This window comes from Delphinus delphis, chromosome 4 (assembly GCF_949987515.2).
Source record: "Delphinus delphis chromosome 4, mDelDel1.2, whole genome shotgun sequence".
Classification (NCBI taxonomy): domain Eukaryota; kingdom Metazoa; phylum Chordata; class Mammalia; order Artiodactyla; family Delphinidae; genus Delphinus; species Delphinus delphis.
Window position 1 is genome coordinate 108,242,978 of NC_082686.1, and position 72,089 is coordinate 108,315,066.

The 72,089-nt window shown below is 39.9% G+C and overlaps 1 protein-coding gene and 1 pseudogene across 1 annotated transcript; one reads left to right on the top strand and one right to left on the bottom strand.

The window, feature by feature from the left end:
• Window positions 1-7,482: 7,482 nt before the first annotated feature.
• Window positions 7,483-39,506, bottom strand: LOC132424445 (vomeronasal type-2 receptor 1-like). The gene is given in 10 exon segments (XM_060010162.1): window positions 7,483-8,228; window positions 8,231-8,519; window positions 8,521-8,561; window positions 10,410-10,533; window positions 24,709-24,936; window positions 30,946-30,965; window positions 30,968-31,755; window positions 31,757-31,809; window positions 34,385-34,676; window positions 39,268-39,506. Coding segments are annotated over 10 exon segments (2,820 nt in total).
• LOC132423902 (RNA-binding protein with serine-rich domain 1-like) lies at window positions 25,983-27,002 on the top strand (annotated as a pseudogene).
• Window positions 39,507-72,089: the final 32,583 nt, after the last annotated feature.

Here is a 72,089-nt window from a genome sequence, read left to right on the forward strand (position 1 = left end):
ACAGGAATTAGTGGATAATCGTGCTGTATGTGGGGCTTGGAAGGTGGATGGAGGTGACAGCTAAAGGAAAAGGAAATGTTTATAATGATTCCCAGATTTCTGATCTCAGGAACTACGAGACTCTGAAACACCACTGACTATCACAGGAACTAAAGGAGGGCTCACTGCCCCACTGGAATTTAAAATGCTCAGTCCATGGGGCTGGGACTAAATAGACAGGAGATATCTAGCTAATAATAATTATACTAATAGGTAACAGTTCACTTCTCTCTGTTAAAATTAGGGTTAAGGTCAGGTTAGGGTTAGGGTTAGTTACCAATGTAACTAGAGGGTATGGTCTGAAAGTTTATGTCCCCCCCAAAATTCATATGTTGAAGTCCTAACTCCTGAGGTGATGGTATTAGGTTGTGGGGTCTTTGGCAGGTGATGGGTCATTAGGGCAGAGCCCTCATAAATGGGATTAGTGCCCTTATAAACAAGTCCCAGAGAGATCCCTCCCACCATGTGGAAGCAGGCCCTCACCAGACACCAAATCTGTCACTGCCAAGATCTTGGGCTTCCCAGGCTCCAGAACTGGTAGAAAGAAGTGGTTCTTGTTTATAAGCCACCCAGTCTGTGGCATTTTGCTATAGCAGCCCAAGCAGACTAAGACACCAGCGAAAAGTTATTGAATGTTTACTATGTGCCAGGACTTGTACTTAGAGAAAAAAGGTAACTCACCTTGGTTTAAACAGCAGGAAAGTATACTACTGATTGCAAGCCATGTTATTCTAAATTCTTTGCATTTACTCAGTTTGTTCTGCTGTTTCCAACCAGTTCTGAGAGACTAGGGTACCATGTAAGTCCTTGTATCTTTGTCTCCCCCAATCAAAGGCCTTAGCTAAGCATGTTGGCTACTCTGTCAATCTGCTTACCACTGTGGGGAGATTTACTTTTAAAGTGAAATTGATAAAGCAAGGCCAAAAACACTTCCACCAGTAAGAATGTAGTAAATAATTTGTGTTTAGCTTTAGAAACCCTTATGCTTTACCTATAAATCAATGTACTGCAGCCCAAAAAAGCACGGCAACATGGAGAGAAGTTTCAAAGAGAAGGGTAGAACTTAATTTTGATGTCTTTGGGAGTAGGAAAAAAGGCATTTGCTAGTTAGGCTATAACTCTAAATTCTTTGCATGTCATCAGATTTATAAGTGACTCAGAGAGACTGTGTCTTTCTGTTTCACACATCATTTCTACCAAGCCATGGTTTCTGTGTTAGCCTGCAATTTTTCAAAGAACAGAAACAGCATCTGCATCCTACATCCATTTTCATTCTCTGGACACCACCCAGAATATGCGCTCTTCTCTTAGCAGCACTTCTAAAAGAATTACTGTACAAAATAAAGATAGAATGGAAAAAAGGTCTGTGTTTACCTGCAGATATTTAGACTTTAACATGGGAAAGAAGCAGGAAATCTTTCATTCAATTTTTTAAGTACTAAAGAGCTCTGGCAACCACTCTGAGAAAATCATTTTCTATCCAGGTGGCTTTATCAGCTTAAATGATTCCCTTATTAAACAGAATTTCAAAAGGCAGTAAAAGCCAGTACAAAATAATGGGATTACTTTTGGAAGTAATACTAGGTGCGTAAATGGTAGCTTACCAATGTGTCCCCTCTTCTTTTGAACATGCACTTCAAATGTGCAACTGTCAAATGTCTAAATTATATCAGGAAATCTGATGTGACAGTGTCTGCTTAGCCACAAACTGCTGAGAGCTCTGCTCTTTGTCCAAGCCATCATGATCTGTCACCTAGATGACAGTAATCATTCTAAATTGGTCTCCTAGCTCTCAAGCTCACCTGCCTGCAGTCTTTTCCCCGCAAAGCAGTCCTTTTATTCTCATTGCTGTACAGTATTTCATGTGTGAGTACATCTAAATTTATTTATCTGTTATACTTTTGATAGGCATTTGGTAGTTTCTTGCTTAAGTAATCAAAATTACCCAATTCATCTTTTCGGTAAGCGTGCAGACATAATTTAGTTAGTATATTCCTGAGAGTAAATTTGCTGGGTCATAGGGTAGGTATATGTTCAGCTTCAGTAGATAGTGCAAATAGTTTCCCAAAGTGGTAATTAACATTGCATTTTTGTTTTGCTTTACCCCATTTCTTATTCCATTCAGCTTTATACATACCTTTTGTTTTTCTCTTGTATTTTCCTTTCAATGTTTAACAATAAATAAATATGTAAAAAATCTAATCATTCTGAAAAAATAAATTCTTCACAATTGAGGATATTCAAAACAATGTGTTCCACACTCCAAAGCATTTCCATGAGGCACTCCAAAGTGTTCTAAGTGATGTTGTATTGATGAGAAAATGGTCAGTAACATCCCATACCACTTTGCAACAAACACACTAAATAGTCCTGGAACGTTTATTGATAAAATTAGTCATATGACAGTAATAGCTAATGAATAATTTGAGATTATCTTTTCTATTGCTTCATCCCATTAGCAAAAATAACTGACTATAATCATCATCCTAAAGCATCTAAAACCTTTAGACCTAAGTCCAACTCTATCATATATTTCAACGTGACAGTTCTTTTTTAAGATTTATATATTATTTATTTATTTTATTTATTTTTTACTGCATCAGGTCTTAGTTGCAGCACGCGGGATCTTTGTTGAGGCATGCAGGATCTTTCGTTGCGGTGCACGGGCTTCTCTCTAGTTGTGGTGCACAGGCTCCAGGATGCATGGGCTCTGTAGTTGTGGTGCGCAGGCTTAGTTGCCATGCGGCATGTGGGATCTTAGTTCCCTGACCAGGGATTGAACCCACGTCCCCTGAATTGTAAGGCAGACTCTTTACCAATGGACCACCAGGGAAGTCCCTATGACAAAGTTTTAAATCAGTAAGGTTTACTTTGATCACTTGGACTGAACCTTTTATTTCTTTGCCCCTGTTGTCCTTGTCCTGACCAGTTCGGATCCTACTCCTAGTATTTTCTCCTCAGTGGAAGCTTTGTCCTTGAGTTGTACTCTTGTTTAATATTTCAAGGGTTTATATGGCCTATACCCAGACTAGTCACCATCAGACCTTCTCACAGCCTATTTACATTCATCAATGAATTGGAGTCTGCAAAGCTTGCATTGAAAAATGCAGCATGATAAAATGAAAGAAACTTGGTCACTGTATGAGTCAGGGTCCCAGCAGGAAACAGCTGATACACTCAGAAGGGAAGAGAGTTTAAAGAAGGACTATTGACATGAGTGGGCAAAGTTAAAGGATCTAACAAAGGATGGCAAAGCACTTTGGACTAGGAACAATGGGAAGCTGTTCTTACACTCAGGTGGAAAAGGAGAATGGGACAGATCATTAAACATAGCATCTGGTGAGAGCCATAGTCATGGGAGAGGACTACAAGTAGAAGAATGAGCCATGGTTGAAACAACAAAGACCCAGATCTCTCCTCTCACTCTGCAGTCTCCCATTGGCGCTTCTCATAAGTAAAACCCACTGGAAGCCATAGGGCAAGGGAGTTAATGTGATGCAGTCTATAGGGGCAGAGAATGGGTCTGGTGGGACAAATATAGATTATCCAGCAGCATCCCTGAATCACTGCTTGGAAGGGAGCCATCCAGGAGAGCAGTCTGATAAAGAACCCATACATTAGTCTTAGTGTGTGTTAAGTGTTAATCTGTTAAACCTCTAAGATTTAGGGGTTGTTTGTTCCAGCAGTTAACCTACCCTAACTAATATATATGGGCTATTTGTATTTTCACATTATGCCTTTTATAGCCAAACTGCTTTTCCAAAACTATCAGGGGAAATGTATAACAATCCTCTAAAAATGTAAGCAAGTCTATTTCACAGAGATTTTTTACATATTTTGTAAATAAGTCTACCTTGAGGTTATAAATAATTACTCTGCCTTCAGATGTTCCAAACTTCTGCTTTTTATAATGACAGCTCAAAAGGGAAGAAATTGTGAGGGAGGATAAAACACTGCATTTATTCTTCAAAAATGAGACTATAAGAAGGAGAAAATACCATGGGACGATAGTCAAATGAATACCATAGAAAAATTCTTTTCAAGACTGCCCACTCCCATTCTACTCACCTTTCCTTTCAGTCCTGTGTTCCCTCTCCCTTCCCAAACTGAAGTGCCTCTTGCTCTCAAACTGGTCCCTGCTGTCTTGGAAATGCACTGTGTTTCCCCCAATAGGCTCTTTCTACCTCTTCCACCTCTCTGTGCTCCAGGCTTCCTTAACTTACATTGAAACATTGCCCCTGGGCCTTGTGAGGTGAGTGGTTAGCTATCTTGATAACTTTATTCATCCATTCATTCATTTTTTTAAAATAAAATCATTGGACACCAATTAAGTACAAGGTATATTCTAGATGTTAAGTCTACAAAGAGAAATAGATGATAGATAGATAGAATGACACATATATATACATACATATGTGTATATATATATATATATATATGGCAAGGTCTCTTCACAAAATAAATTATAACATTGCAATAGAGATATGACAGAGAAGCAGATAACCACAGCATAAGGCAGAAAATGGCTAGTGACATAAAAGAGGTACAGATAAAGTCCTAGTTTAGTTTCTCTAAAGTCCTTTAGAGAAAAGGAAAAGAAAGCTGGCATGTACCATGCTCCAAGCACTAGGCTAGGTAGAATGCACACATTAGTTTATCTTTCTCTCATATGGCTAATTCCTTCTTGTCCTTCAGGAATTCATTCACGTGTCACCTCACCCAGGAAGACTTTCTTGACCTGACTCACCCAGCCTTTCCTCTATGCTCCCACAATCAAAGCTTTATCAAATGACTGGATAATTGTTAATTTATTATCTATCATCCCAAATGATGGTAAGTACCTGGAAGTGGGGAACAATGCCTTGTCTTTGTACATTTTCAGTGTCTAACTCTGAATCTGATGCACACCAAGCTTTCAGTGATGGATGGATGGATGGATGGACAGACGGATGGACGGATGACTGAAGTACTATTAAAGCATTAGAGGAAAAGGGGGATTGTGTGAGCAACATGATAACAGGAAAACAGAAGGTAGCTTCTAGCAATTGCAGGAGTCCAGTTGGATTGTGTTATAAGAATGTGGGCAGGAAGGTGGCAGGTGACAAATGTTGAAATAGAAGATGGAAAACAGTTTGTAGTGTCTTGAACGCCAAGCTAAGGCAGCTGGATTCATGCAGTAGAGAGTGGAGAGCCACTGGGAGTTGACAAGCCAGGAAGTAATAAGATCAGAGCCGTGTTTTAAGGCAATTAATCTGGCAGTTGGAATATTTTTCCTTTTTCAATAATATGTTTACTTTTCATCAAGAATTTTCTTTGCTTAACCCAAAGGAATTAATATTATACTGTGGACTTGAGCAGCCCTGATAAACATTTTTCAAAAGAGCTCAGGGGGCTTCCCTGGTGGCGCAGTGGTTGAGAGTCCGCCTGCCGATGCAGGGGACACGGGTTCGTGCCCCGGTCCGGGAAGATCCCACATGCCGCGGAGCGGCTGGGCCCGTGAGCCATGGCCGCTGAGCCTGCGCGTCCGGAGCCTGTGCTCCGCAACGGGAGAGGCCACAACAGTGAGAGGCCCGCGTACCACAAAAAAAAACCAAAAAAACAAAAGAGCTCAGACCTGCATGTGTCTAGGTCAGCCTTGAGTAAAGTGTTGATTTGCAATTTTTTTCTTTCAAGCAATTAGTCTTTATGTTACTCCCTAAGCCGATAACCACATTATTTTGATGCAACACTCTGAAATTAATTTTGAGCTGCTCCCCAAGGCCTAGCATGTGGTTACCAGAAAATGCTCACCCACAGCAGGGAGTATCACTAGTGACTTCTATATGAGATTCTCTTCTGAGGCAACGGGTGCTAATAGAGAATACAGTCATTTTTTCACAAGAAATAATTTTTAAATGACACATTCATCTAAAGAGGTATTCTCTTGGAATGTTATGAGAAACATTTTAATACTTGATAGGTAACTAATTACAAAGAATAAATCAATAATAAAAATTAGACCATCATCCTTTGACAATCACATATTGTTCAATTTATCTGCCATAAGCCAGTTTCTATAACAATGCATGTGTACCAAATCATCAAGTGATATCTTCAGACCACTTTAGATAAAATTTGCATCTTAACATTGTAAGGTTATACTAGTAAACATTAAACAGGCAAGTTCAGTTGATATTTTGTTTTTAATAACATTTATTTTCTCTAGTTTCCCAAACCCATTGCTGATCAGCATTTCTACAAGTTCTGTTTTTCTACACACTTAATTCATATGCACATAAATATATATAGGTCATTTTAAAACTTTCATAGCTGAAAGAAGATTGAAAACATTTTGATAACAGTCCAGTCAACTCTGGATAACCAGAGGGCAAATATTTATCACTTAATTTATCTTGAAAAATCTTTCATTCTAATACCTGTTGTAGGTAAACATTTGCTTTTTTTTGCCAGCTGGATATTCACTATATAATCAACTTAATAACTGCTTTGCTGACACTTAATTCCCTTCATTTTTATTTTTTAAGAAGACTGTTTTGAAACTTAAATACTTTACTACTTACTCTCCAGGAAAATCTGGAGCAGGTAGGCCTTGCCTTCCCTCTGGGAGAAACTTGTCGATTTTCATTATGAATTCAAGAAAGAACTGAGTTTTGTTCACATCTCAATTCCTTCAATATTCTCTGTATGATGCAGAGTCCTTTGAAACAAAAATTCTCTTACCAAATGCTCTGCTCCAAGGGAAAGTTTATGAGCTGTATGTAATTCTTACCTCAGTCAGTGCAAAGCTGTCTATTCCGTAGAGGCATTAACAGGATGTAGAACAAGATGTCTGTTTCGGTCCCCACAAGGTGACTTTGTCTAATGTAAATTTCTAGATCAGACACCCATGATATAGGGGGAAAAAGCATATTCAAGACCCAAATATTTATATCCACCATGTTAGGTTACTTGTGCCTATTATATTCCCTGCCATGCACTCCTTATACCAAAGTATTATGAAAGGTTTTAATGAAGTGGTTTACAATTTCAATACTAAAGACACAGACGTAGAGAATGGACTTGAGGACATGGGGAGGGGGAAGGGTAAGCTGGGACAAAGTGAGAGAGTGGCATGGACATATATACACTACCAAATGTAAAACAGATAGTTGTGGGAAGCAGCTGCATAGCACAGGGAAATCAGCTCAGTACTTTGTGACCACCTAGAGGCGTGGGATAGGGAGGGTGGGAGAGAGACGCAAGAGGTAGGAGATATGAGGATACATGTATATGTATAGCTGATTCACTTTGTTATACAGCAGAAACTAGCACACCATTGTAAAGCAATTATACTCCAATAAAGATGTTAAAAAAAATAGTAACAGTTATTCGAATTCTTGATAAATGGTATGAGACTTCATATGCCATGCTTTGACTAAACTACCAGAATCCAAATCCTCAGAATTACCCCAGAACATCAGGCAGCTGCTGTGGGAACCACCTGAAAGGGAATGTTGAACCATACCACCACTGCAGCTCTGAGGGACACATGCAACCCATGACTCTACTCATCCAAACAGCTGACACCATGGTATTGTTCTCACTGCTCACAGAGGCTGAAGTCAGTTGGATGTTCTTATCTACAGTGGGAACTCTTCCACCAACAATTTCATCCGTGTTCCTCTTTGGCCTCAGCAAAATAATGAAGCACTTGGCAGCAAATACACAACCCAATAAACCATAGCTGGATGCCAAGATTGCAAATATTTCCATGGCCACTTTAAACTTGCCTTTGGTGCTCAAATAAGCAGGGACAAAAGAGATGCAGACAATAAAAAAGACCAGCATCCCAAAGGTGACGCATTTTCCTTCATAGTAATTATCCAGCAACTGGCGAGCCGCAAGGGTTGTAAGAAAGCACAGCAAGGCCAAGAAGACATCCATCCCAAATACAGAGCACAAAAATTCTACAGAACCTTCATAACATTCCAGAATAATCTTTATATTTTGAGATTCCATGTTCTTGTACACCCTTGGGGGTTCTAATACTAAGTAGGCTGTACATATGCCAATTTCGACTAGAACAGAGATTAGCACAATGATTTTCCAATAAAGAGAGTGAATGGATATAAGTCTGGTTTTGGATTTGGAAATTCTGTAGGCTAAAAACAGTGAAATAGTCTTTCCAAGAATGCAAGACAGGCAAAGTAAAAGCCCAGTGCCAGAGTCACCTGACGGGCCATACAGGACCAGATGTATGGCTTGCCAATGAAGAACATGGAAGACAGCAACGTGATGACAAGAGAAACCTGAATGAGAAAGCTCAGCTCCCGGTCATTGGCAGTCACGAACGGAGTGTGTCTGTATATCACATACACAACTGTGACTGCCGAAACCACAAACACCCCAAAGATGGAGAGAATGACAAGAGTGAATCCCAGGACCTCATCATAAGCAAGGAATTCCACCTCTTTCAGCACACACTCGCTCTTTTGTGCATTTGGACCAATAGTCTTCACCACATTGTTCACACTCCCTTTGACCTAATGAACAAAGAACAGAGGACTGACTGCAAAGAAATCCACTTGTCCTCTTCAGCTGCGAATAGCCCAGAGGAGCCAAAAGCCTAATGCAAGACTCACTGAAATTTTCTATAGAGAATATATAATATCTAAAAAAAAAAAAAGCAGTGATAAAATGGTCTTTAGAGTGTGCAGCTAACATTACAGATTGAGAATTGATTTCAATTTTGGAAATTCAGTCTCCCGTCTTGGTTTCAGCTCTTCCTGCATGGGCCTTTTTCAGTAAGATGCCTTTTCTTTTTCTTCCAATTATCTAATTGAGAAGGGAGGTGTGTACCCTCATAAGCCCAAGAACAATCCACAAATATATGGGAACATTAAAGCTACTAAGGTGAAACAATTAAGAGTACTGTGACAGGGATATGGTTGATAAAATACAAGGGTTTTCAATCTTTCATTCAGCTTCTCCTCCACCTACTGAAGAGAATTTTGTCTTTGCCCACTCAGCTTTCCTCTCCTCACCCTCCAGATGCAGATTTGAGAGAAGAGGTAAAGAAAGGTTGAGAATTAGAAGAAAGGAAACAAAAACAACAACCACATTGACTAAGGTTGAAAAAACTTTTGGGGCATTTAGCTGGGCAGAGGCTCTAAAGGAGAATATTGCAACGTAAGAAAAAATCTGAGATGAATTTGTGGTAGATTATGAAATGGATCTCTTCACTGTCCTATGAGAGATGCAGGTAAAGACTGGAATTCCCTTTCAATCACGTCCAACCGCTGGATTGGACTCCTCTTGTTGTTTCTGTGCAGAGACTGGGCCACATGGGGTCCAAAGAGTTGTTCAGATTACCTTGTGCTTGTTTTCCATTTGTGGAAAATTTTACATTTTTAAAATCCTCTTTTAACTAAATTGCTATAGAGGGCCTTTTGGCAAGAGACATACAATTTGTTATCTTGAACAGAAGGTAGAGACAAAAATAAACCTGCTGCAACATGCTCCATAGGGCTAAGCATACCAAGCCCAAGTAAAATTCTGGTCAGGAACAGCAATTCAACAGGTTGTAGTGAAAAATTCATAGAGCAGTAGATATAGAATTCACTTGTCCTACAGACTTTGAGTAATTATGGTCTTTGCCTTTAGGGATGTACTTCTAAATCTTATATTTCTAAATTAGAGATAATTTTGTAAAACATAGAACTGTAATTCACTTATTTACTACTCATTCACATTTTTCCATAACTAATATTTAATCTATTTCAGAAATTGAAATAATTCTAAACAGTTTTTTTTTTGCAAACCCATGTATTCATATTTCACATATCATTTAAAAAAATTTTTCCCCTCTTAAATTCATGGATGTTGGTCTTTTTCCCAAATGTAGCAGCTTTGGAACTAACACTGCCCTGGTCCAGGAAGATTCCCACATGCCATGGAGCAACTAATCCTGTGCGTCACAACTACTGAGCCTGCGTTCTAGAGCCCGCGAGGCACAACTACTGAGCCCACATGCCACAACTACTGAAGACCGCGCACCTAGAGCCCATACTCCGCAACAAGAGAAACCACCACAATGAGAAGCCTGTGCACCACAATGGAGAGTAGCCCCGCTTGCTGCAACTAGAGAAAGACCACGCATAGCAATGAAGACCCAAAAATAAATAAATAAATAAAAACAAATAAATTTATATTAAAAAAACGTAATGTTATAATTTTTTGCACTGCACAGAACATCCAATAGTTTGATGGATTATAATTTTTGTCATAAGTTGTTCACATCTATTTATAAAGAAGGCTCCCAAGGCCCTCTCTGCCCAAACATGTTTAATATCCTTCCATTTTAATACCAGTGAAAAAATGACCATCTCTACCTGGTTCCTGTGATGCATGCCCATCAACACACAGGATACAGTCAAAGCAACATATTCGTTCCCCATGACGAATTCCCTTCCGGGTCCCAGGCTGACACAGGTCAGTACACACTGAATGGGGAAGCTAGCAAAGATAAATACAATGCATGTAACAAAGCCCTTTGTCTCTACCTTGCCAGGCTAAGAAAGTTTCCACCTGGATTTCTGTGGAAGTTTTGCAATATCTTGGGAAACCCAGGATAGCTGGTCAAGAATAACAGACAAAGAGAATAATAACATGGAAAGCCTAGAGGAATTTTGCTAAAAGTCCTATAGTTGATTCTAGAAATGGGATTCTAGAAAAGTCCTGTGGTTGATTCTAGAAATTATCAAAGCTAATCCCAAACCTAACTCTTTCTAACCTTGAAGACTCAGACCAGGCTCCATGTCCATGGGGCTCTGAGGAGAGGATAATTTGTCAAGTCTGTTTCTGCTTGAGGGGGGATCCCAAGAATCATCTTGAGTGCCTGAGAAAGACTTCTTCTCAGCAAAGTCATCCCAACACAGTCTGAAGATGTGTCATACAGAATCAGTAGAAAACAACAATGAAAGGTCTATTCCATGTGGAAAATTGTATGGCAAAAAGGAAAAGTGGACAAGGCACAGCACTGGAATATTTTCTCACAAAAAGAGTTTAGAAAACCCAGTGGTAAACATAGGTCTCCCTTTACATTCTACATGGTTGTGCACATTGAAACCCACCATAAATGCAATGTTTGTAAATCGGTTTATATCTAAATGTAAATGAGGAGCTTCCTATTTAAAAAGAAGAGAAGCTGTATTTCTCCATTAAGCAGAGATTCATTTTGGAAAGTGAAAAGATTCATTTTGGAAATCAGAATTTTCCGATGTTGAGTTTCCCAAGATAAAACTGAATTAGATAACAATGGAAAATATCAGAAATCTATGAGCTCAGTTATGGTATGTAAGATTACTTAAGTATGTATTGCTAAACACAATAGACAGGCTTCTTAAAAGGGTTGTGTGCGCGCGCATGCGTGCGTGCGTGCGTGCGTGCGTGTGTGTGTGTGTGTATCACCACAGAATGACTATATTTCCTCTCTCCTGACCCAGTGTTCTGAAAAGGGCTCTCCATATACCTTTCATTGAAAATCATCACAGTAAGCAGATGTCTTTTTCTTCTGTTTCTCAGTATCCCTTCCTTTCTCAACCCTCATGATCTAGCTTCCAGCCCACTCACCTCACTAAAATGTTTCTTGCCAAGTCTGACAGCTCTTCCTCTAGTACCGTTCTCCTTTCTTTCTCTTGGACATCTGGCACTCTTGATCAACTCCTCCTTGAGATGCAGGCTCCCTTGGCTTCCACTGGGTCCTTTTATTTCTTCTGTTGGTTCTACTTCCTCTACCTACCTCATCACTGTGGGTGTTGTTTGTTGTTTTTTTGGCTCTAGTCCTTGATTCTCTGCTTTTATCTCTCAATATAAAGCAGCTCATTCATTCTCTTGTCTTCAACCAGCACCTCTACCTAAGAACATCCAACACTTGACTGTAGCACCAACTTTTCCCACCTGACCTCTAATTCCATATCCTAAACTCTCAACATGTCCCTACTCTGAGATTCCACCATCACCTCCAATTCAACATGTCCAAAACTACCCCCATTTACCCTATTCCCCCTCCCGAATTCCCTAGTTCTGTCACTGACACCACTAGTCTCACCCATCATCTCCAACCATATCTTCTATTACTTGCCTACACATACCTTCACTCAGGCCCATCTGCTTACCAACCTCCAGATTCAGTTTATTATCATGAGTTAAATCATGCCTTATACCATCTACTAATTGTTGGTGCAGGACACTTCCAAGGCCAGTCCATCAGCAAATCCAGTGGATTTTACTCTTGTCCCCTTCAGTCTATTTGCGACATGGCAGATAGAATAATTCTGTAAACTCTAAGTTGGATCATGACTCTCCTCTGTCAAAACTCTTCCGTGGCTCCCCGTTTCACTCAGAGTAAAAGCCAAAGTCCTTCAACAGCCCACAAGGCTCTATGTGATCTGACCCTCTCTCACCCCTCTTACCTCCTCTCCCACTACCCTCTCTCTCTCACTCTTTCCAGCCACACTGAACTCTTTCCTGTTCTTCTAAAATGCCAAAAGTACCCCTACCTCAGGGTTTAAAAGTTGCTGTTTCCTCTGCTTGGAATGCTCTCCCCCTAGATAATGCATGGATTCACTGTCTTTTCAGTTTTCGTTCAAATGTCACCCCAGTGAGCCCTTCCCTGACCACACTATGTGAGATTAGAACACTCCCGCCAGCACCCTCTATCTCAATCCCTGCTATTTTTCTCTCCCTAACATTATCATCCATTAAAATACTATATAACTTATTTATTTATCTTGTATATTGCCTGTCTCTTCCCACTGAAATGTTAGTCCCATTAGGCAGGGATTGTTCTGTTTTGTACATTAACACATCCCCAGTTCCTAGAACAGTGTCTAGCACATATAATATTGTGTTCAATAAATATCTGTTCAATTAATTAATGATTAGATTTTAAGTGCTGCAAGGGCAGTGGTCTTTTTGCAGTGCTTAACACAGAGGTCGACTCATAGCACATGCTTAGTGAATTTGTACTGAATTACATTTGAACCAATTTCATTATACAAATATAACCTTGGGAATACCCTAGTGGTCCAGTGGTTAGGACTCCGAATGTTCACTGAGGACGGCACGGGTTCAATCCCTGGTCAGGGAACTAAAATCCCACAAGCCGCACAGCATGGCCGGGGGGAAAAAAATAAAATAAAATTTATTTAAAAAAACAAAAATAACCCTAATTTTAATAAAGATGAGAAAAATAAAATTACTATGCTCTAATGAAACATTATTAAAATAGAAATCTACTAGTACATTTTACTATTTTTCTATCAATTTTTAGTAGAATGAGCATTCTATGAACTTTGCTTATACAAGCAATAGCATCTTCTCTTGTTTCACGCAAAACATTATACTGAGCACCTGCTCTATGGCTAGCACCAGGAATACAAAAGGGAAGAGTCTCAGGCCCCATTCAGGGAGAGGGCTCTGGGCCACAGAGGGTGGTTTATATGCTAGGCCTAGGGCAGCTCTGTCTTTCTGCAATGATGGAAGTGTTATATATCTGTATTGTCCAGTATGGTAGCCCCTAGCCACACATGGCGGTTGAGTACTTGGAATGTAGCTAATGTGACTAAGGAAGCAAATTTTTAATTTTAGTTAATTTTAATTTTAAAAGCTACATGTGGCTAGGGACAACTGTATTGGACAGAGCAGCTCTAAGCCAAAGAAATAAAATGCAGAAGAACTATGGCCCCTACAGTGGCAAACACTAAGTTTTGATTTTTATCCTGCCAAAATGTATTCAAGAGCTGCTTAAGGTCGGGTTAAGAAAGGGAGGAACTAGCGTGTATGCATGTATGTATGTGTGTATGTATCTATGAGTATACATGAGTCTGTATATGTTTATTGATACCCATGGAAAACCAAGGACTAAAAAAAGAGATAAAAAGATCCCCTTGCTATCTGGCACAGCATAGGAGCTTGGAAATCTTAATTTTCTTGTATTCTTATGTCCTTTCCCAGTATGATTCAGAAGACTATTTGGGGATCTCAGATCCCAGGTCAAAAGGGCCACACAAGAAGAGGGAAGATACATGAATAAGAAACAAGATGAAGAAAGACATCCTCCCCCAAAAAATGTCTTGAAGAAGCAAAGAAAAACTGCTGGCTGTCCTGACACCCACTTATAGCTCTCTCTCACTCCTGCTGCTTCCTCCAGAAGATTCACATGGAAGATTAAATTGCCAATGTTCTTCCACCACCCTATCGGTTTACTGTAACACTACAGATAAACACTAAACTGGAATATCAAAAGCCCTACAGTTCTTCTCTCCTAGAACTAATATTTCATTAAGGGTAAAAAGTTCAGCAGTCTGGTAAGTGATGAGGTTTCCCCAGTGCTTCTCTAGGTGTTATCTTTACATTGTGTAACCAGGGCACCCTGTCTCTAGCTTCTCTTCTAAAATGTTCAGACCTGCAGTTCTGCAGAGCAAAGCCCACCTGTTGCTATAGGAAGTGGAGGAATTAAAATTGTAATAATAATGAATAACGAATAATAATTCAGTATTAATAACAGTAATAACGAAAATAACAGCTTTTTATCTGGAGTAAGTACTTTACAACCAAATCTTCAAACCTCATATCCACTGCTTTCCAGAACGATTTTGAAAACAGCTTTTTAAAGAATTTTGAAAGTTATGAAACTCACCCTTTTCTCCTATAATTTCTCAATAAAGGATTTTTTGAATGATATATTAAAACTTATTGACATGTCTATGCACCCATGTGTGTGTGTATATATATATACTGGAAGCTAATGTTCCTTACATCAAATTATATTATGAACTTGTAAATCCTACTTCGCATTCTTTGACCCTGGGAATAAATAAGAAAAAAATAAGGAGGAAGAAATAAAGTTCCTCCAGAACTATGGCCAGAGAGGGAAGGGAAGGACTTCTGGGTTGTCCCAGGGTAATGGTAACTACTAAACTGTGAATCTTTCCACAGTCTCTGAAAAACACCATACAGATTTAAAAGAAAAAAAGAGTAAACAAAACCACACATGACCACAACTTCAGCATCATAAAGAGCCTGAAAATATTATAAATTTCAAAGTAATTATAACTAGAGAAATAGCCATTAAATTCCAGCAAGGCCACCTCTATAGCTCCCTCCTCATCCCTAGGTGTATGGGAAATGATGGAACTCTGGGGAAACTGTGCAGAAAAGAGTAAGGGGGAGCAGACAAGCTAAGGTTATTGGAGAGTAGACAAAACATTCTTAGAAAGAAAATGTCAGGCTATAGGGCAAGGTCTTGAAGGTGGGACTCAAAGCAATGGTTTCACCCCTGCAGTGAGACCAGAAAGTATACAGAGGGAGAAGTGATAGAAAGGGTAAAAAGTAAGAAAGGAAAATTAAGAACTCCATAGAAACAAGAGTGAACCATAAAATCAAAAGACAAGTTAAGCCTTCCCTTTCCACACAAAAGTCATCTCTTAAATAAATTGCTCTGCACTCTACTAACAGAAGAAGGCAGTCTTGAAATAGAGACTTGTGATCCACCTAAAACCCACATCCTTGTCCATAGAAACAACTAAAGATAGAATGGTGCCTCCATATAAGATTACTATAGGAAGAAAAGAAAAAATGAAAATCGAAACATTCCAGCAGAAGAGGATGTGGAGAAAAGGGAACCCTCCTACACTGTTGGTGGGAATGTAAATTGATACAGCCACTGTGGAGAACAGTATGGAGGTTCCTTAAAAAACTAAAAATAGAACTATCATATGACCCAGCAATCCCAATCCTGGGCATATTCCCAGAGAAAACCATAATTCAAAAAGACACATGCACCCCAATGTTCATTGCAGCTCTATTTGCAATAGCCAGCAAATGGAAGCAACCTAAAAGTCCATTGACAGATGAATAGATAAAGAAGATGTGGGGAAGATGGCGGAAGAGTAAGACGTGGAGATCACCTTCCTCCCCACAGATACATCAGAAATACATCTACACGTGGAACAACTCCTACAGAACACCTACTGAACACTGGCAGAAGACCTCAGACCTCCCAAAAGGCAAGAAACTCCCCACGTATCTGGGTAGGGCAAAAGAAAAAAGAATAAACAGAGACAAAAGGATAGGGCCGGTACCTGCACCAGCGGGAGGGAGCTGTGAAGGAGGAGAGGTTTCCACACACTAGGAAGCCCCTTCGCGGGCGGAGACTCTGCGTGGCGGATGGGGAAGCTTCGGAGCCGTGGGCGAGAGCACAGCAACAGGGGTGCGGAGGGCAAAGCGGAGAGATTCCCGCACAGAGGATCGGTGGTGACCAGCACTCACCAGCCCGAGAGGCTTGTCTGCTCACCCGCCGGGGCGGGCGGGGCTGGGAGATGAGGTTCGGGCTTCGGTTGGAGCGCAGGGAGAGGACTGGGGTTGGCGGTGAGAACACAGCATGCAGGGTGTTAGTGCACCACGCCTGGTCGGGAGGGAGTCCGGGGAAAAGTCTGGACCTGCCGAAGAGGCAAGAGACTTTTTCTTCCCTCTGTTTCCTGGTGCGAGAGGAGAGGGGATTAAGAACACTGCTTTAAGGAGCTCCAGAGACGGGCGCGAGCCGCGGCTAAAGGTGCGGACCCCAGACACGGGCATGAGATGCTAAGGCTGCTGCTGCCGCCACCAAGAAGCCTGTGTGCGAGCACAGGTCACTGTCCACACCCCCCTTCCAGGGAGCCTGTGCAGCCCGCCATTGCCAGGGTCCCGGGATCCAGGGACAACTCCCCCGGGAGAACACACAGTGCGCCTCAGGCTGGTGCAACGTCATGCTGGCCTCTGCCGCCGCAGGCTCGCCCCACACTCGGTGCCCCTCCCTCCCCCCGGCCTGAGTGAGCCAGAGGCCCCGAATCACCTGCTCCTTTAACCCCATCCTGCCTGAGCGAAGAACAGATGCCCTCCGGCCACCTACACGCAGAGGAGGCGCCAAATCCAAAGCTGAGCCCCTGGGAACTGTGAGAACAAAGAAGAGAAAGGGAAATCTCTCCCAGCAGCCTCAGAAGCAGCAGATAAAAGCTCCACGATCAACTTGATGTACCCTGCATCTGTGGAATACTTGAATAGACAACGAATCATCCCAAATTGAGGAGGCGGACTTTGAGAGCAAGATTTATGATTTCTTCCCCTTTTCCTCTTTTTGTGAGTGTGTATGTGTATGCTTCTGTGTGAGATTTTGTCGGTATAGCTTTGCTTCCACCATTTGTCCTAGGGTTCTATCCATCCGTTTTTTTTGTTTGTTTGTTTTTTCTCTTAATAATTATTTTTTATTTTAATAACTATCATATTTTATCTTACTTTATTTTATTTTACTTTATCTTTTCTTTCTTTTTTTCCTTCCTTCCCTCCTTCCTCCCTCCCTCCCTCCCTCCCTCCCACCTTTCTTTCTTTCTTTCTACTTCTACTAATTCTTTCTTTCTACTTTTTCTCCCTTTTATTCTGAGCCGTGTGGATGAAAGGCTCTTGGTGCTGCAGCCAGGAGTCAGTGCTGTGCCTCTGAGGTGGGAGAGCCAACTTCAGAACACTGGTCCACAAGACACCTCCCAGCTCCACATAATATCAAATGGCGAAAATCTCCCAGAGATCTCCATCTCGACACCAGCACCCAGCTTCACTCAACGACCAGCAAGCTACAGTGCTGGACATTCTATGCCAAACAACTGGCAAGACAGGAATACAACTCCACCTATTAGCAGAGAGGCTGCCTAAAATCATAATAAGTCCACAGACACCCCAAAACACACCACCAGACGTGGACCTGCCCACCAGAAAGGCAAGATCCAGCCTCATCCACCAGAACACAGGCACTAGTCTCCTCCACCAGGAAGCCTACACAACCCACTGAACCAACTTTAGCCACTGGGGACAGATACCAAAAACAACAGGAACTAGGAACCTGCAGCCTGCAAAAAGGAGACCCCAAACACAGTAAGAAAAGCAAAATGAGAAGACAGAAAAACATACAGCAGATGAAGGAGCAAGATAAAAACCCACCAGACATAACAAATGAAGAGGAAATACACAGTCTACCTAAAAAAGAATTCAGAATAATGATAGTAAAGATGATCCAAAATCTTGGAAATAGAATAGAGAAAATGCGAGAAACATTTAACAAGGACCTAGAAGAACTAAAGATGAAACAATGAAAAACAACACAATAAATGAAATGAAAAATACTCTAGATGGGATCAATAGCAGAATAACTGAGGCAGAAGAACGGATAAGTGACCTGGAAGATAAAATAGTGGAAATAACTACTGCAGACCAGAATAAAGAAAAAAGAAGGAAAAGAACTGAGGACAGTCTCACAGACCTCTGGGGCAACATTAAATGCACCAACATTCGAATTATAGGGGTTCCAGAAGAAGAAGAGAAAAAGAAAGGGACTGAGAAAATATTTCAAGAGATTATAGTTGAAAACTTCCCTAATACGGGAACGGAAATAGTTAATCAAGTCCAGGAAGCACAGAGAGTCCCATACAGGATAAATCCGAGGAGAAACACACCAAGACATATATTAATCAAACTGTCAAAGGTTAAATACAAAGAAAGCATATTAAAAGCAGCAAGGGAAAAACAACAAATAACACACAAGGGAATCCCCTTAAGGTTAACAGCTGATCTTTCAGCAGGAACTCTACAAGTCAGAAGGGAGTGTCAGGACATATTTAAAGTGATGAAGGAGAAAAACCTGCAACCAAGATTACTCTACCCAGCAAGGATCTCATTCAGATTTGATGGAGAAATTAAAACCTTTACAGACAAGCAAAAGCTGAGAGAGTTGAGCACCACCAAACCAGCTCTACAACAACTGCTAAAGGAACTTCTCTAGGCAAGAAACACAAAAGAAGGAGAAGACCTACAATAACGAACCCAAAACAATTAAGAAAATGGGAATAGGAACATACATATCGATAATTATCTTAAATGTAAATGGACTAAATGCTACCACCAAAACACACAAATTGGCTGAATGGATACAAAAACAAGACCCATATATTTGCTGTCTACATGAGACCCACTTCAGACCTAGAGACAAATACAGACTGAAAGTAAGGGGATAGAAAAAGATATTTCATGCAAATGGAAATAAAAAGAAAGCTGGAGTAGCAATTCTCATATCAGACAAAATAGACTTTAAAATAAAGACTATTAGAAGAGAAAAAGAAGAACACTACGTAATGATCAAGGGATCTATCCAAGAAGAAGATATGACAATTGTAAATATTTATGCACCCAACATAGGAGCACCTCAATACATAAGGCAAATACTAACAGCCATAAAAGGGGAAATCGACAGTAACACATTCATAACAGGGGACTTTAACATCTCACTTTCACCAATGGACAGATCATCCAAAATGAAAATAAATAAGGAAACACAAGCTTTAAATGATACATTAAACAAGATGGACTTACTTGATATTTATAGGACATTCCATCCAAAAACAACAGAATACACATTTTTCTCAAGTGCTCATGGAACATTCTTCAAGATAGATCATATCTTGGGTCACAAATCAAGCCTTGGTAAATTTAAGAAAATTGAAACTGTATCAAGTATCTTTTCCGACCACAGCACTATGAGACTAGATATCAATTACAGGAAAAGATCTGTAAAAAATACAAACACGTGGAGGCTAAACAATACACTACTTAATAACGAAGTGATCACTGAAGAAATCAAAAAATACCTAGAAACAAATGACAATGGAGACACAACGACCCAAAATCTATGGGATGCAGCAAAAGCAGTTCTAAGAGGAAGTTTATAGCAATACATTCCTACCTTAAGAAACAGGAAACGTCTCGAATAAACAACCTAACCTTGCACCTAAATCAATTAGAGAAAGAAGAACAAAAAAACCCCGAAGTTAGCAGAAGGAAAGAAATCATAAAAATCAGATCAGAAATAAATGAAAAAGAAATGAAGGAAACGATAGTAAAGATCAATAAAACTAAAAGGTGGTTATTTGAGAAGATAAACAAAATTGATAAACCATTAGCCAGACTCATCAAGAAAAAATGGGAGAAGACTCAAATCAATAGAATTAGAAATGAAAAAGGAGAAGTAACAACTGACACTGCAGAAATACAAAAGATCATGAGAGATTACTACAAGCAACTATATGCCAATAAAATGGACAACCTGGAAGAAATGGACAAATGCTTAGAAATGCACAACCTGCCAAGACTGAATCAGGAAGAAATAGAAAATATGAACAGACCAATCACAAGCACTGAAATTGAAACTGTGATTAAAATTCTTCCAACAAACAAAAGCTCAGGACTAGATGGTTTCACAGGCAAATTCTATCAAACATTTAGAGAAGAGCTAACACCTATCCTTCTCAAACTCTTCCAAAATATAGCAGAGGGAGGAACACTCCCAAACTCTTTCTACGAGGCCACCATCACCCTGATACCAAAACCAGACAAGGATGTCACAAAGAAAGAAAACTACAGGCCAATATCACTGATGAACATAGATGCAAAAATCCTCAACAAAATACTAGCAAACAGAATCCAACAGCACATTAAATGGATCACACACCAGGAATGCAAGGATTCTTCAATATACGCAAATCAATCAACGTGATACACCATATTAACAAATTGAAGGAGAAAAACCATACGATCATCTCAATAGATGCAGAGAAAGCTTTCGACAAAATCAACACCCATTTATGAAAAAAAACCCTGCAGAAAGTAGGCATAGAGGGAACTTTCCTCAACATAATAAAGGCCATATATGACAAACCCACAGCCAACATTGTCCTCAATGGTGAAAAACTGAAACCATTTCCACTAAGATCAGGAACAAGACAAGGTTGCCTACTCTCACCACTCTTATTCAATGTAGGTTTGGAAGTGTTAGCCACAGCAATCAGAGAAGAAAAGGAAATAAAAGGAATCCAAATCAGAAAAGAAGAAGTAAAGCTGTCACTGTTTGCAGATGACATGATCCTATACATAGAGAATTCTAAAGATGCTACCAGAAAACTACTAGGGCTAATCAGTGAATTTGGTAAAGTAGCAGGATACAAAATTAATGCACAGAAATCTCTGGCATTCCTATACACTAATGATGAAAAATCTGAAAGTGAAATCAAGAAAACACTCCCATTTACCATTGCAACAAAAAGAATAAAATATCTAGGAATAAACTTACCTAAGGAGACAAAAGACCTGTATGCAGAAAATTATAAGACACTGATGAAAGAAATTAAAGATGATACAAATAGAGGGAGAGATATACCATGTTCTTGGATTGGAAGAATCAACATTGTGAAAATGACTCTACGACCCAAAGCAATCTACAGATTCAATGCAATCCCTATCAAACTACCACTGGCATTTTTCAGAGAACTGGAACAAAAAATTTCACAACTTGTATGGAAATACAAAAGACCCCAAATAGCCAAAGCAATCTTGAGAACAAAAAACAGAGCTGGAGGAATCAGGCTCCCTGACTTCAGACTATACTACAAAGCTACAGTAATCAAGACAGTATGGTCCTGGCACAAAAACAGAAAGATAGATCAATGAAACAGGATAGAAAGCCCAGAGATAAACCCATGCACATATGGTCTCCTATTTTTGATAAAGGAGGCAGGAATATACAGTGGAGAAAGGACAGCCTCTTCAATGAGTGGTGCTGTGAAAACTGGACAGGTACATGTAAAAGTATGATATTAGATCACTCCCTAACACCATATACAAAAATAAGCTCACAATGGATTAAAGACCTAAATGTAAGGCCAGAAACTGTCAAACTCTTAGAGGAAAATATAGGCAGGACACTCTGTGACATAAATCACAGTAAGATCCTTTCTGACTACCTCCTAGAGAAATGGAAATAAAAACAAAAATAAACAAATGGGACCTAATGAAACTTAAAAGCTTTTGCACAGCAAAGGAAACCATAAACAAGACCAAAAGACAACCCTCAGAATGGGAGAGAATATTTGCAAATGAAGCAACGGAGAAAGGATTAATCTCCAAAATATAGAAGCAGCTCATGCAGCTTAATAACAAAAAAACAAACAACCCAAACCAAAAATGGGCAGAAGACCTAAATAGACATTTCTCCAAAGAAGATATACAGATTGCCAACAAACACATGAAAGAATGCTCAACATCACTAATCATTAGAGAAATGCAAATCAAAACTACAATGAGATATCATCTCACACCAGTCAGAATGGCCAGCATCAAAAAATCTACAAACAATAAATGCTGGAGAGGGTGTGGAGAAAAGGGAACCCTCTTGCCCTGTTGGTGGGAATGTAAATTGATACAGCCACTGTAGAGAACAGTATGGAGGTTCCTTAAAAAACTACAAATAGAACTACCCTATGACCCAGCAATCCCACTCCTGGGCATATACCCTGAGAAAACCATAATTCAAAAAGAGTCATGTACCAAAATGTTCACTGCAGCTCTATTTACAATAGCCCGGAGATGGAAACAACCTAAGTGTCCATTATCGGATGAATGGATAAAGAAGATGTGGCACATATATACAATGGAATATTACTCAGCCATAAAAAGAAATGAAATTGAGCTATTTGTAATGAGGTGGATAGACCTAGAGTCTGTCATACTGAGTGAAGTAAGTTAGAAAGAGAGAGAGAAATACCATATGCTAACACATATATATGGAATTTAAGAAGAAAAAATGTCATGAAGAACCTAGGGGTAAGACAGGAATAAAGACACAGACCTACTAGAGAATGGACTTGAGGATATGGGGAGGGGGAAGGGTAAGCTGTGACAAAGCGAGAGAGAGGCATGGACATATATACACTACCAAACGTAAAGTAGATAGCTAGTGGGAAGCAGCCGCATAACACAGGGATATCAGCTCAGTGCTTTGTGACCGCCTGGAGGGGTGGGATAGGGAGGGTGGGAGGGAGGGAGACGCAAGAGGGAAGAGATATGGGAACAGATGTATATATATAACTGATTCATTTTGTTGTTAAGCAGAAACTAGCACACCATTGTAAAGCAATTATACTCCGATAAAGATGTTAAAAAAAAAAAAAGATATGGTACATATATATAATGGAATACTACTTAGCCTTAAGAAATAATAATAATAATGCATTTGCAGCAACATGGATGGAGCTAGAGATTGTCATACTGAGCAAAGTAAGTCAAACAGAGAAAGGCAAATATCATATGATATCACTTATATGGGGAATCTAAAAAAGGATACAAATTAACTTATCTACAAAACAGAGATAGAATTACAGATGTAGAAAACAAACTTACGGTTACCAGGGGGTAATGGGGGGGGAGGGCTCGATTGGGAGGTTGGGATTGACATATACATACTACTATATATAAAATAGATAACCAATAAGGACCTACTGTATAGCACAGGTAACTCTACTCAATACTCTGTAATGGCCTATATGGGAAAGGAATCTAAAAGAGTGGATATATGTATATGTATAACTGATTTACTCTGCTGTACACCTGAAACTAACACAACATTGTAAAGCAACTATACTCCAATAAATTTTTTTTTAGAAAGCTTAAAATAGAGCTACCACATGATCCTGCAATCCCACTCCTGGGCATATATCCAGAGAAAACCATAATTCAAAAAGATACTTTCACCCCAATGTTCATTGCAGAAAGAGAAAGACAAATACCATATGATATCACTTATATGTGGAATCTGAAATACGATACAAATGAACATATCTATGAAACAGAAACAGACTCACAGATACAGAGTACAGACTTGTGGTTGCCAAGAGGGAGGGGGGTGGGGGAGGGAAGGATTGGGAGTTTGGGATTAGCAGATGCTAACTATTGTATATAGGATGGATAAACAAGGTCCTACTGTGTAGCACACGGAACTATATTCAATATCTTGTGATAAACCATAATGGAAAAGAAAAGTATATATATATATATAACTGAATCACTTTGCTGTACAGCAGAAATTAACACAACATTGTAAATCAACAATACTTCAATAAAATTTTTAAAAAAATATTCCAGTAAGTTAAAATTCCCCTCTAAAACGTACACACACAACCATTAAGCAGAAGAATACTGTAACACTTTAAATAAATATCCTAGCACTTCAATTAAGTATTCTCAGAAAAGCACTTGTAGATGTCAAAAACATCTCGAACCAGATATTTTAAAATTTAAAACATCAATGGATATAAGACTGGAAGAAATGAAAAAAGTTCATTTATCTCAGGAAAGAAACTATTTCAAAAATTAAGATAAAAGTCACAAGGTGTTCAAAATATATATACTTGAGTAAAAAGTTAATAAGGGGCATTGAATAAAGGCAGGAAAACAATAAAGAGAATAAGGATGAGATAAAGAATAAAGCAAAAATTATCAGAAAGAAAGTGAATAAAAGGAAGAGACAAAGGAAGTCAAACATTTTGGAGTACTTGAAGAAGGAAAACAAAATCATAGAACTAATATTTAAAACTATAATCAAAAATAGTTCCAAAAACAAAAGATCTGAACCTATATATAGAAAAGATATGTATTTTATTCGGGAAAATTAACTTGGAATAGTCAGCTCTAGGTTTCTGATATTCCATAGCACCTAAAAGAGTATAGAAATGCAATTCTCTCTATATATAAACAAAATAAGATGTCAGAGTAACTAACCTCTGATGATTCGTTGTTCCAAAATATTGTCACATTCTTAATCATCACGAGTTCAAATTTAGAGTTTGTGAATATATATTCTCCAACCTTCACAAAGGCTATCTCTCCATTATCATCTAATTGCCAATTTAGAATATCATAGTATCCAGCCACATCTCCATTATCATCAACTTCTATTCTCATTCCATTATGGGTTGTAAACTTAAGTGTCTTCAAATAATACATTAACTAGAAAAAAGGGGGGGGGGAACAACAGGGAAAAAAACGATTTTTAAAAATTTGATTGACTAGAAAACAGGGTTTATAAAGAAAATAATCTCAAAACTCCTATCTAATTCATGGGACTGAATTTTTTCCTATTCCTCTATACCTTTGCTCTCTAATACAACAGCTCCTAGCCACATATGACAATTGAAATTTGAAAAGTGGCTGGCCAAATTGCGATGGGCTATAAGGGTAAAATACACACTGGGTTGCAAAAGTTAGTTCAAAAAAATGTAAACTCTCTCCTTAATAATTTCATGTAATTATTTTTATATTAAGTTATCCTGATTATGACCAAATGTTAAAGTATTATTTGGGGTTAAATAAAATATATTAAATTTAACTTCATCTGTTCCTTTTTATTTTTTAATTTGGCTACTATAAAAATTTTAATTACCTGTGTGGCTTTTAAATTTCTATTAGACAGTACTGATCTATACCAAGGTAAAGTGATGCCTAATATTTCCTAATACCTACAAACCTAGGGAAGAGAGGATATTCCCTCTTAGATTTCTTCACTAATAGGTGCCAGTCTACACTACTACCATCATTCCCTTCCCTGCATGTCAGGTGCTAGAGACGGGGAGATCAAGACCCATTCCCCACCCTTCCAAAGTTCACAGTCCAGTAGAAGGGCTAGACAAATAAACAGGTACTAATGGTAAATTCAATGTACTCTGTGTCGCTGATGTGGAAAGAGTGTTGAGAGGGCATAGATGAGGGAGTGGCTAACTAACTGCCTTAGGAAAACTGAAGGAGGTTTCCCCAGGAAGTAGCCATCTGAGCTGGGTTTTAAAAAAACTTAGGCCTTCCGGTTCCCTAATCCTGACGTCAGAGCGGCGCCGGCCTCAGAGGCTGAGGAGACGGGGAGGAGGTCACGGCGGCTGGAAGATGCTGCACTTTGGCGTAAATTGCTATCGATTAAGGATCGTTTCTCAGACTCAAGTTAGAAGGGAGAGTTCAGATAAGTGAGGCCGCCATTGCTGCTTTGAACACCTCAGAAGGGGAAAATGGATTTATCAGGAGTGAAAAAGAAGAGCTTGCTAGGAGTCAAAAAAAATAATACAAAAGTCCAGCACTGGGGCTCCTTCTCCTACCAAGCGCAAAGACGGCTCTGATGAGAAGTCCAAGAATCGCTCTAAAGATATGGGGGCCACCAAGGAGTCGAGTGAGAAGGATCGTGACAGGGATAAAACTCGAAAGAGGTGCAGCGCTTCCAGTGGTAGCAGCAGCACCAGGTCTCGGTCCAGCTCGAACTGCAGCTCGGGCTCGAGCACCAGCACGGGCTCCAGCCGCGGCTCCAGCTCATCTTCAGCATCGAGCCGCTCAGGAAGTTCCAGCACATCCCGCAGCTCCAGCTCCGGCAGCTCGCCTGGCTCTCCCAGTCCTTGTCGGCGCAGGCAGGACAACAGGCGGCATTCCCGCTCCAAATCCAAACCACCCAAAAGAGATGAAAAGGAAAGGAAAAGGCGGAGCCCTTCGCCTAAACCCACCACAGTGCACATTGGAAGGCTCACCAGGAATGTGACCAAGGATCATATCATGGAGATATTCTCCACCTATGGGAAAATTAAAATGATTGACGTGCCTGTAGAAAGGATGCACCCGCATCTGTCTAAAGGCTACGTATATGTGTAGTTTGAGAATCCAGGTGAGCCCGAGAAGGCGCTGAAGCACATGGACGGAGGACACATCAATGGCCAGGAGATCACTGCCACCGCTCTGCTGGACCCCTGGCCTCGGCCACCTCCCCCGCCCCCGGGCGATTCAGCCCTCCCAGGAGAATGCCGCCACCGCCTCCCATGTGGCGCAGGTCACCCCCACGGATGAGGAGAAGGTCGCGTTCCCCTTGGCGCGGTCCCCCCCGCCGCCGCAGCCGCAGGAGCCTCTCCAGCTTCAACTCCTCCCGATACGCAGGGCCACTGAAGCTCTGCCCTGTGACTTGGACTCCCATCCAACTCACTTTTGTCACTTTTCTAGACGAAGGAGGATCGGTAGGAAAGAAATCCCTCCCTCAGAGGCAGGCTTGAAGGTGAAGGCAGTAACTGCTACATTTCCCCTGGCGGCAGAGTTCCGGCTGCAGGAGTGTTGTTGGTTTGGGGTCGTGCTTATAAAGATGCCCTCCAGTTTTCTGGCTAGAAAGCTTCCACAGTTCCTGAGAGTCAGTTTAGTGACAAAGCCAGCAGGGATGAACAGGGGGCTCCAGGAGGTGGTACAGCCCCAGCCTGGGAGCATGTTTTCCCGTTCCACAGGTGACCTGGGGCCGATCTGGTGGCCTGCTCGTGCCCTAACCTGTTGGCCTACAGGGTCCCACAGGAAAGGGTGTGATTTTATGCAGCTGCCGTTCCAGTTAGCCTGGCCCTGCTCCCCTGCTCGAGTCCTCTTCTGACCTCTAGGGCCAAATACCCCAAATGGTTCTTTTCACGTGTACTCATGTGCGTGCACACACACATCTCCCTTTCTCTCTGAAACTTGTAAGTTGAGAGCCAGCTCTGTCGGGTCACCACAGAAGCACCCCCCCACCAACACGTTGTGTTGGTATTCATGGTGGTCCCGCAAGTTACCTTGGCAATGTGTACATTGCTTTTTTGGCTTTTATTGTACAGTCAGTACTATACATTTTCTGTTTTGAGTTTTGTAACTTTGTGGCATTTTAGATAATATTGTGTTTGTACTTTGTTGTGTAGAGAAAAGAATTGTGTTGATAAACCTAGGATTAGAGTGCAGCTCAGAAAAAGAAAAAAAAATAGTAGCAAGTTGCCTGACAAATACTGGAATCAAAGAGATTCTAAGCCAAGGGAATAATATGTGAGACAAGGGTGTGCCAAAGAGGCCATTGCTAAGACTACAAAAGCGGATGGAGCTGATTGTACACCTACAGAATAACTTCATAGACATAAATAGGAACCCCCTAACAAAATAATACCTCTAGTACTCTTGCTTTACCCAGTCAACCTTAGCTGGGGTAAGAGCATACGTTCTTTAGTATGAAGGTAACCAGTCTGCACTGAGAAATATCCTGTGCCCTTGGTCTTTGTCAGCACCACATGCTAGACTTATGTCTCCCAACCAGAAGGCCCAGTCCAATCCCTAACCCTCCACAAACCAGAGAAACAACATAGCAGAAAGAGCCTGAATTATGGTGTATGATGATTTGGAGTCATATTTTGGCTCTGTCAAATGACATAACCTTAGGCAAGTCATATATCCTAACTAAGCATTAGTTTCCCAGTCTGTAAAAGAAGGGAAATCATCCCTGCCCTACCTCTGTCGTAGAGATTAAGGTAATATAGCTAGAAGCTTTTAGTAAGTCAGTATACAAAGGTAAGTACTATAATAATCACCATCTACCAGTAGGGCTACTCCAGGTCACTTGCCCTTTTATCTCTCCCTCTTTTACTGTATGCTATTCTCAGTCAACATGAAACCTACATCAGAGTTCACAACAGGGTGACTTTTACTGCCAAGTCCACTGGGGAGAGGCATGTTTTTGTCTCCCAGTCTTCAGAAGACTCCCAGACTTCAGAAGACTTCAGAAGCAAGGAAATTTTCAAAGGCTGCAACCTTACAGCCTTTCCATAATTCCATCTGTTTATCATCATTGGATGGTAGGACAGTTCCCTACCACGAGGCATGAAAAAGAATTTAGAAATGTCCAAATAAACCACAAGAGTAAAACGGTTTTACATATATATATATATATATATATATATATATATATATATATATATATATATATGTTCTGACCAAGTCTGCTAATGAGATAAGCTGAGAAAAATGATTATGGAGTGCATTATCATTTTGGTTTTAAATAAATCACAATTTTTTACTTTTTGATGCATTTATGAAGCATCCTTAAATGTGCCTATTAACTCTCTCTACTGTGAGGTCTTACTTTTCAGTTTTTACTTACATCATTCCGGGAGTGTGTCAAAGAGCATGAATTCTCCCTTGGACTACACCACCACCATTCACCCTAACACTATGTGGTCCCTTGACCCTCCCTAAAAACTCTTTTCTCTGCAATCCTAACACATATTTGTTGCTTTTTGAGCAAATTTAAATTGTAATATTGAAATCTTCAAATAACAAATTAGAGATTGTTGTTTACCATATAAAAAGATCCTTTTTGTTAAAAGAGTACTCAGAGGATTTCTTTTAAAATGAAAGAACTCACCTATAGCATAACTTAATTTCTCATTTTGAATTTACCACAATTTCCCTAGTACCGATGAACAACTTAGTACTCAGATCTTGCTTTCTAAATTCCATTCTCCAGTAAATGGAAATAGGACTCTGGAGAAATGGCTACTTCAAGACTGGGGCAGAGAAATACAACACAATACAATACAAATTGTCCAACCTGGAGAATTTTGAGCAACAAAATGCGTAATGATAGCTATGAATTATTATACTCATAGAACAGTATATCCATGAGTCCGTGTGATGCAAATAAATTAGTGAGGGAAAAGTATAATTCCATTTAATAAATGTAGAAGGAATGAGGGAAATAGAAAAAAAATCACCATTTTAAAAATAACACAGTAATAGTTGTTTCAGGCAATAATCGTCATCAAAGGATGCTAAACTTTGTGGATCAAAGCATTACTTAAAACAATATTTTCAGAGCTTCAAAATATTGCCTCACAATATAATTATTAATTACAAAGGGAAACACAGTAACTTTATAATGGAAAAACATGGTGACATCACTCTACTAAGTAATCAAAGTTAATGTCACCATTAATGAGACATAGTGACATCATGTACCTCCTGATATGAGACATAGAAAAGGATACATATCACCTTTACAGTATTATAGCCATAAATGCATAACCTAAATGTAATCATGAGGAAAAAAATTAAACATAAATTGAAAAACATAAATAGCTGTCCTGTACTTATGAAAAGTATCACATTCATTAAAAAAAAAAAAGAAAAGAATGAAGAACTGCCACAGATTGGTGGAGGCTAAAGAGATACAAAACTAAGTGCATCGTGGGATCAATTTGAAAATAAAAATAAAAGTGAAGATGCAGTGGCTCCAGCCACTGTGGACCCTGTTGGGACAAGCAATTTGGTGTTGCTGGAAAATAAAGTGGTGAGGGTCATGGAAAGAGCAATGGAGTCAGAGATGCTGATGGCATAGATCGTAGAGGGCTGACAGTGTCAGACCAGGGATGCTCATGCTTTATCCTTTATAGGAGAGGGGAGGTACTGAAGGATGTAAGCAGAGGAGCCCTCTGATTAGGTGTGCATCTTGGTGAGACCATTAGGGTTTCTGTGTCCCAACATGAATTGCTGGGACGTCAGACCTGAGACAGGAGATGTGAGAGCCAATCTCCAAGGTGGTCCTAACAATCTTCACCTCCTGGCCTTCACACCCTAGCATGGCCCCTCTGACACTGCACAAAGACTACATCTTCCAGTTTCCCTTGCAGCTACATGTGACCATATAACTAGATCCCGGCTAATGGGATGTAAAGAGAATTGTACGTAATTTCCAGGAAATGTCCTTAAATGGAGCCATATATGCATCTTTGTCCTTTCTCCTTCCTGCTGGTTAGAGTGTGGACATGATGGTTGAAGCCCAAGTAGCCATATGGAATTATGAGGTGAACGCACAGATTCAGAGTGATGAAATGACAAGGTAGAAGGAACCTCAATCCCTAAGCCACTCTTTCAGTCCCAGAATGCTAACCTCCAAACTTCATTTATGTGAAGGAAAAAAACCTATCTTGTTTAAAGCACTGTATGGGGGGGTTTTTCTATCATTCACAGCAAACCTAATAATAACTCTGTTAACAAATGGAAACTCTAAAATGCCCATTTAGGTAACATAAGCAAGCCATTCTTTTAGGGGGCATGTGATAAAATCATGTCTATGAAGTACAAAAGCAGATCAATGGTTTTAATTGTATGAATGCTTTTTATGTCAAACTACATCATGAAGTAAAACAAACCACAACTTACCTGCCAAGGTTCAAAATCAGTATATATGCACAGGTGTTTCCTGGAATATATGGCCAGTGTCCTTCCTCACATCTACTTAGATGATCCAGGGCATATGCCATAGAATACACAACTTGGTTGACATTGTGTGTAATTTTTAGCTGAGACACATCCAGATAGGTATTTTTAAGATCTTCCAACTTCTCCTTTCCAGTATAGAATTTATCAGACATGGCGTGTAATCTGTCCTCTTTACCAGTCATATTCACTCTATGGTCAGTGTTGTATGGAACACTACTCTTGGGCCAAGTACAGTTAAAAGCAGTTTGCTAAAATTCAATGGTCAGGACATCATTTGGATCCTTGCCAGGATTTACATCATAAAGAAGTTCTTTTAATCCCAGTATATCAGCTCTTGGTATTGAAAATCCAATACTTCCACCAAAATACAAGAAATATTCAGGCTTTGCAATGAGAGCGAAGGCGATCCAGGCTTCACTCGCTATCCATGTTCTGTCAGTTATGTTATGGTAAACCATTTCCAGCATGAAAGGACTTAGGTCAGTATCAGATGCATAGAGCACAATGACTCTGGCATTGGAGTTCGTGATAGCATCAATAGCTTTTTGCATTTTCTCATTAGAATGGACTTTGGGAATGGTTTCGGAGAATGCAACAGAAAGGGTGACACTCTCCATTTTCTCCTTAAAAATCTTTACTCCATATTTTCCATAATCATCATCAGCTGCTATGGTGCCTATCCAGACCCAATCAAAATGTTGGATAAGTTGTACCATGGCCTCCGACTGGATCTTATCACTGGCTACTGTGAAGATAAGATGGAAATTTGTCACTAAGAAGTGAGGAGGTAGAGGCGTAACCCACCTGCAACTGAAAATATTCATGCAGTTATTAGAAAGCAATAGCCAAACCTCAAATTACACAACCTCTGAGTATCTGTATTGGAGAAGGAGGGAACTTAACAGTTCTCCCTTTATTCTCACACCCTTCCAGAGACAAAAGGACTTCTACTCCTCTCCCTGCTCCGTGGGTGGTGGGGACTGTTAGGGGGAGCACTTTGGGCCTCCCTATCCACCCTATTCCCACCTCACTCCACCCCAAGGTAGCTGGAGGAGCTAATTATTAAGGTGATGACATTCAATGCACCACTTTTCATACTCAGGGTCACATACTCGGAAAGGGAGGTGACCAGTCCTTTCTTCTATGTTTTCTTGAGACTAGGTGTGTGATTCAAGCCATCCAGGCTCTTTCTCTGATCTAACTCGTCATCCATACAGATGATGGAGTAAGCAGACTCATAATCTATTTGTCAGGCCCAGTTCCTGTTTCTTATCTTTTCTTTTCTTTCCTCTCTCTTTCTCCCTTTCTCTCTCTCTCTCTCTCTCTCTCCCTCCCTCCCTCCCTCCCTCCCTCTCTCTCTCTCTCTCTCCACTGCTTTCTCTCTTTTTCTCCTCTTCTCTTTCCTTGTTTCTCTCTGCCGGGCCTTCTGGGTATTTAAGTCCTAAGACTTAGACTGAGAAAGACGGTAGGAAACTCCACTTCCACCTCAGGTTTATGTCTTATTCTCCAAAAGAGTTACTAGAGGCCCTCATTTTATAGGCACTTGCTAGATAAACGAAGAGGTATTTTTCTCATCTTGCCAGTGGTCCTTGTGCCTATTTTCTGTCAGTGAGAACTTAAGAATGAAAGTAGAATGGCCAGTAATGTGAATTTCTGACAATCTTACATACATTTCTGCTGTACCTTACTCTCAGCCTCAGCGACTCTGCAGTTAAGAAGATATGTCACATTCTCTCCTATCCCATCCCATTGCCATCCCATGTTATTACTGCATCACTTCCAATAAGACCTCCTATATTATAATTACATAGCTCCATGACTGCCAATTCTTTCATAAGTGACAGATTATTCCTATTTTTCTCTTTATCCTTTGTCCTATCCTTACTCCACTGGCTAAAGTTTACATTCTTCTTTGGAACCTCCCAAGCACCAACATCATGGAAGCCATATGTAGGAAAGAATCTCATTTACGAAGCAGAGACACCTGATTTCTAATTCCGGCTACATAATCAGTGTAAGATTGTGGATACTAAAACCTGCTGAAATCAGTTTCCCCATGAGTGAAATCAGGGTTATGACATCTACATTTTAAGGTTGCTCAGCATATTAAATGAGACAACACACATAAAAGTGTCTGTTGTATGTAATATTTCTTTTACCCTCTTTGCAGATTTACTACAAGACTTAAATGAGAAGATCTATCTAGAGGTTTCTAGTAGGTACCTGGACCACAGTCGGTATTCGGTGGAAAGCAGAGCTCACAGCAGCAGCAATTTGTCTAAGCTGCATGAAGCCCACACTGAAGGTGTCGGCTGTGTCACCTGACCCCTCCTCTTGGTTCTGTTCTTCAGTATTACCCTGTTCCCCCTACATTTGTATTTGCAGCTTTATAAGACACACTTTGTAAATGCCACTTTTAAACAATTATTTTAACTTCTCCCATTACTTCAGTAACACAAATAAGCTTAATCATCCTTCACACTAATAAGTCCTGACTTGATATTTTTGTGAACCACCCCTGGAAATAAATATAGAACTTTACTTATATTTTCTTTTCTTTTCTTTTCTTTTTTTAAACATATTTATTGGAGTATAATTGCTTTACAATGGTGTGTTAGTTTCTGCTGTATAACAGAGTGAATCAGCTATATGTATACATATATCCCCATATCCTTTCCCTCTTGCATCTCCCTCCCACCCTCCCTATCCCACCCCTCTAGGTGGTCACAAAGCACCGCGCTGACCTCCCTGTGCTGTGCGGCTGCTTCCCACTAGCTATCTATTTTATGTTTGGTAGTGTATATATGTCCATGCCACTCTCTCACTTCGTCCCAGCTTACCCTTCCCTCTCCCTGTGTCCTCATCCATTCTTCCTAATATCATCTATTCTTAGGTTGAAATGTGTCACTGTCCCTGAATTTAAAATAATCTGTAAATTAGCATCCCAGCTCATTTCAGTATGTTAGCGTATGAACAAAAAGGGTCATGATTAATAACTATTAATACAGGCCAGAAACAAAATGAGTTCCTTATACCATCTATCAACCAACAAGTATTTCTCAATCACCTACTCTGTGCTTCACCCAGTGTTTTCGAGTGTACTGCCTACGGAGATGTCAACATACAAATCACTAGGTCACAATCTCAAGCTCAAACCTAAGGCAGGATCCTAAGGGATGTAGAACAGTCTGAAATCACTAGTCACACTTGCTGAGGCCAGACTGAACAGAGAAATTAGGGGCATCAGCATTACCACCATCCTCTTTGTCTGTGTAACTTATCCCAGCCTCACCTGAGCACCTAACGTACTCTTTGCAGCAATTTTCACATACCTTGTGTTTCTTTATAAGTTAGTACCCAGGACCATATTCTAAAATACCTGAGGTAGGTAATACAACCCTAGAATTCTTGAAGCAGCAACTGGTAAGGATGATCCACCTGCTCCAACAATTCCTGCCAGCACTGCCCCGGTGCTGCTTCTGAAACTGGGCTTGTTTTCTTCCTGCCCTGTGAGGAATACCAATGCCGCTTCCATGGATTTGGAGATGGTGAAACAGGTATCCAAGATCTGATAGCCCAAAGTGATGTTGGGCAAAATATCCTTCCTTTCATTAATCTCCCTGATGGTGTGGATCATGGTTTTCATCCAGCGGAATCCCCGGAAGTTGAACCTGGAAAGGAAATCGTTTTTGTAAGGCCTTAGTCAGTGGGTGGATCTGTGGAGGGGAAAGCAGCTTTTAACTGGGATTGGTGCTGAGAGCATTTTGCCAAAACGTCAGGGGGCACCTGCCTTGTGTGAGCATGTTAATATTTCCTAAAAAGATATTGCAATTTAAAGGGTTCAAGTATGAATCATATTCATTATTGATTGGTTTGGGCTGGGAAGCATCTTTTTGGACAGCTGATTATCTCTTTTCACAAAAATATTCTTATATTCGCAATTCTCTCCACCACGCAGAACACGCAATAATTCCTCAATACATTTTTTCCCATTCATTGGAAGTCCCCGGTACCCTATGAGTCTCCTTTCCCTCTTCCTTACGTTCCTATAGGTTTCTCCTGGTTTCTTCTAGATGTTAAGTATAATAATAAAAGTTTTGTAAATACATAAAAATACTTATGATAGGACTATATAAAAGCAGTACATAATATTTATATATACGATATATATTATGACTCCAATAGATTATTTTTCCTGCCATGATTTGATTGTTAGTGTTGAGATTTTTTAATTAAGAAACGTCTCTTTCCTATCACTCTTACATTTAACCATGAATGAGATGCCTCCTCCTTTCCATTCCCTAGCCACAAAAAGGAAAAGTACTTCCCTTTAGTCCATCAGCACATTTTTTTTCAATTTCTTCTCCATTAAAAATAAATATTCTATTTCTAACTCTCTTTCTTTCTTCCCAGTTTTAAGCAAACTTTAACCTATCTGAAAGCAAGGACTTCCAGGATGTTTTCTCTTAATGTCCTCTGTAGCTCTAGTATCTAACTACCTATCTTCTACTCAATAAATATTTTTGAATTAAATATCTAATAGCAAATAGCCCTGTTGGCAGATTAGATTTTTCCTCCATGTCTCTTTAACTGGGTTTTTTAGTTTAGTTTAGCTTTGCCTTTTATTCAACACGTAGTTACTGAGTTGCACTGGTGCGAGACACTATAAATGCAACAGTGAAAAAGACAGGCACTGCAGTGTCTAGGCAAAGAAACAGAAAAATAGCCATGCACAAAACGATAAACACAGCGATAGGGGTAGACATAGGGACCAGCAGTTAAAGGGGTGGGGAACCTTGCCCTGGGGGACTTAACAGCCAAGCTAAGTCTTGAAGGGTAACATAAAAACAGGGGACGAATGCTGCAAGTAGAGGGCACGGTATGTGTGAAGGCATGACAACAAAAGAACCTAACATTCTAGGAATGGGAAGATCAGGACACTTGGAGAACAGGGTAGGAATAGGTATGGCATGGGAAGAGGAGACTGGAGAATCAGGAGTCTGAACATGAAGGGCTTTATCGTCCTAAGAAACTGGCCTCTAAATTTACACAGATGGCCATACAAATTGGCATACACATTTTTGAAATAAATATAGCAATATCTTTTTTAAGGTGAGAGAGTAATACATTTCAAGAGCTAGAAAATGTTCATCTGCTTTGAATCAATAATTACACCCCAGAGAATTTATCTGAAGGTACTGTTCTTCCCAAAAGAAAAAACTAGGTGCGTTCCAAACTGTTCATTTTAGAATTATTTATAATATTGAAAAATTGGAAAGAATTTACATGCTCATTATGGTACATTGACTTGATAGGAACATTTTCCATCATTAAAAAACTATAATTAGAGAAATTACACTGCAGCATGCATATAATAGTAGGTAAAACAGTCTGTATGCAATGTTGTTTCTATACTATAATTAAAACTACACATAAATTATGTGAACATTTGGATAACTATCAACAGGTAAAAATTTTAAATGGGTACAGGATAATTACTGAAAGGGTGGGATTTGGGATGATTTTTCTTTCATTTGTTGATTTCCATTATGATACTCACAGTATCCTTATACAATGTATACCTTTTGTTCCGCAGAAAATTTCTCTAAATCCTACCTTTGTTTAGATCAACCAAAACAAGAATTAAAATACTCCCTTCTTCCCTCCATTTCACTGTCTTCTCTGCTCTGAACAACATTTTCAAAATAAAAGTTTTTCTCTTCTGTTCACTTTGGCTGATGGCCAACCAAAACTAGTATCCCGTTAAAATTGTGGGTTTCAGAATGAGACTTCTCCAAACTCCAACTTGCATATCTAGATCAGTTACAGGTAAACGTTAATGACGCCAAAATGAAATTGTTATCCGATTACGCCCAGCTCCTGAGTGCCAGCTATCCAGGCCTCCCATGAGGGCTCTCCCATTGGGAGGGAGGCTAGGAGAACATTGGAATTGGGTACAGATAGAAACTGTTGATGGTTATTGGTGAAAAGTCATTTTATAGCTCTAATTTTGAAGAAAATATATCAAAAAATGTAAATATGGAATGTTATTAATATCCAATAGATATGTTTAGGATGGATTTAAGTGCTGGGAAAGTTTTAGGCTTGTATGGTGTGAAGATGAGCAATTTGGGTTTCAGTCAACAAGCCGGGAGACAAGCAGAATCCCCGCAATGATGCCTTACATTACTGATCCACATTCAGGACAAGGAACTGGCTTTTTAGATGCCCTGGATCATGTGAAATAAGTTTCATACAAAATATGAAGAATCAGAATGTCATCAGACTTCTCAGCAGCAACACTGGCAGTCAGAAGATGCTGAAGCAATCTTTTCAAGGATCCTTAGGCTTTGAGTGAAAGTCAAGATGGAGTAAGCACACACCACCCACTCTCTCCCACCAATTACAATTAAGATCCCTGGACTGAACATATAAAGCAACTATCAGACTACTCTGAAAATTAAATAAGAACAGTGGACTAGAGATGGAAATCAAAATATCCCTGGGGACTTCCCTGGTGGTGCAGTGGTTAAAAATCTGCCTGCTAATGCAGGGGACACGGGTTCGAGCCCTGGTCCAGGAAGATTCCACGTACTGTGGAGCAACTAAGCCCGTGTGCCACAACTACTGAGCCCGTGTGCCACAACTACTGAAGCCCATGTGCCCGCGCTCCGCAACGAAGAGTAGCCCCCACTCGCTGCAACTAGAGAAAGCCTCTGCACAGCGACGAAGACCCAATACAGCCCAAAATAAATAAATAATTTATTTTTTTAAAAAACCCAAAATATCCCTGATACAGTGAATTATTTTTTAAATGGGACATACTTACTTCTCACCACTGTGTCAATCACAGTAGATATACCAAACTATTTTTTAATGAGGGGGTGCATTTTTACTAAAAATATGTATAGGCCTTTCTATTTTACCTTGCTAGGAAGATAACCTTCAGAAGCTCCAATGAAGGGTGAAGAACAAGTTAAGTGATTCCACTGATGAAATATGAGTGTACTATACTGTGACAAACTCTGGTTTTCATTTTATGTTATTAAAGATTGAATCAGTGAAAACTTCTCTGATAAATAATGAACTGGCTCTAAATAATGTAGCCATGAGCAAAAGTGCTTCTTTCCCACTTCCCTTTGCTTCACTGTAAGAATGGAAAAGAGTTAGAAGGTCCAGGAAAGAGCTAAGTACAGACTGACTGCAATCCTTTCCTTTTGCCAACATACAGTTTATCCACCCCTTTAGTGCTATTTCAAATATGTGGCATGAAATATGACCAAAGGGAAGGAGTTATGATCAGTAAAGATTTAGTTGTATAAGAAGTTGCCAAAATTTTTACAGCATGCGTTTGTAATTATAATTACCACGCAGCATCATGGAAGTGATTAAGATATGATGTAAAATGCCCAATATAAAACTGTGTCCATGCTATTGCCACATTATGAAAAGATTACAGTTGCATTTATATAAAGGGCTGAGAAAGAATATATGGAAACGAAAGGAAAGAGCTGCTTTGTTATGGTAGTAGAACAGTGTGGACAGAAATTTTCCTTTAATTTCTGGCATTCTTTTCATATCAAAAGTGTGTGTGTGTTTCACACCCAGAAATATAACCCATGTTTGCTTTTCTTACAATGGATTCCTTGCAAATTCAGATTATCAGTCATGGATCCCATTTCTTGACATGACAATTTTTGGGATGAGGGGGGTAGGGTAGAAGCCTTCCAACTGGAGGAATCTTGCTTATGAACACTAGCTCATAAATAAATCGGCATTCCAGCACTGTGTATTTTCACCTGGGGAGACTTCAGTCTAATGACAATTCAAAGTAAAGCTGCAACACTGCACAACTCTACATCATGCTTCTCAAACCTTAATGTGTACATGAATCATCAGGAGGTCTTGTCAGAATGCAGATTCTGATTCAGCAGATGTGGGATGCAGCCTGAGACTCTACATTTCTAACAAGCTCTTAGATGATGCTAATGCTGGTGGTCCACAGACCACCCTCTGAGGAGCAATGTTCTATATCATATAAAACCTGTCTTTTTTCTTTCTTGTTGCTAAGCAATCCTAGAATGTCTACCTCAGAGAAATTGAGGCACAGAAACAGCAAGTACCTATCCTGAGTCAAATAAATAGTGTCAAAGTCAGGGCTGGCATCATGGCTCCAGTTCCAGACTCTAATTCCCACACCCACCACTCATTTACTCCCACCTCCTACAACTGATGTAAAAAGAAAAAAAAAGAATGTCTTACCCTTCACATTTCGCTGATACTGGCTCCAAAATAGACTCGTTTGCTGCAGTGGTCCTGGAATGAATAGGAAACAGTCCTCCAATAACAAGTGAAGGGTTTCTGGCACCTACATACCCATTCATATCAAACTAGCCCAGCAGCTGACAGGTCTGTCCTTCCTCTTCTTTGCCTTCAATGCCCAATTCAGCCCATAAAAAGGCAATCAGTCCTAGAACCAAGCATTTCTTTCTGCTAGCCATTTTAATAAGGAGAGTTTGGGAGAAATGACCAGTGTTAAAAGTTTTAACGAGGTACCTTGACAGAGCGTTCCAGTGAGCATGTGCATGCCCCATCACAGGGGACTCAGCTTGCCACTACTTGCTACCTAATTGTCATGCCTCAATCAATCACAGAGCCTCACACTCACCTGCAATTTATGCATCTGCACTAGGAGCTGAGTAATCCTTTTGAAAAGAGCCTCATAAAAATCTCTTTTAGGCTTAGCAATAATATATCATGACAGAATAGCAGATTCTGAGTTTAGAGTCTTTCACTTTGTAGAAATTGTCCCTTTCTTGTTTATCAGCCTCATTCATTCTCACTTCAGCCAGCCCTGTGGGAGCTGCACTTGCCCCAAAAGTGCAGAAGGGCATTCTGATTCATCACGAAGTATAAAAACAGGAGACTTCAGGTCAAGCTCTTTCCTTAGGGGTATAGAAAAAGTTGAATGGAAAACCATGGGGGATTTGGACTAGAAGACATCATTTTGAATCTGTGTTCTGCCACTTGTATTAGTGTGATGGTGGGAAAGTCACTTAATTTCTATGCCTCAAGTTTCTTATTAGTGACTAGGATGATAATAAGCTGCCTAGAAAAATTCTGTAAAGCCCGTAAGCGTTCAAGGAATATTTTTCATATGCATCATTTTCTTTCATCTCCTCTTCAAGGTGAAGTGTCGCCCTCAGCTCACGTGGCTGACCTTGTCACTGGTTCAGGCACAAATCCCTGAGAATTTCTGGGCTCCTTCCTCAGAATCCCCTCTTGTGCCTTCTTGCTTGGCCCCTCTCAGAGACGTCTTCCAACCTCTCTCTCCAGGTCAATTCATCATAGATTCCCAGTCACCTTCTTTGGCCCTTCTCAAACATCCCCCCTGGGAGTATAAATTCATAGAGTATTTTCAGAATGCAGTCCAGCAATATGTATCAGGAACGTGAAAAATGTGTATACCCTTTGATCATCTGATTTTACTTCAAAGTATTTATCCCAAGGAAGCAATAGAGATCCACATAAACATAATGCATAAGAATATTGAGTACAGTTTTATTTATAATAGTGAAAAAATTGGACGAACTAAATGTACACAGTAGGGAGTTTCTAAAATCAATTACAATCTATTCACGTGACAGAAAACAAAGGAGCCATTTGAATCATGTTTTAGAAAAATAGTTATTCACAACATAAAATTTCAATATGCTTGGGACTTCCCTGGTGGTCCAGTGGTTAAGAATTTGCCTTCCAATGCAGGGGACACGGGTTCGACCCCTGGTCAGGGAACTAAGATGCCACATTCCGCGGGGCAACTAAGCCCGCACACTCTACAGCCCGCGTGCCACAACTAGAGAGACCTGTGCGCCGCAAGGAATATCCCACATGCTGCAACTAAGACCCGATGCAGCCAAATAAATAAATAAATTTTAAAAAAATATTTCAATGTGCTTAACACAAAGATAAGAGCTAACAAACCAGTGTATACAATCTAAATTTCTAAACTTTACCAATATATTACAGCTCTCTTTCCTACACATATTTCCATTAAAAGCACTAGAAGAAACCACTGCAAACTGAAATAAAAAGAAAAAAAACCTCTTTTCCTACTGTTTTAATGAACCAATGTTTTTCATGCTTCCATGTTCATTGCCAGCCCAGACTGACACCCATGCAGTACTTTTAGTTAGTTTTTGGTGGTAGATTATGGGTGATTTTAATTTTCTTCGTTATACTTTTCCATATTTTCCCACATGTTCTACAATATTCTTGTACTTCTTTTATAAACAGAAAAAATACTACTGTAAGAAAAATCCCCCCCTGTTTTACAACTCCTCCACACATGCACATTCCACTGCAATCCCCTCTACACACGAACACACACAGTTACTCCCCTAATATCATCATTATCAGTCACCTGGGTCCCACCAACCCTTCCACACAAAAGTCATTTCCTTTACTTCTCCACTGAAGAATTTCCAGTACATATTTGTTGGTTAAGTATAATCTCTACCTGACTCTGGGGAATCCCAGAAGAGTGCCTCCCATTACCACTTCACTGGTGGAATTGCAGGCCCACACCACAGTCCCCCATAGCTGACTAGACCTTCACAAGCGAGCTAGTGGGTGGCATGCCCTTGGCCCCTGATTGACATCTGTCTGTCGATTATTTGACTAGTCTTAGTTTTCTAATATAAGCATGGTCCACAGATTCCACTCTCAGTCTTTAAAAATGATACTGGGGTTTCCCTGGTGTCACCGTGGTTGAGAGTCCGCCTGCAGATGCAGGGGACACGGGTTCGTGCCCCAGTCCGGGAAGATCCCACATGCCGTGGAGCGGCTGGGCCCATGAGCCATGGTCGCTAAGCCTGCGTGTCCGGAGCCTGTGCTCCGCAATGGGAGAGGCCACAACAGTGAGAGGCCCGTGTACTGCAAAAAAAAAAAAAAAAAAAAAAAAGATACTGAAATGACTTAAAGAAAAAGATGGATTACCAGGAAAATCTCTTCCCAGATAGGCTCCAGAGTCTGGCTTCATCCAAACAAAATGGCACTCTGGATGACAGACCATTCCTCACCAATAGCCTGAGAACCCCTCTCTTGAGCTGAAAAGGTTTAGTCCAGGGCTTTCTCAGAACTACCTGGATCTATTCCTCACTCATGTTTGCTCTTCCTTTTTACCAGAAGGCAGCTGTTTCTAAGCAATTACCCTTCTCATTGCCAAGGGCTACCCTTGCACAAAGATATGTTTATTACCAAAGTTGTTTTGTCTTAATCCTCTGGGCAAAAGCTGCACTAGGCGCCATAAAAATCATTAAAATTGATTAATTTATACAAATAACAAAAATTAGCATTTTATACTGTACAAATTGTTTCCACATGCATCGTTCTTCCTCTAGGTCAGGAACTGGATTCAGTGTTGATGAGGCTTCTGATTTGTGCAGCTGCATCTGGTATCCAATAATTCCCAGGATGATAGTATATTTTGCTGGGGCCACATGACTACATCCTCCAAATGTAGTAGAATTCATCAAAGATGAGGCAGAGAAGAGGAAAAACATCATCTGTGCTCTTAGGCAGAGCATTTTTATTAAATGCACAGTAATGGATGTTCAACACCTCACCTTGCCCTCATGACACCCTATGGGACTGGTTTTCTTCTGTTCACTTTACAAATGAGTTCACATGGCTAGTACGTGCAAACATGCAGATACCAAAGCCTATGTCCTTTCTGAGGCCTTGAAGTAGAGAGACAAGACACAGACTGAGTCTGGGAGGGTGGGCCCTAGGTCCAGCTTCTTCGCGGCCCAGCCCTCTCCATCTCTCTGGACTAACCGGCCTTTCCCAGGGTCTATGGTGCTAAAGGAATCAGCGATGTTCTGGTTTGGGGGTGAGCCTTTCGAGGCTCTGTTCAGTGATAGCCTAACAATATGCTGTCAGAGGAAGCAGTAGCAAGTTGTTAACTATCAAGGTGAGATTGTTTACTCAATAATACTTTGAATCTAATTTTTATTTCCATGGGGCTCTGATTTCAAGAACCCCTGATCAAAGCAAAAGACATTAGAATGTTGCTGCAAATGGCCACGGGTATTTAGTCCCACGTGTCACACCCAGACTCTTAGGTCTGAGTCTGTGCGCTGCATGTTTTCACCACCCTCTCGCAGACTTGTTTGATCCTTGCTGTTCTCCCAGGGCCCTGGCGAAGGTCAGGTTCCCTTCCAAGAACAATAACACATTCTGCCCAGGCTTGTCTCTGCCTTCAAGCAAAGGAAAACACCTGAGCCCCTAAAGGTTATGAGAACCATCTTAATAACAAAGCCTATAAAAGTATTTAAAAGCTGTTTACATGGTTTCCAGGAAAAGCTCAAACTCCATATCAACTGCAGGGGAACACTGCTGCAAGTTTCAGCAAAGCCCCAGCACGACAGCAACCACAGTGAGTTCACTGTGGATTTCAGTCTCGTAGTCAGGCTCAGCTTGTTAGATATCACTTGGCTTTTATATTCCTCTCTGTCATTCCCTTACCTTTATAATCATTTAGAATCCTGGGTAATACTCATGCCACAGCATCAGATGAATGGATACACTAATCTACTCCATTTTCTTATTTCCCATGCAGAGCTGTCCTTCTAAACAGTCAAGGAATGAACCAACACTCAGTTACATGTGTTTAAATTGCTGTCTTTACGATACACATACTAGTTGGGTCTTTTTGTGGGTTTTTTTTTGCAGTACGCGGGCCTCTCACTATTGTGGCCTCTCCCGTTGCGGAGCACAGGCTCCGGACGCGCAGGCTCAGCAGCCATGGCTCACGGGCCCAGCCGCTCAGCGACATGTGGGATCTTCCCGGACCAGGGCACGAACCCGTGTCCCCTGCATCGGTAGGCAGACTCTCAACCACTGCACCACCAGGGAAGCCCCATACTAGTTTTTTAAATGTATGTTTCCAACAGTTAAAAATTATTACCTGTATTGAATTTTGTGATATTATGACATTATGGCTTACCTGAAAGAAGACTAAAAATAAATCAGTTTTCATAAGTGTATTGTTATATGAGGTGCAAGTTATTGATGAGAGAGGCCTGGAGATGTATAAGAAGCAGGCTTTTGCTTTTTTTTTTTTAACACGTCAGTACTAACCACTTGTTGCAGAAGAGTCTCCTGTGTGTCTCAATAGAGAAAGCCTTCAATTATAGCCAAGGAGAGAGACACTCAGACACCACAGGCATACAAAGTTTTAAACGGCTGCCTTGCTGATTTAAGAAAGCCACAGGTTACTATCTCTTCTGCTCCTTCTATTTTCAGGGAAATAACTCTGACAGCCTAATTAATGCCCTGCCTCTGAATCAGCTGACTCAATAAGCAGCAAACTATTAACATTCAGAAACAACGCATGCTTTCTCCCAGGATGCACCACCTGTTACATAGCTATAGTGAGCTGTGGCTGCAACAAAAATGGTGAAGATGGTAAGCAACTGACTAGAACTGGGAAACCATTATCATAACAGTCTTCTAGAGAACAAACATCTACTTTTAATAAAATCTGAAACTGAAAAATCCTGACCAGCTTTAACTCTCATTTGAAAAATTTAGCATGCCTTCCTGCCCTCCACTTTGGCCCCTTTCTAATCCATCCCCACACTGAAGGAAACTGACCATGTCAACCCTAAAGCCACTAAAAAAAATGTTTACAGCTTTACTGAGATATAATTTATATACCATAAAATTTATCTATGTAGAATGCACAATTCAATAGTTTTTACCATAGTACAGACTTGAGCAGCCATCATTACAATCTAATTTTGGAACATTTCCATTATCCTAAAGGAATCCTCAATTCCAGGACTTCCCTGGTTGTGCAATGGTTAAGAATCCGCCTGCCAATACAGGGGACACGGGTTCGAGCCCTGGTCCAGGAAGATCCCACATGCCACAGAGTAACTAAGCCCGTGCTCCACAACTACTGAGCCTGCGCTCTAGAGCCCGCGAGCCACAGCTACTGAGCCAGCGTGCCACAACTACTGAAGCCAGCGCACCTAGAGCCTGTGAGCCACAACTACTGAGCCAGCGTGCCACAACTACTGAAGCCGGTGCACCTAGAGCCCGTGCTCCGCAACAAGAGAAGCCACCGCAGTGAGAAGCCTGTGCACCACAAGGAAGAGTAGCCCTCACTCGCCACAACTAGAGAAAGCCTGTGTGCAGCAACGAAGACCCAACGCAGCCAAATAAATAATAAAATAAATATATATTAAAAATAAAAGGAGACCTCAACTCCCAGTCTTCCGTCACGCCAAGCTCTAGGCAACCACTTAAATCTACTTCCTGTCTGTATAGATTTGCTTATTCTGGACATTCCATTTAAATGGAATCTTACAATATGTGGTCTTTTGTGTCTGGCTTCTTTGACAAAGCATAATGTCGGGAGGTTTATTCATGTTGTACTTTGTATTACATTTCATTTTTAAAATATCATTATTAAGATATAATTTACACACCATAAAATTCACCCATTTATAATGTACAATTCAATGGGTTTTATTATCCTTACAGAGTTGTGCAACCATCAGCAAAATCTAATTTTAGAACATGTTCATCACCGCAAAAAGAAACTCATACACATCAGTAGTCACTCCTCAGTCTCCCCCACCATCATCCCTATCCCCAGACAAACACTAATCTATATTACTGCTGATAAAGATGTCTCTATTCTGGGCATTTACATAAATAGAATCATATGTGATCATTTTACTAACTTCTTTCAGTTAGCATAGTGTTCTCAAGGTTCATCCATGTTTTAGCATGTTATCGGTGCTTTATTCCTTTTGTTTACTTTTTATTGCCAAATAAAATTCTGTTGTATGGATATACCACATTTTATTTGTCCATTCAACAGCTGATGGAAATTTGGGTTGTTGCCATTCTTTGGCTGTTATGAGCAGTACTGCCATGAACATTCTTGTACAAGTCTTTGTGTGGACATATTTTTAATTCTTTTGGGTAGATATCTAGAAGTGGAATTGCTGATATGGTAATTATATACTTAACATTTTGAGAAAGTGCCAAGCTCTCTTCTAAAGTGGTTGTATCATTTTACATTCCCTCTAGTAACGTATGATGGTTCGGATATCTCCACATCCTTGCCACTACTTGTTATTACCAGTCCTTTTTTATTATAGCCATTCTAGTGGAAATAAAGTGGTATCTCAATGTGGTTTTGATTTGCATGTCCCTAATAGCTAATGACTCAAAGAAAGCTATGTGTTCTTCTAGATACTTTCAAATGTTAACTCTTACATGTATGTTTATGATCCATTTTCAGCTGATTTTTGTGTATGGTATAAGGTAAGCTCTAAGTTCATGTTATTTTTTTTAATTGTAAATAACTATTTCTCCACCATTTGTTGGAAAGACTATTATTTCCCCATTGAATTATCATGACCCCATGTCAAAAATCAACTGACCATAAATGTGAGGGTTTTTATTCCATTGGTCTATGTGTCTATCCTTACGTCAATGTTGTACTATCTTCATCATTCTAGTATCTTCATTACTGTAGTAAGAAATCAGGAAATGTAAGTCCCCCGACTTTTTCTTTTTCAAGATTGTTTTAACAATTCTGGGGTCCTTTCCATTTCCATATGAATTTTAGGGTCAGCTCATCAGTTTCTGGGAGAAAAAAGTGGAAATTTGATAAGGATTGTGTTAAATCTGCAGATCAAGTTGGGGAATGTTGCCATATTAATGATATTGTTATCTGGGGACTCAGCTCATCTTCAAGGGCCCTGCATCTGGCTTAAGATAAAAATCCATAAACAACAGGCTTTACGAGGTCCACCTTGATCCAGCCCCTAGTTAACTAACCAGATTCCTCGTTTCAGCAATCCCCTCCCACTGCCAACTCAAAATACACCACTAGCCACATAAGCCTGCTTTCAGTTCCCTAATAGCATAATGTTCTCTTTTATCTTCAGGTCTTTCTTCACTCATATACACACCTCCTTCCCTGTGTTTTTAGGAGCTTTTTCCCATATGTCCCATCACCTAATTCATGACTATTCCTTCAGATCTCAGCTCATTTTTCACTTCTCTGAGACTTGTATCCTGAGATACACAGGCCCCACAGTCTACCTCACTTGTCTTTCCTTGTACTTACATGGTGGACTTTAGGTTACTTGATAGAAAACAGGTTGATCAAGACTGCAAACTGGTTGAAATATCTTGGTTGACATGGATACCAATGAACACTGGTCCCTATTTCAGGCAGTATTGGGAATTTTGGCAATTTTACAACTGTTTGTATGTCTCTAAACATTTTTATCACTTTTCATAAAATTTTCAGGGTTTCTTTTTCCTAGTATTTTCCCCAGACTATTCTACCAGCTTATACTATTTATATATTTTGTTATTGGCTGGATAATTGCCCCTCAAGATGTGCATGTCTTAATTCCTAGGACCTGCAAATAGGTTACATTATAGAGCAAAAGGGACTCTGCAGATGTGATTAAGTTAAGGATCTTGAGATGAGGAGATTATCCTGCATTATCCAGGCAGGCCCAATAATGTAATCACAAGTGTCCTCATAAGGGGAAAATAGGGGGAGATATATGCTGAAGAGAAGGCAAAGTGACAGAAGCAGAAGTTAGAATGCTGGCAGCCTCTGGAAGCTGACAAATGCAAGGAAATAGATTCTTCACTCAGAACCTCCAAAAAAGACCAGCCCTGCTGACATCTTGACTTTAGCCCAGTGAGTCTGTTTTCAGATTTCTGATCTCCAGAACTGTAACAGAATAAATTTGTGTTGTTTTAAGCCACGAAATGTGTGGTAATCTGTTACAGCAGCAATAGGTAATAGTAATGAGTTGGAAATAACCTAATATGCAACGAAAGAACGTTGGAAACAACCTGGATATCCAATAAGAAGGGTTAGTTGGAAACAACCTAAATGTCCACAGGATGGAACTGGTTATATAACTTCTGATAATTTTCAAAAGATTAAGTGTGATTTGATCAATTTTTTAATAAATTAAAGGTGCTCTAGAAGGCTATCCATCCAGTTATTAAAGTGCATAGAATAATGAGTACTCTTTGTTTTGTTGTTTTTTTGTTCTGGGTTTTTATTGTGGGGTTTTTGTGGTGTTCCTGGGTGGACACGAACAGATAATGGGTATTCTTTATGCTAATTTTTTAATCTGCAATGAGCCTAAGGCTGCATTATTTTTGTAATAATAAGGGAGAAAGGCAAGAAAATAATCTTAAGCAATGAATGAAACAAGAAAATAAAGGGAAGGATTTAGAAATTTTAAGAGCTTTACTGGATTTGATTTCTTAATTTTTAATTTATATGCATCCAGCTTTTCCTATATTATTTGTTCAACATTGTTTTCAAGAACTTTTCTATCTTATAAATCGGTTGAAAATGAGTACTTCTAACCTCCAGTTCATATTTTATATAGCTTTTGTATGTACTAGACATATCATATTAGAACCTCTGTTACAGAAATGGGTATTTATGTGCCATAAGATACAGTGCCTGCCTAGAAATGGTCATTTAGATGATGAGAATCAACAAAACTAAATAAAATAAATTTAAAATGAAATAATACACAATAAAAAGTTGAATTTTAGGAGAATAATGAGGTAGTATTTGATAAAACCATACACCCAGCTTTGCATGTGCTTAGGTATTTATCCACAACAGCATCTCCCAACTATCAGTTCAAAATATACCAGGTAATAACAACAGTAATAGCAATGGTGTTAACAATAGCAATAATAGTTTTATATTCAACAGTATATTTGTCTCATTGCTCACCAACCCTTGCAAAAACTATATGCAACAAATACTGTTTTACTATTATTTCCATTTTGTACATAAGAACCTGGAGCTCAGAAAAGTTAACCAATATTCTCAAGGTCCCAAAGTCCTTAGCAGTGTCAATGAATTTTCTAGTCAGTGACCTGCCCAGGGGATTACACATATCCCAACTGCCTATCTGTCTTTAAGAAAAAAAAGTGGGAGGCATTACCAGTAGCTCCCCCACTCCATTGGGGATTTCCAATGAGGATGAAAATGTGACCAGAGATTGCTGAGTGACATGACATCTGCTCAAGGCTCAAGGAATTTCTAGTGCCTGAGGGGTCATGCCGATCAGTTTATTTTTAAGGGAAGTAGGTTACTGCTCAACTTGCCAGAAGTGACTTCTAATATTTATGTCATACATCAGTATGAGATAGCAGAATCAGAATTTATAATAATTCAAGTGTGCACTAAATATAACTTTATTTTCCACAACTGCTCCCATCGTGCTCCAGCTTGCTCTGGCTCCATTTCTGCTGATGGCCATTGAGATAGAGTTGGGATAATGTTGGGGAGGAACACTTGACCCTGCCAAATAAAGGTAAGAGCATCTTTTTCCATTTTTAATGCTCTGTTAAGGTAAAGAACCAGTATATTTCTGATTTAGAATCTTCATTATGGTGGTTCCTTTCCTCTTAAGGAGTCTCCCTGACCAAATCTTCTTCCCTCTTGGTTGAAGTGAAGTTCACGACAAGGTGGGGAAGAGCCTCTGGTCCATGTGCCGTCTTCTGGGTCTTTGTGGGCCTCACCCCACTTGTCATTGTTGTGGCTTTCATATTGGTACCCACCAACAACGTTGTAGACCTCTAGTCATGCCTCCATTCACAAGGCCCTGTACTCTGTGACCTCCTTTCCATGACTCCAGGCTGCTTCTAATCTATTCGTCCTCTCAGCTTCCAAATGCCTCTCCACTTCACACAGTCTGCAACTACTTGTGACTCTCCAGTGTATGATGGTACAGGCCACAGGGAACAGAGACACTATTTTAGGCCCATCCATGGAAACACCTCTATGTAACATTCACTTCTGAATTGAGCCCATGCAGTGGTGCCACACTGAACAAGGTACCATCACAAACCCAGGCTTCCCTCCACAGCTTACAGTATCTCCAATCGAGACACTTTCTGACAGGCCCAAACCTGTTTACATGTTTAACCACACCCAACCCATGTTCAACCCTAAGAACAGGAAGAGCAAAGAAACTCTTAACTGGCCCTCCTCTTTTTTTCAGCCCCCCTCTTCTCCTAGTACCAGAAGGACTTCCTACTTACTTTCCCTTCTGGAAACAACTTTCCTTATGTCATAGCCTCCTTCTTACCAATCTCATGAGCTTCTTTTTACAGGTGAATATCTTTTCCATTTCTTGGCATAAAAAGCCTTATGATGTGGCCCTGATGGTAGAAGGACCTCAGAAAAAAAACTAATTACCAAGAGGCAAGTGCATTAGGAATTATTTTTTAAATAGCCATTTCTTATCCCTTTTCCCTCATTTTACCCAGGAAGCTGCTCCAAGGGCTCCTCCTTAGAGAAGCCTTCTCTTACCATCCACTGAATTGTGTCCCCCTCAATTCATATGTTGAAGCCTGATGCCCAATGTGATGATATATGGAGATGGGGCCTTTGTGAGGTAATTAGGGATAGATGAGGTCATGAGGCTGGGGCCTTCATGATAGGATTAGTGCCTTTTAAAGAAAAGACACCAGAGAACTTGTTCTCTCTCCTCTTCTACGGTGTAAGGACACACAGTGAGAAAAGGGCCCTCACCAGAACTGAATCACAGTGTAACCCTGATCTTGGACTTCCAGCCTCAGGAACCGTGAGAAATAAATGTCTGTTGTTTAAGTCAAAAAAATCTATTTCTTTACAATAGCAATGGTTAAGTGTGAAGCTCTTTCTCCAGGATTTAGAAGCCTGGCTCTAAATGCATAACCTTAGGCAAGTCACTTAACTATTCTATATTTGTCTTCTCATGTGTAAAAACAGAGACAATACTAAGCTTGTTATGAGGATTAAGCATGACTGTGAAATAGCAGGTGTGGCACTCAACACAGGCACTGGCACACAACGAAGTGCCTAGGTAACATCAGAAATTAACAATGTTTCTTTGTCCCTTAGGTATTAAGGTAGTTATTCACTCAGGTTATTAAATTTCATATAAGAAATTCAACATAAACACTATTCACATTGTGAACAGCAGAAAAGGGACCCTAAACAAACAAAGGATACCCATTATTTTCATTTCCTACAAAGTCCATAAAATTCTACCTCTGTGTTTTAGATTTCCTTGCAGGAGGTCATTGCTGAGCTGCCTGACTAACCTTAGATGGCAATGTTGCTTTGGGTAGAATTCATTAAGACCTTGAAAAGTGGTAGATTCTGGCTTTCTGAGAAAGGGCGTAGTTCAAATCAACCCAACAAAATCTTAGGTGAAAATGTAGGGTCTGTCACACACATGCACATTAAAACCAACCAGAAAAGGTGTTTGCACATTTTAAATGATCTATTTAATACTATATATTTTATAGCATTGAAAATGTTTCTTTTTATACTTTAATAAATGTTATTATCGGCACATAGTTTTCTGTGTACAATTGTTAAGTGTTCAGTAATATCTGATTATTGTGGTTTAATTGTCAAAGTCACTTCTGAATGCACTAGAAGCATTTTGAAACCTGGCTAAAATCAGTTATCTCGTTGTTCAAATGCAGGTCAGTGAAACAAGCTAATACATTCCTAGGCTCACAGTCATGCTCTCTAATTAAACTTTATTTAATCACAAAATGTTATCCCATAACTGCCTTGAACCAAATGCAATTCTTTAGAAACTACCATTATGGAGAGATGTGGGGAACAAAAAATATTTTAATTTAGTGAGATACATATAATAACTTAAATTGGGATACGATAGTCCTTTGTTCATTGGTTCATTCATCCAAACTGTGGTTGAGAGAGCTCTTCAAAATAAGCCAGATTTGTAATTTCAATAACTCACACCAGAAAGCATAATTTTTCCATTTTCCTCTAAACCTAGCAGTCTAAATAATAAATATGTGTTTAACTTAACTAAATATCCAAATGATATTTCTAGGTTGCCTGGAATATAGCTGCTCTTATAAATATAAATTACTACCACCCTAGACACTATCAGAGTCTTATTTATAGTATTAATTTTCACCATCTGTGAAGAAAGGGCTTGCTAAGCAAACCTCAGACTAGTCCCTACGGAATTAAGAATGTGTGGAGCCTAAAGCAAGGAGACGCTATAGCATTTAGAACCAGAGGCAGAACTGCTCCCCTGGAGGGTATCTGTCTTCATAATTAACACAGTCTACTTCTTTGGTTTTGCAGAGTCTACATTTGAGGAAATGTGAACAATATGCTAAGAAAAATGTTTTGAAATTTTGGGGGCAATTCTTTCAAAACAAAGGAGAGGACCAGAAAACACTTTACTGCCCCTCCTTGAGTCATAGCAACTCCCCCTACCACTGGGACATAAGGATACTGTCCCAGCGCAGCAAATAAATACAGGGAAGAATCTGACTGATACTACCTCCAAAATGTCCCTCTTATTTTATTTTAAATTTTCATCTTATTTCCATAATCAGGAGGAATTCTGAATTTCCTTTCCCTGTTTTAGTAATAAATTTGTTTGGTTTGGTATGAAAGAAGAGTAACTAGTGCTATTCCCTTTAAAAATTACAAAATCTCTCTTCCAACTCTCTTCTCTTCCTCATCCTTTTCCCAAACTTAAAAGTTTTCATTTCCAAATAAAACTCCATTAATTTTCATTATAGACACAAACATTAGAGCACCCAATAAGCACAACCTTGCAGTGACATGAAAAATAGCAAAGAAATGACAAGGAAAGCATGGGAAAAGGAGGTGAGAGAAATAAACTCCCTTAATTTTGTTCAAAGGGATCAGCTGAACATAAGCATGTTTTTATGACTCCCTTCCTATTAACTTCTCCTCAACAGTCCCACTCCCCTTCCTGAGACAGGCTGGGACCTGGGCCCCTTGGCTGCAGTGCTTGCACCTGGACAAACATCTCCTAGAGCAACAAAGAAACTATAAGGGACTAAAAATAACTGCATGCATGTGCAGTTGGGGCAAATCCTGGACAACAAGATACAAAAAGACCAAAAAACCCAACTACCATTTCTGAAGAGCCAGGAGCAAAAACAGGGTACTGCGCATGCCCCCTGCACTCAACACCACCAAAGGGATGGGCAAAACACCTCAGCCACCCCTCAGGCCAGACCCCATGGACACACCCCTACCCTCACCCCATATAAGGAACCAGCTTGCCCCCTCCCCCAGTAAAACCTTGCCTGAATTTCTTAACTGGCCTCTTATCAATTTCTACTGATTGGGGAAAGCCAAGAACCCTGGTCGGTATCAGACTCACAGCTAACCCACTCCTGGTTACAATTAAATCAGATTTTTAAAGCTTTCTTCCATTAGGGAATGGGGCATGTGTGTGCCCATGTACGTGTGTGTGTGTGTGTGTGTGTGTGTGCGTGCACGAAACAACTTTAAAAACCCAAGCAAACAGATGTGGATAATCTTATATACAGAATAGAAAGAAATTTTAAAATTATCCTGTTTATCATAATAGATACTTGCTCTCTGCTCCACTCCAGAAGATAAAATGGAAAATAAAAGCAAATTTAAAACCATTCATTGATAATTATGTCATTAACATGTTCCTGAAATCAGTGAATTATTTTTTACAGTCCTTTTGGGTTGGTCATTTATCACCCAAAATATAAATATCAAAATAAACTTATGACAAATTCCCTTTTCTCTTTTAAGACACATAATCATAAGTACAGGTCTTGGGCAGAAACACCTGACTTTTAACAAATGTTATTCTGAGCTGGCAAGAAAAAATGTGAAAACTTTAAAACAGGCAAGTAAGATGAGTAGTGTCCTGTCCAGTGAATAATTATGGGTGTGTCTGCCTTTCATTGTCTTTGAACTATTTCAGTTAATGTAGATTACTGGTAGCAGGCAAATGTCTCTCATTCATAGACTGTAAATGAATTATCTCAGGTAGAGGTGCAAATTGATTTCCCTCTCTCCAAGAAACCGGTTTTACATTTATTAAGTAAATTCAGTTCAGCATTCCTAGTTGTCTATGTGTGTCTGCTCTTTGAATTCTCTTGAACTGGTTATACATCTTACTGGTTCTCCCATTAATTAATGAATCAATTAAAAGCATTGATATCTTTCATTTTATATTTGTATAAGAATCATGATTTTTTAGCTTTTAATCAAAATTATCTTTTGAACAGGTCCAAGACACCAATACCATCCCCTTCACAAAAGTGAATTTTGAATTTCCTTTCAAAACAAGGGAAATATTAATTCTAAAATCATCCCTCAGGGAGCATCCCCAGTGGCTAAACACATGTTCCACCACCACTGCCATTTCTTATATTGTTTCATTTTTGTTCTTAATAATTTAATTGAAAAATAAGTTGACTCATAAAATTTCAATAATATATGAGTGTATTAAGCAAAGAGTAATGACTTCTCCCTAAACCCTTAGGTATCACTTCCCAGAAGTAACCAGTGTTAATAGCTGACCACTCCCATTTTTACCTGAAGTGAAGATTACGTATATAGACCCAGACCTTACAGAAAGGAGATCACAAGACGGTAAGAGGGAGGTAAAATGGATAACATTGCCTTGGTGTTGGGGAGGGATTCTGGTCCCTGGATGTCAAGTCAGGAAACAGGAATCCCGCCCAACTCCTCACTTGTAGCCATGAGGGGACACATACTTAAAGGAGAAGCTGCATTCCACCTCTGGAATTGCTTCAAGACCACCCCACATCCATTCACCCTCCTTGATATGCCCTGCTCCTTGGTTTTTGGTGGCGATTTTGTTCCCCGTTTTGGTTCTGTAACTTAATTGTTCTTTATACAGCCAGTTGGAGACCCTCTACCCTAGTGTTAAGCCTTGGCACCCCTCTAGAATATGACTTCCTTCTTTGCCTTCCAGAAAAGGGAACAAATAAATACACCTAAAACCAGGTGAGAAAGCAGTCCTGCTGGCAGCTAGGCCGTGATGTTCCCAGTTGAATATAAACCATACTCACAGAACAGAAACAATGTCTAAACCAGGCCACTCCATGACAATATTTAGAACGAGACAGAATAAGGCCACTCTGCAACCACAAAAACGGTGAAGCATCCCTCTCTTCTGCCTAACAGGAATGACTGCTGCTCCTTTACCTCACCAAGGAGAGGCCCATCCCACTGTGGTCCTCCTATCTGATCAATAAATATTGTTAAGATACACAATCACAAAATTGCTCCTGCCGCCTGAAATATGTCATCCAGAATTGGCCTCCACTCCCTTAAACTCACCTTGAATCATCCAGCACAAACCCATATCCTGTAAGAAGCATCTCCCAACTCCTCATGGTTCCTTTGGAGTGCTTCAGTCTTGTTACAGCAAGAAAAATAAACTGAATTTCTTTTTACTCTAATAAGTGTGTTCCTAATGATCTTTTGTTGATGGGCTTTAACAGGGAAAACTTATTTACTTTAAGGGAATATTAAATTTCATTCTGATCTTCTAGGAACCCTTAAAAATGCTTCTTGTTGCATGCTTTGTATTCTTCCATTTCTAATAGTCTTGTTGCAATGCACTTCATACACATTTTTTCTCTTTAATCTAGCATCAAACATGTAAAGCAAGTAAGATAAGTGTTTTTGTCCCCAACACTCACTGAGGTTGAGACTTGTGCAAGTTCATTCAAGGAGTTGTGAACAATGCTATGTAGAGCTCTGAATTCTTCACTCCTGAGAATAACACAGGAAAAGTAGTCAAGGAAAGAGCCAGAAGCTTAAATTTACCCCGTCAAAAAAATGCACTGGGGGGGCTTCCCTGGTGGCGCAGTGGTTGAGAGTCCGCCTGCCGATGTAGGGGACACGGGTTCGTGCCCCGGTCTGGGAAGATCCCACATGCCGTGGAGCGGCTGGGCCCGTGAGCCATGGCCGCTGAGCCTGCGCGTCCGGAGCCTGCGCTCCGCAATGGGAGAGGCCACACAGTGAGAGGCCCGCGTACCACAAAAAAAAAAAAAAAAATGCACTGGGGGATGTAGAAGCACCCCAATTAAGCTGTGCATGGGTTCAGGAATAGTGGTCACTGACGCCTGAGCCCTGGGCATTCCTGCATCAAGGAAAAGGTTTAGCCAAATAAGCTACTCCTGTCTCCTCTATATCCCTACATCATTTCATTAAGGATGGCCACACTGGAGAGACAATGAGGACCGGAGGCTGAACAAGACCTGCATTCAAGTCCCAGCTCTGCTCTTAATTCGTTAGTTACTTCTCCAAGGGGCAGTGATTAGGTGCGCCCAGTCCCTAACCCTACAGGAGTCAGTCAGTCCCCTTCCCTGGCTGTCACCACACCCAGAGTTACTTTATTCCCAACCCTCCACCCTTGTACCTCCACGACACCCCCCATCCTACAAGTTCACTAATGCAACTGAAGCTCACAGGCGCCACCTCGAGGCTTCAGAATAGCACAGTCACCTCCAGAAACTGATCACTGAAGAACCTGCAGCTACACGGCCCCTGCATGTGACACCAGCAACTTTGTGAGATGTAAAGTCAGCAGACATGCAGCAGGTTATTAAGAGTTTCTCCAAAGTGTTGCTAAGCTCACTGCCAAAGAGTAAGCATTCAAGTTCCAACTTCAGACACAAACTGTGTCCAGAACCATCTCCTTCCCCAAGATAACTGAGGCACTGGCATGGGGATGGGGTTCACCTTCCTAGGAAGTGCCCCTTGGGGAGATCTCGCGTGGCCTTTCTTACACTGCTCACCACTTGGAACGATTCTAATCATCAGAGATCTTTTAATAGCAGTTAACATGAAAAGGAAAAGCATCAATCTTGATTCCAGAAGGTTCCATATACCTCCTATACAAATGTGACTACCACCATCCCTGCAAATTTTGAATACCTCATTCCAAGGGACGTGGGATAGAACCTAAGTCTCATTAGCTTCAAGGCCCTTGCTTTTTCCATGGAACCTGCTGGCATAAGACCACTGAGGATTTTAAACAACCACTTCAGAAAGAGGCCCCGGATAGAGACACACTCACATGGACCTAGCACTATCAAATGACACATTCAAACTCTACGGCCATGACCTGCACCTCAAACAGCATGAGGACATGTAAATGTAAGGAAGGTTTTCAATTTTTTTAATACATAAAATGGCAAAGGAAATTATTTTTCAGAATATACACATTGAATAGAACCTTTTCAAGCAGACATCTATTTAGATAATTATTTGCAAACACTAGAAATAACATGTTCTATGAGCAGTCACCAGATGGATGAAACATTTGCACAACTTTCAGATGAAAGTCCTGATGGAACCCTAAGTCACTATAATGTTCATGTGAGTGTGTGTGTGTTTGAGCCAAATTTAAAACCCAAGTGCTTCATTTCCCCCAAGAAGAAGGGTTGTTAGTTTATAGAAAGCTTTCTGGACAACAATTATACACATCAAGTGTAAACACGCTTTGATGAGAAAAGTCTGTCTTTCATTTCCAGAATTGGTGGTAATGAGGGGACAGAGTTAATTAACGTAAGCTATTTAGGTTTCTTCTGAGAGGCATTTTCCCCGGTGGTTTTACATAGAGTCTACGTCTCATCTTCCTGACTAGACTCTTAGTCCCTGAGAACTAGGCCTGGGCTTTCTACCTCCTTTATGTTCCTCTTAGATGGCTGTAGGAGAGGCTGACGTTTAATGAGCATCTACTATGTGCTGTGAGCCTACAGTTCCTCACCTAATTTTTTTCAATAACTCCAAGCACAAACACTCCTATAATTTTAAGTAAAGTGAGGCACAGAAATTTAAGACACTTACCCATGATCACAAGGCTAGATAATAGCAAAGTTGATGCTTGAGATATTATGTGAATCTGAGGTCTACCCACTATACTGCGCTGTAATGTACTATACTATAAAATACTATACCATACCATACTATGTCTCACTCCAGCACAGTGTGAAAAGTAGCTGATGTTTACTAAAACCTAACAGTAAAGATTACTGCTGAGTGAGAATTTAAGTCAGAGATGTAAGGCACCCCATTTCTTCCTTCTGCTTCCAAGAACTTGAACTCCTTATTTAATAATTTGAAGACCCATGTAGCAAATTAACAACAGAATGGAAACTTAATTTCCAGCATTTATTCATCTCACAGAAGTATGATCAGAGTAGTCCAAAAAAAATAATACAACAGCTCATCACCAAAGGAAAAGGACAACCTAACCATTACCTGGTGAGTGTTAGAGCCACATACTTTACACACATACTCGGAAAATACGTATTGAATGAATGAAGGACTCAAAACTAAGGAACAAATCTTGCTCTGGTAAGCATTGTGGAATCACTTCAGTTACTCCTAAACTAGAAACATTAACTTGAAGCATAGGATTTTGAAAAAACTGATGTATAAGATTCATAAATCATAAATCCCAGCATGGCAAGTGTGATGTCCCTTTGGTTGAGGAGGCAAGCACAGGAGACTTAAGCAGAAGTTGCTGTGCAGCCAAGTTGGAAGAGTTCATCAGTTGTTCTTAGGCCCCAGGGGACTAAGGCTACAGTGTTTCATCACAATTTGGCTTAATTTCTCAACTTTAAAGACTGAACTAATAAAAAGTATTTGGAAATCCAAATGGTGAAAGAAAGTGAGAAATCCAATAAATCCAGCCTGCTGGGAGGCCCTGTGCTGAGAAGACGGGCATACCCTCCAACCCCATCCTGCATGTGTGTTCTCTCTAAATATCACAGTTGCTGCAAAATTTAATATGGTAAGGGCCGGAAGGGGCTTCCCAGACCCTGCAAATGAAAGGCCGTATGACTTTTTGGAGACCTAGCTTTAGGCTTAATCATTAACAGAGTTCCTTGGAGTGTGCTTCACACACTTAGCCAGATCTACACAGGGAGGATTAATATAAAAGCAGGCAGAAAATGAAGGAACAGGGCAAAGGGGACTTGTAAAATCCAACCACCATCTGCCACTTCAAATCCAGCAGCACTAAGGTATTTTAATTTGCAGAAATTTTCCTTCTGGTTTCTAGAAAAACACTGCTTAGGCAAAGGTGGAGTAGGTCACCTGGCAGTTATACACAGGAGGACTTTGTTATTTTTTTTTTAATATAAATTATTTATTTATTTTTGGCTGCGTGGGGTCTTCGTTGCTGCGCGGGAGCTTTTTCTAGTTGCGGCAAGCAGGGGCTACTCTTCACTGCAGTGGCTTCTCTTTGTTGCAGAGCACGGGCTCTAGGCCTGAGGGCTTCAGTAATTGTGGCACCCAGGCTCAGTACTTATGTCTTGCGGGCTCTAGGGCACAGGCTCAGTAGTTGCGGTGCACAGGCTTAGCTGCTCTGTGGCGTGTGGGATCTTCCCGGACCAAGGCTCAAACCTGGGTCCCCTGCATTGGCAGGCAGATTCTTAACCACTGCGTCACCAGGGAAGTCCCATGGAGGACTTTATTGAGTGCAGGTAAATGAACAAACACACAGGAAACAACAAAATAGGAAGATCACAAATGTATGCCTGGATAATAAGAAATTGCAACAACTAGATTAATGTTTGGCAGTGGAGCTGCTCAAGTCAGGACAAACCATAGAATTTATTCCACCTTTACAAATTCAAAAAAAAATAATAAAAGAATTATCTTTGACCGAAACATAAAGGAATAGTAACTCTTTTTTGTTGATGTCTTTTATAACTTCAGGTTTTACAGAATTGAATGGACCATATTCCTCAATTCACAGTATGCTATCATCAGTGGCACCCACAAGGCTATTATATTCTATTTCAGTTTGTTTTATTTTAAATCTCTTTATTTCCCATTCCCAGTCCCAATCTCTTCCCAGGTAGTATAAACAACCACTCTGGTACATTTAAAGTTTGGTCTTTCGAGCTATCTTTCATACATATTTATTTAGATATGTGTATACCTATATTATGATATGTAAATCTTGTTTATATCAAGTCTTTGCCTGTTGCATAGTATCCATTAAAGTCATGTATCACATTTCATTTAGACATTTAGACATAGATAGACACCTATGTGATTTCTGACCTTTGTTAGAACACGTAATACTGCCATGAACATTCTCATATGTTTTTCTGAGGACATCTTTTTTGTAAAACCATGCAAGTGGTTCTCTGGATGCTGAAGTTTCTCTAGGCATGGAATTTCTAAGCATAGTATATACATATCCTTAATTTCACTCTGCACTGACATGATAGCTCACTGGAACAGCTGTTTATATTTCCACCAGCAACATAGGAGGATTCTCATGTCCCCACATCTTTGGTCAGTATTTGATGATACCTGATTTCATAATTCTTGCCAACTGGATTGTTGGAAAATAGAGTTATTTTATTTTAAATTGCATTTTTCTGATTATATTCACTTAAGATATTTAATGATTATACGTTTCCTTCTCTATTAATTACTTATTAGCAGTCTTTGTTTTCTGACTTTACTTGCTATGAGTTAAAATTATGTTAAGAATTCCTTGAATATTCTAGATATTAATTCTTTGTTGGTATTATACATTGAAAATAGCTTTTCCAATCTCTTTTCCTACAGGTTGCTTGTCTATGATGGCCATTGTTGAATAGGAATCCTTAATTTTGATAAAAAATAATTTTTAATATATACTGTAGACTATCTGGAGTCTTATTTATGGAATCTGTTCTCAAACAACAGGACAAAAATATTCTCTTGCATTTTCTTTCCTACACCTTAAAGTTTTACTTTTCATATTAAGGTCTTTAATCCACCTAGATTCCATGTGGAGAACTGGAGATTCATGCTAGCTCCCAAGGAGATGATAGCAATGCAGCTCTAGCCAACTTTACCAAATTCAGGAATATCAACAAAAATGGAAAATATTTTCACTTTCAAGAGAAGCCATAAATCTGTATTCTTTCTATGTAATATTGCCTGATATTTAAAACACACTGTGGCCTCCCCCAAACATATATAGGAGCCCAGACTCATCCTTGTGAGCTGCCAGTTTGTGACCTTTGAGTCACAGATTTTCTCTTTAATACTTTGACCTGACCTTTGTAGCTTTGTACTCTAGTTATTGTCAGAACAAGCAATTTTTGTTTTCACTGCTTTGCATTTTCTCTACCCATTTATTTAACAGAGCTTACCTATTCCTAACTTGTTCCTAATTCTCCCAATTTAGTAGTTTTTATCCCCATCTCTGTATAGAAGAAATAACCAACCATCACTCAACTTATTTCCTTATCAGTACACAAATGCAACATGATGGCAACAGGGGTAGCCACATGCTTCTCAAGAACCAAACTCTGATGTGGCATAAAAGAGGAGTTTTCTACCATCTGTCTCACAATGCAGATTGCAGGAACATATGTGCCTACACCAAGGACTGGCTGGAGAGAACTGTTTTGTAAATAACAGCACTTGAAAACAAGTGCTGTGTCTTTACTCCCACTCAATGCCCAGGAGCTCCTCACAGAAGTGTTTAACTGAGGATTCCTTTGTCCCCTCATCCTCTAGCAAGTGAATGTAAAAAAAAAAAAAAACCAAACAACTCAACTTCAAAGTAGGTATGGAGATGGCCAATTGAAATTTTGCACAGTAGCAAAAAGCACAGTCCTGGAACAACTTGGATAAGAGAATTCTAGTTGGCTAACTCACAATAAACTAGAGAAGAACTTGGTAGAAACTAGGGTAAATTGCATTAATATTCAAAATATCTGACACCCTTTCTGTAGGAAGATTACACCTTCCACTGCGCTGATATCATACGTGGCCATGTGACTTGTAGTACCCTTTCCTGGAGCCCACCTTTTTGAATGCAGGAGTAGCCACATGACTTGCTTTGGCAAAGACGTGTGAAGAGAGGTGCTGTGTGCCTCTTTGGAACAAAATCCTCTTTTCCTTTGACTGGCATGTCACAGGAAGAGCCTGCTCCTTCAACCTCAGTCACACAGTAAAAATGACATGGAGCGAAGCCTCAGCAACGGAAATGCAGCATGAGTGAAAAACAGGTCTTTGTCATAAGCCACTGAGATCTTGGGGCTGCTTGCCGCCACAGCATAACGGAGCCTAAGCTGACAGATAAAATTTACTACAACAAATTCATGATACTTGCATTTTAGACATTTTTCTTCCAAACAATTCAGAATGCTTTATATTTTCTCACTAATTGTCTTAAAAGCAGTCAGTGATTTTTTGTTTTGTGGTTTTGAAATTATCTTTTAATAAATACAATTACTATTATGTTACCTCTGTCTCCTAACACCAAGTAATCTTTTCCCCAGCCTACTAAGCATACCACTTAATGTCCCTGAAAAGCACTTTGAGAATTTAGGAGTAAGTTAAATTAAAAGTTTTAATTTTAAAGAGTTCTCTCATGTACCAGCTTCTACTTTCCAGTGTGGCATGTAAGGTGCTTAGAAGTCACCACTTTGTGCTAACAAATAAAAAGCTGAACTAAACTTCCTTGGTGGTCCAGTGGTAAAGAATCCACCTTCCAATGCAGGGGACACGGGTTCGATCCCTGGTCGGGGAACTAAGATCCCACATGCTGTGGGGCAACTAAGCCCGCGCACCTCAACTAGAGAGCCTGCTGTGCCACAAACTACAGAGCCCACGTGCTCTGGTGCCCCCGCACCCCAACTAGAGAGAGAGAAGCCTGCACGCTGCAATGAAAGATCCTGCATGCCACAACTAAGACCCAATGCGGCCAAAAATAAATAAAATAAAAAATAAATTAATTGATTAAATTTTTTTTAAAAAAAGACTGCTCTTAATAAAATCAGTTAAACTTTAAAAAAAAACGCTGAACAAATGGAAAAATCAACAATTTTTCTTAGAGCCATCAGAAAAGAGAGGTCACAGGGTAAACTGCTACCCCTCAAATTGTAGAGATAGGCAGATACAGAGAATCACAACTTACCAGAGCGGAAGCAGGAGAGCAGACACCTCCGCAGGAACCAGTGCCAAGGTGGGAAGAACCGGAACTGTAACTGATGCACAGCTGGAGGCTCCGTGTGGACAACTCTGAGAGTTAAAACCCCAGGGGGTGCGGGGGTTCCCCACGCTTTTGTGAGTTTCACCTCCTGGCGCTAAACCAGGTTCTCACAGCGCATATCAGAGGAAAACCCTCTTATGATTCCAGCAGGGGGAAGAGAGATGCAACCATTTGGAAATGCAGCCGAACATTCTATTCTTTGCAACAAGGCCAGCCCTCCAGAGAAACAATTTTACCACAGCCTTATCTACTAGGTTTTTTTTAAAATTTATTTTATTTTATTTTTATTTTAACATCTTTATTGGAGTATAATTGCTTTACAATGGTATGTTTCTGCTCTATCACAAAGTGAATCAGCTATATGTATACATATATCCCCATATCCCCTCCCTCTTGCGTCTCCCTCCCTCCCACCCTCCCTACCCCACCCCTCTAGGTGGTCACAAAGCACCCAGCTGATCTCCCACTCCCAGCTGCTTCCCACTAGCTATCTACTTTATGTTTGGTAGTGTATATATGTCCATGCCACTCTCTCACTTTGTCCCAGCTTACCCTTCCCCCTCCCCATATCCTCAAGTCCATTCTCTACTGCGGTTTTATCAGAGGCTAACTAGCCTGGGGGAAGGGAAATAGCAACTCCAGCTCACAGATAGCCATCCCATCCCACCTAAGGGGGTGGGGAGTTGGCGGTGGGCTGAGTGACACTTGAGAATGTCACAGGCCTGGGCCACAGGCTCACTAACAGACGGAGACCTAGTCAATCACAGACTAGGAGCACTTCCCTAGGTTCTTCACCAGCACACCGCCAAAGCCTCATCTGTTGGAGTTCCTTTCACTCAGTGCATCCTGTCTGGCTTTCAACAAAATTACAAGATGCACCAAAAGGCAAAAAACTCAGTTTGAAGAGACAGAGCGAGAATCAAAACCAGACTCAGATATGGCAGGGATGTTAGAATTGCCAGACCATGAATTTGAAACGTCTGTGATGAATATGCTAAGGACCTTAATGGGAAAAACAGACGACATGCAAGAACAGATGGGTAAAGTAAGCAGAGAGATGGAAATTCTAAGAGAATCCAAAAGAAATGCTAGAGATGAAAACCACTGTAACAGAATAAAGAATGCCTCTGATGGGCTTATTAGTAGTAGGCTGAGCACAGCTGAGGAAAGAATCTCCGTGCTTGAAGTATGGCAAGAGTTCTATTATTGGAGGCTTTAAATATAAATAATGTAAATTTTAAGAACAGAAAACTCTCCATTTGGAATCCCTGAGTTTCCAAATGTCATCGTTATAGGGCAGCTTCCCTTTGAGCAGCATTCAAAATTATGAGATGGAAGAATCTGAAAAAACAACTGCCAATTACAGCTCTGAACACTCCAACATCTGTTCCTGCCAGCAGAGAAGTGAGGTTTCCCCTTGCTGTTGCATTTGTCACCTTCTGAGCTGAAATAGAGGACCAGCGGCATAGTGAAAACAAAGCACTAGAACACTAGTAACTTATCTTACAATACTCTCCCTAGCATCTGTTTTGTCCTAAAGCTCTGAAGACAGTCTCACCAACAAACAAAGGTTTGGTTACTCTTAGACAGCTAGAGAAATACAGAGCACACACAAGGGAAATCCACGTGAATATCTATGGGTTTCTTTCTTTTATTTGTATCTCTGAAAATTCTTCTTTACATCCCACCTGGCTTCCTGGAAAGAAAGAGTACCCTGTGGGCATCCAGTTGCTACAGTAAGTATTTTAACATTCCATAGCCATTTTATAAGGATACTGAATCATGTCTACAGTTTGACACTGACATTTCTAACATTTATAATATTCTAAACTTGTGATTAAAGTGGAAACACTGAGAAAATGTAGGACTTTAGGATGATAGCCAGTAACATCACTCAACAGTAAGTAGCACCTGCTTTTTTTTTTTTAAGGCTTATAAGCATATTATTTTTTCTAGCTTTTAACTTAATAGACCTTATCACTTGGGGATTTCTGAAAAGGAATTTGAGTTTGGGTATTAACAGTCCCACTGGCCTCATCACCAAGTTATTCTCACAGTACCTGGCAATGACAGCTACGTAACTCATCCACACATAGTCTGGCACCTGAGGAATCCATGTCCTTTACCACTACACTACAGTGCCTCTTCTAGAGAACAGAAAAAGAGGATGCACTTCTCCAATCCATTCTATGAAGTAAGTATAAACTCAAGATCAAATCAGACAAGTAGCACATGGGAAAGTATTATTACCCACTCATGAACATAAAACCACTCATGAACATAAATGCAAAAATCTTAAACAAAGCATTAACATAACATACCCATAAAAATGATAATATAGTTGACCTTTGAACAATTTGGGGGTTGGGACGTTGCCCACCTCCTCAGAAATAAAAATTCTGTGTATAACTTTATAGTCAGCCCTATGTATCTACCATTATACATCTGTGAATTCAACCAACCTTGGATTGTGTAGTACTCTAATATATTTACTGAAAAAAATCTGTTTATAAGTGGACCTGTGCAGTTCAAACCCATGTTGTTCAAGGGTCAACTGTATATCTTGACCAAGTTGGGTTAATACCAGAAATGCAAGGATAGTTAAACTGTATAAAATCTGTAAATGCATTTATCATGTTAATAGATTAAAAAAGAAAAACCATACATATAATCATTTCAATAGATGCATAAAAAACATTTTATAAGATTCAATATGTAATCATGATTTAACAACAACAAAACCCTCTTACCAAACTAGGAATCAAAGGAACCTTGCTGAGTTCCCTAGTGGCCCAGTGGTTAGGATTCCAGGCTTTCACTGTGGTGGCCAAAGTTCAATCCCTGGTCAGGGAACATCCCACAAGCCACACAGTGTGGCCAAAAAAACCCCAAACCTCTTAAAAAAAAAGGAACCTTGCTTACCTTGATAAAATACACATAAAGACTGAAGAACAAGAGCAAATATAATTCTCAATGATAAAAGTATTCCCTTTAAAGTCAAGAAAAAGATTAAGACACCCTCTGTTATGAATTACATCCCCCCCAGAATTCATATGTTGAAGCCCTAACCCCCAATGTGACTGCATTTGGGGATAAGGCCTGTAAGGATGTAATAAAAGTTAAGTGATGCTATAAGGTTAGGGCCCTAATCTGACAGAACTGATGCTGCTCTTATAAACATCATCATGCACAGAGAAGAGACCATGTGACGACACAGCAAGAAGATGGCCATCTGAAAGCCAGGAAAGGAGGCCTCATCAGAAAACAAACCTGCTGGCATCTCTACCTGAGAATTCCAGCCTCCAGAACTGTAAGAAAATTAATTTCTGTTGTTTAAGCCACCCAGTCTGTGGTATTTTGTTATGGCAGCCCCAGCAGACTAAGACACTCCTCAATAGTTGTTTCAATTCAACTCTGAATTGCAGACCTCAGCCAGATGGATTAACAGGAGAACACTCTATGACTTCAGGATAGGGATGTAAGCAATACAAAAAAGTGCTGCCCGTAAAACAAAACGTTGATAACTTTGAAACTGAAAAGACAAGCCACAACCTGAGAGAAGATATTAGCAACACATATATCTAACAAAGAATCAATACTAAGAATATAAGAACTCCTACAAATCAATAAAAAAGGATACAATAGAAAAATGTGCAAAAGACACCAGCAGGTACTTCAAGGACGAGGAAGCAAGAATGGTGAATATAAATATAGAAAGATGTTCAATCTTCTCAAGGAAATAGAAAATAAATAAGACACCATTGTATACTCACTACATCGTCTGACAATAGCAAGTATTGGAAAGGAGTAGATCAGTGGATATATATATATATATATATATATATATATATTCACACATACCCACACTCCTAAACCCTATATGGAACTATAAACTGGTACAGAAACTTTAGAAGATAATTTGACATTATCATGTAAAGGTAAGTATGTGTGACTCTTACAACCCAGCAATCCCACCCCTTGTTATACACCCATGAGAAACTCTTACACATATGAACCAGGAGACATGTACAACTATTTTTACACAAGCATTGTTCAAAATAGAAAAGCACTTGGAACACCCAAAGGACCACTGACAAGAGAACGGATGAGTAAATTATGGTGTATTCATACGATGGAAAGCTATACAGAGATAAAAATTAATGGATCACAGTTACATGCAACATGAATGAATCTTAGAAATATAAAGCTGACTGAAAAAAAGCCATGTTTTAAAAGACTACATGCAGTTTAAAAACAATTTTATAAAGCACAAAAATAAAATATGATTTAGTGATATATGTGATAAAACTATTTACTTAAAAAAATGAAATGTAGGATAACATCTACCTCTGGTAGGCAAGGGATAGAAAAGAGGAGGAGAACCGACGGGTTAAATGGCATTGGCAAAGCTCTAACTCTTAAATTAGGTTGTGAATTCATCAGTGTTCATTTCATTATTACGCCTTATAACTTACATCTGTGTTGTATACATTTGTATATAAATAAAATATTAAATAATTAAAAAAATTTTAAATACTAACCTGATTTTTGGTTGGCAGTAGCCTGGACCCAGGAAAATTCAGGCTGAAGTTGAGTTCTGAAATATCCTCATGAAACAGGGCAGCTCCTTAGTCTTTTACTACATGATTCTTTAAGACTCAACATGTCTTGAGAGGCTTAACTCTAAAACACGTCCTATATAAGACATGTCATGTGCCATCTGTAATTCTGATTGCTGAATGTGTTGCAATCTACTGATAAGGCAAGAAGTTCTGATTTTTTCTTTAAAAATTCTATTTCAGTTGATATTTTCATGGCTATAAGGTGACTTTTGCAGACTTTTTCCGTTTTGTGTGTTCAAAAGATTTCAATATATCTACTTTATATAGCACTGTAGCCCATCATTTGTGTGTTACTGATTTGAAAACATATTGTTTGATAGAGGCTCACTCTGGTTTTTGCTTTCTCCACTAGAAGAATAGTTCTCAAAATGTGGTTTGCAGATCCCTGGGAGGACCAAGATCCTTTCAAGAATTTCATGAGGTCAAAACTACTTTCACAATAACACTAACATTTTTTGCATTTTTAAAGGGTGTTGACATTTGCACTGATGGTGCAAAAGCAATAGTGGGTAAAATGTTGGCTTTTTAGCATGAATCAGGACAGTGGCACCAACTATGCTAGTAGCTATTGCATTCTTCACCTCCACCCACTTGCAGGGGCTGGGGCATGGGGGAAGGAGCCAGGTCACTTGTGAATGTCCTTGATGAAGCAGTAAAAACAATTACATTTTATCTTACTTGAGCAGATGTCTCTTACATATTTTGTGGCATGAAATGGAGAATACACATAGAGTCCTTCTGCCTCACACCCACGTCTGATAGTTGTCTCAGAGAAAGCACTTGTGCAGCTGTTTCATTTGCAAGCTGAACTGCTTTTTGCATGGAACACCATTTTTACTTGAAAGGATAGCTGACAGATAAACTAGGTTATTCATATTTGGGTTTGGTAGACATTTTCTCAAAAATGAACGAAGCGAGCCTGTCACTTCAAAGAAAACACCTTACAGTGTTTGTCGCTAATAATAAAATTCAAGTTTTAAAGATGACATTAAAATCTTTGGAAACTTATGATGGCCACCACGAACTTGACAGCTTCCCAACCCTCAAAGGCTTTTCTGATGAGATCAGTGGTGATATTAACAAATATGATTTTTTTTTATTGTATACGGCAACATGCCACATTCAGAACTGTATAACAGCAAGCCAATATTCTCCAAATGACCAATGCATGATGTTATAGAATTATACATGGGTCAAAGGTCAATTCAAATTGCAAAATAGATGAATTTTAAAATAACAGAATAGGAAACCTAATAATCTTGTGAATGCTATCAAATTAACTCTTAACAAATCAAACTATTTTAACAAGTTTAACAAAAAGTTATTTCTCTCCCTCCTGTAACTGCAGGAGGCAGGGACCTTCTCTGCTTTCCTTGTTCAGCCTTCTTTGGTTAATAATGAAGACTTGGTTTTTTTAGGATCTTAGCGCTTATAAACCAAAACCGGGCCTATACAAAACTGTAATGACACAGAACAGATCAATGGATGCTTAGTCCTGGGGGTGGGGGACAGGGACGGGGATCACTTGTAAAGGGCCAGGATGAACCTTCTTAGGGTGAAGGATCTATTCTAATCTAGATTGTAGTGGTGTTACATGACTGTGCAATTACCAAAATTCAACAGAATAATATCTTAAACAATAAGAGGGGGAACTGGCCTATAGGGCTCAATTTTCCTGTCAGAAATGGAGTAAAAGGTGAGTAGATTTTACTTAATAAAAATGAAATAAAGAGCATAGAGCTTTTTCTTTCTATGAAAAATCTTTTATTCTAGGCCAGGTGGTCTATCCCAGAGGTAGAATGCATAGCGGTTACAAATTCAGATGCTAGAGTTAGTCCTGAGCTTCAAACATAGTGTTGCTACATACTATCCATGTGACTGTGGGTAGGTCACTTATTCCAAGCCTCGCTTTCTTCATCTGTAAAATGGGGATCAAAATTATACGTATCTCACTCTTTTAAGAAGTAAGGTAACATGTATAAAGTGCCCAGCCCATAGGAAATGCTCCATAACATCTTTAATTACTTTACTGAACCATTTAGACACCTGATTGCTGTTCCCTTAGATGCTGTTATGGGTTGAACTCTGTCCACCTCACCCCTGCCCACCCCCCCCAAAGATGTTAAAGTCCTAACTCTCAGAATGTGACCCGATTTTGGAAAGAGGGTATTTACAAAGGCCATCAAATTAAAATGAGGTCATTTTAGGGGTAAGCCCTAATCCAATATGGTTGGTATCTTTATAACAAGAGGAAATCTGGACACAGATACAGACACAAACACAGGGAGAGTGCCATGTGAACATGAAGGCAGAGATCAGGATGATATATCCACAAGCTAAGGAATGCCAAAGATTGCTAACATAACACCAGAAGCTAGGGAAAAGGCATGAAACAGATTCTCTATAACAGTCCTCAGAAGGAATCCCCCCTACCAGCACCTTGGTCTTGGACTTCCAGCCTCCAGAACTGAGAGACAATAACTTTCTGTCATTTAAGCCACTCAAATTATGGTACTTTGTTATAGCAGCCCTAGCAAACTAATAAAGATGCTAACTGTATAAAGGCCAATCTTTATTAACTCCAGGTCACCAAATAACTCAAGGAGACTATAAAATATGAACATAAATGAGTCACTTCAGGCAGAGAGAGGAGAGGGACAGATTGGAGAGAGAAGGGAAAGGGGAAGGAATACAGAAACAATGATTGGGACTTTCAAGGTGAAAGAGGAAAAGCTGAGAAGGGAGCGGTTTGCATTAACAAGAGAAAATAAAAACCACACAGAATCCTGCCCACTTCCTCTTTCAGGCTTCCCAGGGCTCCTCACCTCATTGATTTATACAGACAATCAATGTCTGTATAAAAACTCACCCCCAGGCTTCCCTGGTGGCGCAGTGGTTGAGAGTCCGCCTGCCGATGCAGGGGACACGGGTTCGTGCCGGGAAGATCCCACATGCCGCGGAGGGGCTAGGCCTGTGAGCCATGGCCGCTGAGCCTGCGCGTCCGGAGCCTGTGCTCCGCAATGGGAGAGGCCACAACAGTGAGAGGCCTGTGTGCCGCAAAAAAAAAAAAAAAAAAAAAAAAAAACTCACCCCCTTATTGGCATCCATTTACTGGGTGAATCGTATTTAAAGATTAAGTTGTTACTTCTCTTTCCTCTCAGAATTTCTTTATGGGAGGAAGGTCTCAGCTCAGTTCCTTTATCAAACCACCTTCTAACCACTGTCACAAGGCTTTGCCCAAAACATTGAGCCCAATGCTTCCAACAAGCGTGTACTTTCCCTACAGACTGAGAAGCCCAGCCAGCCTTTACCCCTGCACAATAATTTCAAATCTTCACAACTCACTGGCTGCATAGATAATGGACTGCCACCTAAGGTTTTCTTACAAGAAATATTTCCTATTTATTTTTGTTATAAATTGCCCTGGGGCTTCCCTGGTGGCGCAGTGGTTGAGAGTCTGCCTGCCGATGCAGGGGACACAGGTTCGTGCCCCGGTCCGGGAAGATCCCACATGGTGCAGAGCGGCTGGGCCCGTGAGCCGTGGCCACTGAGCCTGAGTGTCCGGAGCCTGTGCTCCGCAAAGGGAGAGGCCACAACAGTGAGAGGCCCACGTACCACAAAAAAAAAATAAATAAAAAATAAAAAATAAAAAAAAAAAATTAAATTGCCCTGTACCTTGAATTCAAATGAGTAGGTCTGGCTGAAGAAACTAGAATATTCACTTTCACAATTTTCTTAAAAACATGTCCTAGGAGAAAGAGCCCTTTAAGATAATCTGGGTTAATTCAACTACCAAATATTTAAATTCTAGTCAAGAACTAGAAATGATATAACAAGGACTTAAGTATTGAACTCTTGACTTTTAGTACAGTACTTTTCCCTGTGTATCATCCACTCCCTGTAACTTTATAATAATAAAATAACTGGGTTCCACAATTAGATAAGGGCTAAATCTGGACGCTGAACTTGCCCTTTCGAACAGCGTTTAGACTCCCTCCTTTTACAAGAACAGCTAGCTCTAAGTATACCTTTGCCTGTTGTATGGAAAGTAGGAAGCAAATGTTTGACAAATGTTCATGTGGACGTTGGCAGCTATCTGCCCTTTTCTGTTGTAAGAGTTCTGAAGGCCAAGTCACTGCCTCAGGGTGCCAAGGCAATTACAGGATGCACAGACCAGTGACAGGGCTTGAAAATGCCTGACATGCGCTGTCCTCTGTCCTCAGGGTTGTGCAGAGAAATAGGTGATGGAAGGACCAGACGAAGAAAGATACATACTCCAGCAGAACACTTACTCTCTAGCTATTCTGGGGACTAGGCTTCCAGCGGCTGACATTCTGAGTGTTCACTCTAAGGTGAAAATATGACATGACAATTAGCAGCAGATCAATGCCTACAGTACCTAAAATGGTATATATGCTTTTCACGTGCTACACCCTGTTCCAAACACTTTATCCATCTTAACTAATTTTCTCATCAAAACTCCCCCGAGGCAGATATCATTACTATCCCTATTAAACTGATGGAGAAATTGAGGCAC